The 62,407-nt window shown below is 41.9% G+C and overlaps 2 protein-coding genes and 1 non-coding gene across 3 annotated transcripts; 2 read left to right on the top strand and 1 right to left on the bottom strand.

Moving 5' to 3' along the window:
- Window positions 1-18,007: 18,007 nt before the first annotated feature.
- TMEM209 (transmembrane protein 209) lies at window positions 18,008-47,404 on the bottom strand. The gene is made up of 15 exons (XM_055307269.1): window positions 47,347-47,404; window positions 46,280-46,416; window positions 46,058-46,116; window positions 44,722-44,853; window positions 44,002-44,243; window positions 41,894-42,095; window positions 36,151-36,326; window positions 34,910-34,981; window positions 31,990-32,086; window positions 29,088-29,213; window positions 26,297-26,394; window positions 24,606-24,720; window positions 24,415-24,512; window positions 23,105-23,178; window positions 18,008-19,490 (listed from the first exon to the last, which is right to left on the bottom strand). Exons 1-15 carry the CDS (start codon window positions 47,347-47,349, stop codon window positions 19,436-19,438), a joined length of 1,686 nt encoding a protein of 561 aa, XP_055163244.1. The 5' UTR covers window positions 47,350-47,404; the 3' UTR covers window positions 18,008-19,435.
- A 2,691-nt stretch (window positions 47,405-50,095) lies between these two features.
- On the top strand, window positions 50,096-57,469 carry SSMEM1 (serine rich single-pass membrane protein 1). Its single transcript, XM_055307298.1, has 3 exons — window positions 50,096-50,278; window positions 54,772-54,826; window positions 56,973-57,469. Exons 1-3 carry the CDS (start codon window positions 50,096-50,098, stop codon window positions 57,467-57,469), a joined length of 735 nt encoding a protein of 244 aa, XP_055163273.1.
- Window positions 57,470-58,182: 713 nt separating this feature from the next.
- Window positions 58,183-58,285, top strand: LOC129498307 (U6 spliceosomal RNA). Its single transcript, XR_008662099.1, has one exon. It is a non-coding gene; the product is annotated as a U6 spliceosomal RNA (small nuclear RNA).
- The last annotated feature ends 4,122 nt before the right edge of the window (window positions 58,286-62,407 follow it).

The raw sequence follows: 62,407 nt of genomic DNA, 5'->3' as shown, positions 1-62,407 counted from the left end.
GGCGGGAGGGCCAGGGACACACCAAAAAGCCACCGCGCTGGCTGCCGCGACAGCTGTGAAGGGCAGCTCAGTCCTCACCGCCCGGGAGCAGAAAACAGAGACCGCAGAACCTCCCCAAGTGCGCACCTGTCTGTCCCCTTCCAGAGGATCCTTCCGTGGGGCCGCTCAGCCAAAGGGCAGCCACAGATGTTGGATCCAGAGCCTCCAGGCCAAAAACAGGTTTTGTCTGCACAGAGAAGCCCACTGTTCTCCAGCCGCTCAGGGAGCCGCCGGCTGCCCCTTCCGTGCTCCTTTCAGACACTCTCCTGAACCTTCTGGAAGGCGGGCACATCAGTATGGCACCGTGACTGTGCGAAAGCCATCCTTTTGGTGAAGCAGTGAGTGTGATAGAATAACAGAACAGTTTCTGCACAGGTTGCTGGCCCGGGGGTCCCAGGGGCCTCCCCTCACCCAGAGGACAGGGGCTGTCATCTTCGCCACGTCACTGTCCCGCTGCTGACCACAACTCTCCTACGCACTGAGGACTTCTCTCAGCAGCAACCTGTGGCCATCAGAAACCTCTTCTGGTTTCCAGGCATCATATTAAGATTCATCAGAAGCCTGCTCCATCTCATGGGAGAAAACCTAGGACAAAGGGAGGCGGGAGGTGGTCAGCTTCCTGCTCCTGCCAAGCAGAAAGAACCTGGATGGCTTCAGCCCAGAGAAGCAGCAGCAGCAGCAGCAGCAGCAATGCTTTGTGGGAGGTTGGAGGGAGCTGCCTCAGTTTCCCCTGACAGTCATATAGAGAATCCTGGCAATGGGGTACAGGCCCAGTGAGTGCCTCACCCACACGTTGTGCAGCCCACACCGTTCTCATAGCATGAGCCCTCAGATGCTGTGATGGGCCTGGAGATGCCTTCAGGACAGGACCCAGGGGTGGGAGGGGACGCCAGCGGAAGACAGGATCGATGAAACACCCCAAAGTTCCAGGTTTACTGAGTTCTTTCCATGGCCCACAGATTCCAAACTTCTGTGACCTTCATCCTGCTGCTGCCCCTTTGCTCCTCCTAGTCCAGCTCCCCTTCACGGTTCCTTCATCAGTCAGGCTCCCATGTCAGGTCCATGGCACTGGCTGTGGCCTGGAAGGCTCTTTCTCCAGTAGCCACATGGCCAGTCTGTCTCCTGCAGTTCTTTACTCAAATGTCATCTTCTCAACAAAGCAGAGCCAGGGCTGGGGTGAGGTGAGGGAGGCAACATGGCCTTCCCTGACTCCTTGGTTTAAAATTGCATTATTGCCACCACGACTAGTTCTCCCTTATCCTCTCCCCTCCGAATGCAACACCCTCTCATTTGTCATTTATCTTGTTTATTGTCCACTTCTTCTGTCAGAATGGAAGTGCCAGGAGGGCAGGCATTGTCTCTATCCTGTGCTGAGATACTGGGGAGGTGCCCTGGGAGGAGACGCAGGGATGGTGGTGGGGACAAGTGGGAAGGGACCCATCTCTTAGGACCACACTGACTCTTCTGTCAAGGAGCCTTGACACCTGCTACCAGGGGCCCCTGTCCTCGTGCCCCCTGAGACTACCACCGGTCCCCTGATTGATGCAGAGCCTCTGGTGGCCAACCAGCAACAGCAGGCTCTACCAATCCGTCAGACAAACCCCCACTTGCAGCCTGTCACCCTCAATTTCCTGCCTGCCTGCCTCTTTCCTGATGGACCTGATCAATTCAGGACAGCTTTTATTGCTTTTGGCAAAAAACTGCCATTAAGATTTACAGAGGCAAAAGCTGGGACAATGTAATCTTCAGAGTAATTTACACAGTGAGTTTCAAAAGATGAAAAGTTAGCATTTCAGAGGTAATTTCATAAAGAGGATTATCAGATTAATCACTGTGTCGAGTTAATAGTGGTGTCTCAAATAATTAATGAGCATTCTTGGAGTCAGCAATGCAAAAAGGGACTCTAAGAGGAATAAAAATGGCTGTGTCAGACAGTAAGTGGGTTTTGGGCAATAGATCTTGAGAGAATTCTCCTTGGAACTACCCCCGTGGAGTGTCTGGTGTGGGTTGTGTGGCTCAGAGACATAAAAAAAGGAGAAAAAAAAAAAAGAAGAGGAAAAAAGCCCCGGGAGCGCCCAAGTCTCCCCAAGACCATGTGGATGTGATGAGGGGAGGCTTGTCTACACCCGCTGGCTGAAGCTGCCCCGCCACATGTTGGATTGTCCTGTGACACCTGGAAAATGTGTCTCACCACACCGTGCGGTAACAGGCTGCTCGGATGGGAGAGCCAGGTGTGAGTTGCAGGCTGCCTGTGAAATTACCTGTGAGAATGGAGTTGGAAGCCGGTCAGCTCGGCCAGGCTGCTTGGAAACGCAGTCTGGACAGTTCCGCAGGGACGCGGCACTCAGCTGCCACGCGTCTTCTATGGGTGTTACAGGTTGCATTATGTGCCCCCACTCCCACCAAAAATACATTGTGGTCCTAACCCCTCATACCTTCCAGAATGTGATCTTATTCAGAGGCAAGGTCTTTACAGAGGTAAGTTAAAGTGAGCCCATTAGGATGGTCCCAATCCAGTATGACTGGTGACCTTATAAAAAGAGCGTGTCTGGGACACCTGGGTGGCTCAGTGGTTGAGCATCTGCCTTCGGCTCAGGGCGTGATCCCAGAGTCCTGGGATCGAGTCCCACATCAGGCTCCTTGCATGGAGCCTGCTTCTCCCTCTGCCTATGTCTCTGCCTCTGTGTCTCTCATGAATAAATAATAAAATCTTTTAAAAAAAAAAAAGCACGTCTGAAAACACACACACACACACACACACACACACGCAGAGAGAATGGCAGGTGAACACGAAGGCAGAGAATAGGAGGATGCATCTAGAACACCAGGTTGCCAGCCAGCCACCAGAGCTGGGGGAGAAGCAGGAAAGAGCCTCCCCCTCACAGCCGCAGAAGGAACCAATCCTGCTGACACCTTGATCTCAGACTTCTGGCCTCCAGAACTTTGTGATAATAAATTTCTATTGTTTAAGCCACTTAGTCTGTGGCACTTTGTTATGGATGAATTAGGCAATAATTCAGCCGGGCATCACAGAGACTTGGGTGTCATTGTTCTTAATAATGTTCCTGTATTTTTGTGTGTTTTAAAGGCTTTTTTATTTTAAATTTTATTTATTTTTAATGATTTTTTATTTATTTGAGAGAGAGAGAGAGAGAGAGAGCACGCATCAGCAAGGGGGAAGGGCAGAGAGAGAGAATGAGAAGCAGGCGAGCCTGATGTGGGACTCGATCCCAGGGCCTGGGATCATGACCAGACATTTAACCAACTGAGCCACCCAGATGCCCCAAGACTTTACTTTTTTAGAGCAGTTTTAGGTTCACAGCAAGATTGAGCAGGTGCAGAGATTTCCCATATGTACCCTGTCGATTCTGTTATCAACATCCAGCATCAGACTTGAACCTTTGTTTTTGTTTTTTTTTTAAGATTTTATTTATTTATTCATGAGAGACACACTGAGAGAGGCAGAGACACAGGCAGAGGGAGAAGCAGGCTCCATGCAGGGAGCCCGACGTGGGACTGGATCCCGGGACCCTGGGATCACACCCTGAGCCAAAGGCAGATGTTCAACCACTGAGCCACCAAAGCATCCCAGACTTGAACCTTTGTTACGCTCGATGAACCTACATGGCCTCGTGGTTACCGCCTGGAGCCCATGCTTACCTTGGGGTTCAGTCGCGGTAGTGTATATTCTATAGGTTTGGACGACGTACAAAGACCCATATCCACCAGGGTGGCCTGATCTAATACAGTCTTTTCACTGCCCTCAAAATGCTGTGCTCCACATAGTCCTCCTCCCTTCCTTCCAACCACGGATCTTTTTACTGTGTCCATAGTTTTGCTTTTTTCCAGAATGCCATATAGTTGGAATTATTACACCAGGCAGCCTTTTCAGACTGGCTTCTTTCACTCACATAATCTGTGTTCGGGCTTCTTGTCCCATGTCTTTTTTTTTTTTTTTTTTGTCCCATGTCTTTTCATGGTTTGACAGCTCATTTCTTTTTAGTGCTGAATAATGGTCCATTGTCTGGATGTACCACCATTTATCCATTTCCTCTACTTCTTTCTTTAAAAACACACACACACATTTTTTTTTTTTTTTTTAGACACCAACTCAGGACAGAATATAAAGATGTGACAAATCTGGGTAGTATGGACAAGAATATTCTCAATACTTTCTTTTAAAGAATTAAAAAGACTCGGGTCTTTTCTCCTGGGCTTGCTGACCAGATAGGCTCCGAGCCTGGGGCTGTGTGGGCCAGTGGCCTCTGCTTGAGGACAGCCTTCCCCGAAGAGAACAAGCAGGCCGCCTTGGGGGGGGTCTCTGATGCCGTGTGCGTGCCTGGACCCAGCCGGCCAGGGCACCTGAGTCACACGAGCTTTCAAAGCACATGGCTTTGGCTCTCAGTGAATCTACGCAGAATGTAATCTTTCGGGCCTTGCCTCCGTCCTCTCTGAAATGAGAAAATTCGGGCAGCCCGGATGGCTCAGCGGTTTAGCCCCACCTTCAGCCCAGGGCCTGATCCTGGGCACCTGGGATCGAGTCCCACGTCAGTCCTGCAGGGAGCCTGCTTCTCCCTCTGCCTGTGTCTCTGCGCGTGTCTCTCATGAATAAATAAATAAAATTTAAAAAGGAATGAGAAAATCCTAATTAATTAAAATGAGAAAAATCCACCAAAAGTGAAAATGAGACATAAGAAGAAACTTGGGATGACCTGGAAAGTGCCAGAACATTGATAGCTGTACGGTTAGAAACTTCCTGGGCAACTGATACCACTTTTCACAGTCTGGAAGAAGTTTTGGTGGCAGCCTCGGGAGCTGCGCCACCCACTCAGGTGCCACTCGCTCTGTTCACCCCGAGAGGGTGTCTGTCTGGGGTCCATTGAGAAACACTTCAGAAAGGATGCTTTTCCTTCCCACTGCTTCTCCCCTCCACAGTCTGGCCACCGTGACTTCTGTATGGCCAGGTCTTTCAGAAAGGACACTAATGGCCAAGATGCCAATGACTCCCGGGGTCTGCTTGAGGGGCCCAGCCGTTAGAAGGGCACAAAGCTTCCATGGCTATGCAAGAAGCTTCTACAGGCTTCCACAGGCTGTGCAAAAGGAGTCTGAGGAGGAGGAGAGGGAGGTGAGAAGGGGAGCCTGCCAAGAGGCTCGAGGCAGCAAACGTATCCTTCAATGTGGAGATTTACCTCAGACGGCCTCTTCCTCCACGTCCCTCTTGGGGAGGCAGAGCCTGAGCCCTTCCTCACAGCACTTCAGAGTGCAGAGCCCAAGCCCCGGGCCCCAGGCCCAGGTTCAGTTCTGCCCACCCTGGCGTCTCTCCTGCTCCCCTGACCTGCTTTCCAAGGACACAGCAGGTGGGGCAAGGCCAGTTGGCCATCGCCAGAGGAGGCTGTGTGGGAATGCAGGCACTGCCCCCCAGATCTACACACTTAAGCTCCCTCTCAGTGGCTCCTTGAAGGAAGGAAGCCCCGCCGGCAGCACCAGCACTCTTCTCTTCTCTCTCCTGACCCGTCGCCTGCTGGGCACCTTGCCTGCTCCTTCTTTCCTTCGCAGAGTTAGGTTTAGGTTCTCCCCATGAGGGCAAGGTACCCCCAGGAAGAGGACTGCTGATAAGTCCTAGACTTGGACTGGAGGAGGCATTCAATCTTTTTTTTTTTTTTCAACCAGTGTAATTTATTTCAGGCTTTTAGATTTTTCCACCTTTCTTCACTGGGACCCTTCTGTGGTGCCTTGAACTGTCAGTGTTTCCCAAAGATGCCATGTTGGAATTCTGGGTCTGAAATAGGGAAGAGAGAAGGGCTGGCTTGGTGTGGGGGCAGTGGGATGCAGGAAGCAGATGATATATTAGATACAAGCTGTTTGGGGGGCACAAATTTTCTTATTTGGGGAAGTAAATTTTTTGTGAACTTGGATCCTAAAATGGTGTAATATGCTCACTCTTCCCCAGGAGGGAAGTCAAGCCCAGATGGTGTGATCCGTTTCCCAGGCACTCTGGCAAGGTCACCGGAAGGGCCAGCTGGCGGCTTTCTTGTTATTGTAGAGTTATTTTATTCTTTAACATTTTACTGATTAAAGTCCTTAAATCTCAAGAGGCCAGATGGAAGCCAAATAATATAGCTCTTTTGGTTTCCTTTTAATGAGATCAGGGTTGGGCGAGGACTCGGATAGGACAGAGATGGAGAAGCCGTCTGCTGGGGGCCCTGGGACCGGTTGCTCAGAGGGCTTGCTGAGCTGTGATTTCTTTCATCCTCTTCCCTGTTGTCAGCTCCTATTTTCCAGAAGACTCTTGTAATGGTTTCTGTAGGACTTTGTGCTTCACAGTCTTCAATTAAAATTTGACTTAGGGGATCCCTGGGTGGCGCAGCGGTTTAGTGCCTGCCTTTGGCCCAGGGCGCGATCCTGGAGACCCTGGATCGAATCCCACGTCGGGCTCCCGGTGCATGGAGCCTGCTTCTCCCTCTGCCTGTGTCTCTGCCTCTCTCTCTCTCTCTCTGTGACCATCATAAATAAATAAATCAAAAAAATTTAAATGTTTAAAAAAAATAAAATAAAATTTGACTGAGCTTGAGGGGGGTTAGGTTGGGGGGACCAAGAAGCCTGCCAAGACATTTGACCCTTGAAGCCCACCCCCCCAGTGCTCCTGCTCCACCTGGAGGCTGCTTGACACAGAAGTGCGGAGGGGGCCCTCCCCTAGACCCTACTGCCTGGGGGTAACGAGGGGCAGCCTCAGGTCCTGCCCCCCTCAGAAGAGCAGGGCACTCCCCCTTCTGGGACGGAAGGGCCTGAGTCAGTCTCACCGGGCTCTCCACCGGCGGGAGAGGGTGGGAGGGGCCGGGAGGGGCAAGATGGCCTCCTGCCAGGAGCCGCCCTATGGGCCAGCCAGGTGTGGGTGCCGAGGAGGCAGGGCCTTGTGGAGCGGGGCACCAGTAACCCCCACGGGCCCGTTAGAGCCTCTCTGGTGCCCCTCGAAGCTCTTGCTGTGTTCTTCAGCAAGCAGTTAGCATCAGCTGCGTACACGGCCCCACATTACACCCTGGGGTGCAAAAAGGACACAAAAATGAATAGGAAATGTGCCTGTTCTCAAGGATATTTGAAAAAGGTCAGGAAACACAAATCTCCCCACAAAAATGGCCCAAGGACAAAATCCCAGCCATCAGCGCAGACTTCCGGAACATAAACCACGAGGTTTCAAAAGCTGGGGCCAAGGGGCCTCATCGGAGGTAGCATTAAAAGTTCAAAAACACTAGCATGCAGGGGGCGACTGTGCCCCGGGGAGATGTTCGCCACACGTAGAGGGGTCCCCCCTTCACACACTCCCCTCCTCAGCAAGTGTGAACGGTGCTCCCTGGGTGGGGGGTGGGTCCTGGGCGCTCACCTGGCCTCATCAGTGGCTCCCAGACCTGAGGGCGCAGAGTTTTCTGAAGACCTTGTTTAAAAGTCTTAAACAAGAGTATGAGACCCCAACAACCCCAGAGGTTCCGCTTCAGTAAACTGGGGCTGGACCAAATCTGTTTGTTTATAAATATTTCATTTATTCATGAAAGACCCAGAGAGAGAGGCAGAGACACAGGCAGAGGGAAAAGCAGGCTCCCTGTAGTGACCCCCATGCGGAACTTGATTCCAGGACCCCGGGATCATGCCCTGAGCCAAAGGCAGACCCTCAGCCACTGAGCCACCCGGGTGACCTCAAATTCGTGTTTTAAAAGAGGTCCACAGGTGGTTCTGTTGTGAGAGCGTCTGTGAATCACACTTTGGAAATCAGTCCTTTAGGACCTCAAACCTGTCAGAGGCTCAGGAAGGGAACATAGAGGGAGAGATTTTTCACTGTTTTAGGACTCCTATGGGACAGCACCCTTGCACCCTTTACTCCCAAAGTCTCCCCACACACATACCACATACCGAACACATAAGACACGTGCGCACACACACACACACACACACACACTACACGCCAACAAATATACATGGGCCTATTCACTCCTGTCCTGAGCCAGAGTCCCTGGCTGGGGCCCATCATCTGTGACTCAAGGGAGGGCAAGGTGGCCGCCCGCACAAGCGAGGCAGCGAGCGGGCGGGTTCGAAGGAGGGCTCGCGGGGCACCTTTTGCCGTCATCCGAGACAAGGCCCAGCGCCTCGGGCTGGTCCTGGCTGCGGAAGGGTGAAGGCCTCTGGCTATTGTCCCTTTATCAGCTGTGCTGCGAGAGAACCTCTCACCTCTCAGCTGCGGAGTTACTGCTCTCATTTTTGCAGACAGAAAATGGATCAGGGAAGGGAAGCGACCAGGCCATGAGCGTATGGAGTGTTCAGTCCCTGCTGCCCACGCCGAAGGCCGCGGACCGCACCGGAGGGTGTAGCCAGAGCCCCTCCGCGGCCTGGGGAGCGGGGGGGGGGGGGGGGGCAGGACCCGCCGGCCCTTGCCCCCCGAGGTCCCTCTCCTAGGTCTGGCCAAGCAGGGGAGAGGCCGCCAGCTCTCCGGACACACGCCAGGGCCCCCCGTGCCCTCCCCGCCCAGCGCAGAGAGGCTTCTCGGAAAGGGGCAAGCGCCAGAGACCCCGGGTGTGAGCACCTCCCTCCTCCCGGGAGCCACGGCACAGCCGCGGGAAGGCAGGGCCCCGCGCGGGACATCCCGGAGCCTCCCGGGGCACACGAGCTGGAAACGCCCGTGGAGCGGGCGGGGCAGCCACGGGCCGGCCGTGCGGGGCAGAGGCCACCGGCCACCGCCTGGGCCGCAGCAGCTCCGGGAGGGCGGCCGCGCCCCGCGCCTTCTCCCGCCCCTCCCCCCGGGCCGGCGCTCCGGGGCCCACGTCCCCGAGGGGACGCGTCCACTCTCGTTCAGAGTCTTCTAGAAACGGGGGCTACAGGTGCCTGCGGGATGCGGGGCCGGCGGCGGGGCGAACCCCGCGGTCTCCTTCGCCCACGACTCCCCAGGGCGCCCTTCCCTTCCCTGCCCGCGGGGGGCCGCCGCCGGGCTCTGCGCTCCCGCTGCGGGGGGGGGGGAGGGGGAGGGGGGAGGGGCGGGGGCGCGGCGGCGGGTGGCAAGCGGGGCCCCCGGCGCCGGCCCGCGGACCCCGGACCGGAGCAGGTGGCCGCGAGAGGCCGCGTCAGCAGGAGGCCTGGCACCAGAGGCCTGGCACCTCTCCCGCGCCAGCTGCGCCGCCCGGCTCCGAGTCGGCACGCGCCGCTGCCGGGGGCTGGGTGCGTGACTGCCGGCGGCCCGCTCATCTCTCCGCGCCCCCGCCCCGAGGAGCCCCGGGGAGCGCGCGCCCACCCGCCGCCCCCCCACCCCCCGCCCGGGCCGCCGCCGCCGCCGCCGCCGCCGCCGCCTCCGGCTCCCGCCCCCGCCCGCTCGCGGTCCTGCAAGCCCGGCTCCCGCCCCCGCCCCGTCCGTGCCCGCGTCGGCCCGCGGGGGGCTGTCCGGCTGTCTGTCCTGCCGGAACCCCCCTGCCCATCTCCACACGGAAGGCCGCAGTCCCCCAGCCTGCAGGCGTCCCGGGGAGGGAGTGCCCGAGCGCCCGCCAAGCTTTTCAGGCCCCCATTCAGCTACGACCTGTGGCACATCCCGGGAAAGGGGCCGAGACAGAGTGGCTCCGGGTTTTGTCTCTGCCTTGACCATACAGGCCGGCAGAGGAAGGTGGCCCTCGTGGCAGTGGGAGGGCCCGGGCGCCAACATGCCTGTGGCCCGCCCCGCAGAGCCAGCCTGACAGCACAAACGACCACCTGCTGCCACCAGCAGTGTGGAGGCCGGTCCTCTAGGGTGGGCTGGGCCACCAGCACCAAGCGGGACCCTGGGCAGTGAGTGGCAGGCCCTCCCTGGGCTTCCCCGGCTTCTGTAAAATGAGACAGCCGAGCCGAGCTGCTGGATCCCCAAGACCACTGCTTCCAAGTTCCCCAAGCCATGACAAGGAAAAACAAAATCTTACCTAAAAACTGCAGCAGCCCCCCAAGCCAGCGTTGCTTGCATGCGGGGTTCCACACTAGAGAGAGCTCCTAACCAAGGCTAAGCACAGAACTGGCCTCACAGGCCTACCACCCGCACAGCCAGACCCTACGCTGACGAGGGCCTCAAGACTGGGTCAGTGCTGTGGTTGTCGTGGCGCTCTTGAAATTCTTGGCAATTTTAACAAGGGACCCCCACATTTTCGTTTTTGCACTGGGTCCCACAAATTATGTAGCTGGTGCTCACTAAAAATACTTAGAACATTGGTCGCGGAGAAGCATTTGTGGATGTCCCTGCCATGTCCGGCTCCACAGATCTTGGCACCTGGAATACAGAGATGTTGCACATTTCCTTACTTCAGTGCCTGGGGACCAGGGAGAGGGTAAGCCAGTTTAGGAAGCATTTGGTGAGAGTTAAATTGTTCGAGGGGACTAGCTGTCCTATATCCAGTTACTGCACAAACTCTGGGTTTGTGCAGACGTCTCCTGCAGTGACAGACAGCTCTCGTCGTCCACCATCTAACCCCTCCCTCTTCTGTAGTGCTGAGATTATTAGCTGGCCCTGCTCCCTGCGAACTACCTTTCCCCTCTGCAGCCTCATGTATCCATGTGATTAAGTGCTGGCCAGCAGGACGGGTGTACCTGGAGGTGTCCGCCACCCTCTGAGAGCCTTTCTTAATAGTTGGAGTGTGTCCTTCTAAGTTTTATTTTTGATCTATAACATGGCAGAGAAGTTACAAATCTTTAGACTAAGATCTGGAGTCAGAAAAATATATGCTATTATTTCATAATAGAAATTTACATAGGTGAGTTGGCACATAGTTGCCCATAAAGTTCAGTTCTCCAGACAGGAAGAGGACATTCATGTCCCATCTTGAAGGGGATGTTGGTGGGGGTACATAAAATCTCATGCATGCGCAATGAAGAAGAGCCAAGCGGGGTAAGGGAGATGGTGAGCGACAGCAGTGCCACTCTAGGGCCGCAGGCAAGGGCCCCGGGAGGAGGGGGTATCTAAGCAGAGATCTTACGGGGGACAGGAAGCAGCTGTTACAGGTAGCTGGGGGAAGAGCATTCTAGGAAGAGGGGTGGGTTCAAACTGTTTTGCCAAAAATGGGGATCTCTTCCTTAAGGCTGAGACTTCTGAAAAATAAAATAAAATAAATTAAAAAAAAAAAAAAGGCTGAGACTTCTGTTTCCAGCTACCTGTGTCCTCTCCATCTGGATGTCCCCATAGTGGCTCAAAGTCAACTTGTTTCAATTTCTCTTCTCTTGCAAGCCTGTTCTTTTCCTTCTTATTTCTGTTATTCGTACCCACTCTTCATAATCACCTAGACTGAAATCCTGGGGTTGTGTGTACCTAGCTAACTAGTTGTGATCACTTTTCTTCCACAAATGCTCCCCACTCTTCTCCACCATGTCTGGAGTCCAGGCCCTGGATTCCGGCAGCAGCCTCCCCCACAGGCTTCCCTGCCTGCCACGGCTCCCGCTTCATCATCTCCGGGACGCATCTCCGGACGGCGGGGGATTTTCCTTAGGCACACCTGTGACTCCATTCTCTGCTCAAAGTTTGAGCCTCTCCTATAAAGTCTGCAGCCCTTGGCCCCATACCTCACCTCAGGAGCTGCCTCCCTTCCAGCCTCCTCTTCCCACGCTCCTCCAAACACATCTTGGTTGGATTCTTTGCACCTTCCCAGAGACAGCCCTTCCTCTCCCGTCTTCATGCCTAGATTCCTGCTATTTTCCTCCTCCTACTGAAATTCAATTGCCACCTCTCCCACTGCAGCTTCTCACTCAGCAGAGCCTTCTCTTCCTCTGACCTGTAAAGTTCTATTTGCACCACTCCCCACCCCCACTGACTTTTTCAATCGTACGAGCACCGTAACATTGAGAGGGAATTGAAAATGGAAAAAGTCATCCACATTCCCATTTCAACAAGTGAGTTCACATTTGGATATTCTGTTCTAGTTGGCAATCTGCAGGCATATTTTTACATAATTGTAATCACAGTAGACATGTAACTTTTTTTTGCTTCTACCCAACATTGCCCCCCTCTATATACATGGTCTTTTTTTAAAGTTGTAGGTTCACAATAAATCAACAGGTATCTCATTTAAGGATACATCTCACAGAGTTGAGGTACTACAACTTATTAAACCGTCCTGGCACTAAACATTTGGATGGGTTCTGTTTTTAAGCTGTTATGGACTAGAAACTATGTGAGGGGGGAAAGGGTGTGTTAAGTCTTCTCTGTATTCCTAGCACCTCGCAAATTACCTCAAACAATATTTACTGGGTGGATGGATAAATCAATAAACAAATGCACACAATGAACATCTTTAGGCATAACTTATTTTTTCCTGTTGAATGTTTTCCTAGGACATATTTTCCTGGGATCAGTGAGCCAAAGAGGATTAATATCATGGTGGGTGGGCATTGCACATTGTGGCAGATTATATTTTTCAAGAATGGCCACATCAATATATGAACCATCCTACGTGATACAATGTAGGACCTCTCTCCATTGACAGGGGTGGAGTGGGGGGTTTAGGTTCCCTTCCTTCAAAAATAGTCAGTCTTTGTAGCTGCCTTGATCAATACGATGCAGTGGAAGAAATGTGGAACTTTCAAGCCTAGGTTATAAAAGTAGGCTTCTGTCCCTGTCTCCCCCACTCTTTCTCATGATAGTTGCTCTTGGAATTCAGCCCCCATGTTATGATGTGGCCCAGGCCACATGTGAAGCCCCGTGTGGGCCTTCTGTTCATATTCCATTCGGCTCCCAGGCAACCATCAGCATCAACCACTAGCCAAGTGAATGAACAAGCCTTGAGATGATTCAGTCTTCCAGGCCCCCCAGGAGAGAGATACTAAGTGATTATTTTTGTTTGGGGATGCTTTGTTACACAGCAGGAGTGACTGAGCACAGCCCCATGTTGTGTTCTGAAAGGGCTGTACCAATTTGTAGTGCCACCCGCAGTGGAGGAGTTTGGCAGTGGAGGAGTGTGGCCAGGGGGCACAGGATCCCACTGCGGGACAGACTGAGGCTAGAGCTTGGTTTCCTCATCAGAGAAAGCACATTTCAAAGCAGCAGCTCAGAAAACACATCATGTGTCCAATTAGACACATACTTAAACCAATCACAGCGTTCCCAGTCCTCACACCTCACATCTACCCCAATACAGCTCCAGCCATGTCAGCTTGTTAAATGCCACCAATTTTGCACCCAACTAAGAAATTACTGGCAGGTGTGCATCTAGATGGCCCCCTCCCCAGCCCACCTCCTGGCCGTATACATACTCTTTACTGTTGAATCCATTTCCATAGAGCCCAACAAAGAGGAATGCATGGAAATGTACAATAGGCCCTCTAGCCTTCCTTTCTACAAGTTAGGTCCTTGCTTCTTTTCTTTTTGGCTACACTTACTGGCCAGAAAGCTCTCTATGGTCTCCAGCATGGAAAACACTTTGAAAATCCCAGTCCTAAACAAGAAAAGGACTGCTTTTCACGTAAATTCTGTCTACTTAATCTAATTGTTGATCCAGCAAATATTTCCTGAGCATCCCACATGCACCTGCCCTCCAGGACCTGAAGGAAGCCTCAGTCTAAGAGAAGCTCCATCATTTAGAAGAGTTCCTTGTGTCCTTGGCACTGCCCCACTGTCATACCTACCAGGGCAGGGTCAGGAGGGCGAGCTAGCGAGAGCTGCAGATCTCTCACCAACAGAAACTATTGGGGGCAAGTGAGTGGGGAGGAGCTATGTGTGGGGAAACCGAGTTCTGAGGTAGGAAATAGTAGCAACTTACTCAGAAATACAGTAGTTTTAATGAGAGATACCTTCTCTGGCTACATGGAAGAAATGTAGTGTCTCACTTAAGAGAATCCATAATTCTAGGATGTGGACTTTAGCCTCAAGTTATATCCAAGGCACTTGATCTAAGTGCAGTCTAACCACAACTTTAAGGTAGTTAGCTCCAGGAATTTTCAAGATGGCTTGAAAAAGACTTTATAAAGAACTCATACAGAACATTTAACTGGAAGCAGAGCATTGTGCTGAATTTACCTTAAAGAGTAGTTAACTAACTTGAGATGGAAGCCACGTAACACCTTTTCCAGCTCCCAGGTTTGGGGGCTGACGATCTAAAATCTGACTTGCTTCTGACAAGTCTCACGTTCCTGAGTTAGGTGGACAGCTGCTCGGCCCCTCAGGCTGTACAGGGGATGATACCCCTCCTCATTAGGAACACAAGGGGGCCTTTCTATGGAGCTGGAGCTCAGTAAGCTAATGCCTATAGTCTGGGCCAAAACTATCACAGAGCTGCCTGATTCCAGTCTACACACCATGTGTTTGAAGAATCATGCCTGGCCGCTGCTCCTGAAAAAACAAGTTTTGCCCCCAACAGAGCAGATCACCACCTTCTGACTTTCCTCCTATGGGATGCAGGTCATGAAAGCAGAGTCTGATTCAGGGCTGTTATTTTTTCCTTCTAGTTTAGAAATGGGAAAGGAAGGAGAGTGTTTTCTTGGTAGACCAGAAAGCCCAGCCTTCAAGGGCACAAGGGCAGCACTGTCTATGCTGGGGAATGGCCAAATCTGGGGTGGGGGGAAGGAGGGCGGGAGCAGGAAGCAGATCCAGGTAGGTGAGGGGCGGGTCAAGGCTGTGAGGATCTCGTGGTCCATGAATGAGAAAGTTGCTTGACAATGCCAGAAGGGCCATTTCCTACTTTTTTTTTTTTTTAATTTTTATTTATGATAGTCACAGAGAGAGAGAGAGAGGCAGAGACACAGGCAGAGGGAGAAGCAGGCTCCATGCACCGGGCGCCCGATGTGGGATTCGATCCCGGGTCTCCAGGATCGCGCCCTGGGCCAAAGGCAGGCGCCAAACCGCTGCGCCACCCAGGGATCCCCATTTCCTACTTTTATACTAATGTGCAATCGTGAGACTTAAAAAAAAAAAAGATTTAGAGAGGAGAGTACACACACATGTGCGTGCGACTGAGTACTACTGGGAGGGGCAGAGAGAATTTCAAGTGGACTCCACAAAGTGAGTGAGGAGCCCCACGCAGGGCTTAATCTCATCACCCAGAGATCACAACTCAAGCTGAAACCAAGAGTGGGACACCTGACTGCACCACCCAGGTGCCCCTATTTGGAGGCCTTTTAAAGCCATTTTTTTTTCCCTTATCCAAAACCACTGTCACTCATTTTTTTTCCTTTTAGCTTCTCAGTGATCTCTGAATCAGAATCAGTGGAAAAGGTAATTGCCCTGCACTAGTCAGCGACAGAATTCAGCCCATTCAGGCTAGTGGCTCCTTCAGCCAGACTGACTTTGGAATATTCATTTTGCTCTGGGGGCATTAAAGGATTTAACTAGTTTTAAATTTAAATTACAGCATCCACAGCAGTGCCTGGGATCGTCCACATGGGGCTCCACGGTGAAATGTCCCTGGGTGGACGGGTTCCTGTGTACACGCCAGCCTGCTCTCTGTACATATTCTGCCGTACTAGATTCTTCTTCCTAACCCTAAGAATCCACAACCTGTTCCCCTGGTCAGTGAAGCTCAGTCTGTGTGGAAATGGAATTCCTGATGACCTTCTAGGGATCCTAATCGATATGTGGTTTGGAACTAATACCTAACAACCCTCTAGACTCAGCAGAAAGCCACTGGCATACCCAGGGAGATGTGGCAATGTCACCAGGGCCCAAGAAGCACCGGTGCTGGTTGTGTAAACTCTCATTTTAAGTGGGAAGCCCCACCCCCAGATCCTTCTCCAAAGCTTTGTTGCTTGAGTCCAGTCTTTTTTTTTTTTTTTAAGATTTTATTTATTTATTTATTCATGAGAGATACGGAGAGAGATGCAGACATAGGTAGGGGGAGAAGCAGGCTCCCTGCTAGGAGCCTGATGTGGGACTGGATGCCGGGACTCCCGAATCATGCCCTGAGCCACCCAGGCGTCCCTCGAGCCACCCAGGCACCCCTCGAGCCCACCCTTCTGTCGCTGCCCAGAGTCAGGGGCAGCTGAGGTTGAAGCCACCTGGGGAATGGGTGGACCCGGAGCCCCTCGCAGTGGACCCTGTGACATTTGGGACACTGTGCCACTAAGCGCAGCAGCCTTGCCCGAGCTCACTGAGAAAGACCCCCCCCCCCAAGAGGGCAGGGAACCGGCTGCCATTTTCCTGACACCCTGCTCAGACTACCCTGCTGCTATCTAGTCCTGGGGCTTCCTCCTCCTTTCCCAAAAGGTAGTTTTAGCCACTGTCAAGTCCTCCTGATCAGCAGGACAGCTTAGACTAGTAAAAAAAGTAAGTTCTTCGGGAGAAGGAGAAAAGATAGGGGGCCACATTGTTAGACTAAAAGTCACTCCTGGGTCTACTGCCATGGCTGCTGAGTGCCAGAAAAGGGGCACGGATCCAATCACCCTGGGGGAGAAATGACTGCCAGCTGGAGTGGTCAGGACTGGCTCCAAAAAATAGCAGGTTTAATCAGAGTGAAGTCTCAGGGCAGGGGCAGACTGTAGAGGGGAGGGGTCTCCCCGGAGAGCGCTCAGGATAAGCAGGAGGAAGCATGCAGAGGCCAGCAAAAGCAGCCTGCTCGGGCTGGTGCCAAGGATCTGGGAGGATGAGGCTAGCCTGCGGCCAGATTGTGGGGGGCTTTAAATGTCAGGCTAAGGAATTGATCAGGGGAATGAAATGATCAAACAGGTGTTTTAGGAAGATGAATTTGAAGAGAATGTGCAGGATGAATGGGAAAGTCTGGAAGCACGGCAACGATTAGGAAGCTGTGAGATTAATTAGGCTGTTGTAGTAGTCCTGTGTGAGTTGATAAGGGTGTAAATGAGCACAGTGGCAGCACGAACGGAAAGGGACAGCTGCAAGGGACATTGTTAAGGAAGAATGGATGAGGTTTGCAGCCTGATTGGATTGGGGACCCAGGGAGCTCAAGGAATCAAAGATGATACCAGAGTTTGAAGCGTGGGCAACTGGCAGTACAATGAACTGAAAGAGAGGTTAGAGGAGCAAGCTGGTTTCAGCAGATGTGAATTCAGTTCCAGCCACAGAGAGTCTGCAGGACATCCAAGTGGAAATGTCTGACAGGTCAAAGGAGATAACGCTACCAGAGTTCAGGCGAGGCGTTATGGTGGCTGATGGATTTGGGCATCAAATGCATGCACAGAGGTGTTAAATGAAGTTGTAGAGTGAATGAGATCTCTAAGGAAAAGCAGAGACAGTGAAACAGAGGACCAAGACTGACCTTTGAGGAATGTCCACAATTAAAGGATTTATATTCCAAAGTTGAGTTTAGAAGTGCCACTCATATGCTGCACATCTTCACCATTGAAATATCAGTGTAAAGTGTTCCCATATATCGGCAGTTTGAGGAAGCCAAGCAACATAGTATTTTTATGTCTCAGCGGAAACTAAATTATAAACACCTTGATATGCTCCTAAAACAAATTTGGCTGAAGAAAAGGCTGATATTCATAGAGGAAAGAAAAGATAAATGATACAGTGAACATAATCTAAAAGATTGGTGGATTTGATCCCACAAGAATGAGTCAAGCGATGAAAAAAAAAACTTGTGAAAAATATCCTATAAATAACATTTAATTAGAGAAAAGTAGATATTTACTCATTTTAACACAAAGACCAAAAAAAAAATTCCCATATATGCAGTGCACTGTCTTACTGAAGTGGGAATTCTAACTAATTCATTAAAGTATTTTGAATAGGGACACTTGGGTGGCTAGTGGTTGAGCATCTGCCTTTGGCCGGGTCATGATCCTGGAGTCCTGGGATTGAGTCCTGCATGGACTCAATAATTTTCCCTGCATGGAGCCTGCTTCTCCCTCTGCCTGTGTCTCTGCCTCTCTCTCTCTCTCTCTGTTGCTCATGAAAAAATAAGTAAAATCTTTTTTTTTTAAAGTATTTTGAATAAAGACTAACACTAAAGTATAAGTTGGCTCAAACATTTGTGAAGACTAGTCAATAGAGGAAAGTTACCCAGATCATAGTAACCACACTAGACTCACAGTATGCAAACAAAACAGCTTTTTTTTTTTAGTGTGGATCTCTAGGCTTTTCACATGTAGCTTTCCTGTATATGGTATTTTCTTGACAGTCACTTACAAAATAAAAATATTACAGTTTTGAATTTTTGGACTAAAAACTGTCTTGTCCTATAAAGAAAAAACCTTTTTGTCTTTTGTGTTATTTAAAATTTTCTTCTCATTCCTTTTAATAAAGAATATGCAACCGAATAGTTTAACAGCATAACAATTGTTACTACATGACACCTTCAATAACTTTTGAAATAGATTTTAACATATTCTTATATTTAACATGTTTAATTGATATTTTCTTCTAAGATATCATAGCAAACATATTTAACACACACCAAAACCAGTTAAAAGAAACTTCCTTTCCTTTGGATGTAAGACTTAAAAGACAGGAATTGTTTGAAGAACAGAATCTACAAATGATTAAAAATAGGCTGCATATACAGGACCAACAGGCAGTTACTCAGAAGATGCTGGTTTTAGCTGTTTTCAGGTTTACATAATGTGATAGAAACAGTCTCTAATATGTCAAACCAGAAAACAAATGCAATTGCTAACTAGTTTTAGAGATACTATATAGAGATATATAAGAAAATAGTCAAGCAAAACTTACAAACTTAGTCACTTTTTACTCTCCAGATATTCTGAACACATCTAAAAAATTTAAACAGATATTGTACGATCTTAGAGAACTCTTAAAATAATACAATATTATGGAACAGTCAAACTGAGTTAAAACCAAAGCAGCCATTTCTCGATGTCTTCAGCCTTTTAACCTAAGGCCCCAATAGTTTAACTCTATCAGTTACATTCAATCCAAGAGTAGACTTTTTTAAATGCTGTCAAACCTCTTTCAATAATACTTAAAAATACATAAGGACTAATGCGTTACTTAGAAGTTTACCTCCTTTCTTTAAATATGGGCCTTGGGCTGACTAGTACAACAGTGGTTAAGTACAGAGATAAAACAGGTGATTAGCAATTTCCTCTTTTCTTTTTAAGTGTTTACACCAAAGAGTGCAACCAAAAAAACAATTTCTGCAGGGAAAAATCAGTTGGATGGTTCTCATTTGTAGGTTACAATGAAAAAGGACTCAAATTTCTCAATGCAGGGAAATTGCACTCATTTGGACCAACAAATATCTGAAGGGTTGCAGTTTTTATAGGCAACTGAAAAATCTACAAGGTAATAAAAAAAAGTAAAAGTAGTGTCTCGTGGTATAGAAGATACAGGACATACTTTTACAAGGAAGTTTCTTAATAGCTAATTTTTCGTTAAATCTAAAGAGTCTGTAACACACATATGTATCTTATTTCAAAAGAGCCAGTGACTCAGAGATGCTTAGATTCAACTTCTTCTGGTTCAGTCAAATAAAAGTCCAAATGTTTGGAATTACATGACCCACTACTCGCCAAAAATCCACAAAATATTCACACCAGACAGACCAAGATTAACTCTCCTATAAAAAGAGAGAGAGGGGGGAAAAAAAAGGTTTTAATGGAACTGACTGCCAAGCATTTAAGGTCTTTTTTCAAATAATGAAAACAAGAGTCTTGACAAGGAACACATTATTTAATCTATAACATTTAATGCTAGTCTGTAATGAGTTATGCTACCTATGGTATATCAGGTGAACCCTAGTAAATAGTAAATGCTTTCTTAACTGCTTAAAACCCAAATTTAGAACAAATGGACTAACTGGGTATGAAAAATTAATTTTTCAGAGGATCTCAATTACTAATACACCAGATAGAGTTAACTCAGTAATTTCAGCAAGATTAAAGTAAAAGTATCGATTAAAATTTTAAAATAGAGGATATAAGGATGCTAGGCCTCTAATTAGAGAATGTTACCTATTCAACTTGAATTAGGAATTTACTACTCTGGATGCTTTGGTGAATTTGTATGTGGGGATTACTGATACAGTACAAACTAAACCCTACTGTATGTAACAAAAAGAAAAATTTACTTTTACTCCAGACTACTATATCATGTTCAAAGTACAAAGGGAAGAGAGCACTATAAGCTAAATTACTCATCTAACAAAGTAAGAAATGAACCTCCAATGTCTCTACCTGAAGAATCAAAAGAGCTACATGCCTCTTACGTGGAACTATGAGAGCAGTACTAGAAGACAAGTCTAAGTGAGTTGCAAGTGGTTGCCTTCAGTGGGCTTGCAGAACATATGGATTTGCTTACTTCTGTCATGAATGTACAGCACTACAGAACTTTTAAAATTATAAGTAGTTGTCAATTTTGATAAAAAACTTAAAAAACATTATATATCTATCTATCACAAAAAGGCCATTCAAAAAAAGGTAATATCTATATTAACTATTTTTTCCCATTTCTTCAAGGAACTTCTTCACCCAAACTGCATATGATCGGGGTACCTGGCTGGCTCAATCGGTGGAATGTGTGACTCTTGATCTCAGGGTTGAGTTTGAGCCCCACATTGGGTGTAGAGAGTACTTAAAAAATAGAATAAAGTCTTAAAAAAAAAAAAAAACCTGCAAATGTTAAATCTCAATTTGATAGAAATCTTGTTTAAATTTTGGCTTGAGTATGAGGCTAAGCATTTTTTTGTGTTTATCAACCATTTACACAATACTCTTCTGTGAAAGTCTTTCAGTCTATGACCATTTTTTAATATTTTCTTTTCTAATGAATTTATATATGCTCTTTATATATGATGGATATTAGCTTGAATTTGCTGTATGTGTTGCAACTATAATACTTTATCTCAGTCTGTCATTTACCTTTAAGTTTTATTTATGGTTTATTTGCTGAACAGAACACTTCAATTATTGTGCAGTCAATTCTGTCTAGATTTTTCCCCCCTTTTGGAAGTAAAACATTCATCTCATTCCAGTAACTGCACAAATATCTGGCATTGAATTGATAATGTATTTGGAACAATCTGCTACTTTATGGGCACGATTCCAAATGGACTATATTTGAGCCATTTGCTTATTTCCTTTAAGTTACAGGATAGTTTTTAACCATTTGATTGTTTTAGAATGTATTACAAAGATTAATCGATCATATTTAAAAAGTTAATTTCAAAGTTTTTTTCCCCTTGGTTCAGGAAAAAAATCTCAAATAAATAAAACATATTAGTTTTAGTTTATGTTTCTTTTTAAAATTTTTTTTTAAATTTATGTATTTATGATAGTCACAGAGAGAGAGAGAGAGAGAGAGAGAGAGAGAGAGAGGGGCAGAGACACAGGAAGAGGGAGAAGCAGGCTCCATGCACCGGGAGCCCAACGTGGGACTCGATCCAGGGTCTCCAGGATCGCGCCCTGGGCCAAAGGCAGGCGCCAAACCGCTGCGCCACCCAGGGATCCCTTAAAAAATTAAGTTAAATTAATCGAACTCTAATGAAAAAAAAAAAAATATATATATATATATATAAAAGAAATTAAGTTAAATTAAAACAAACAAAAAGCAGGGCACAGAGTATTATGTTTGGGCATAATACATTTTTTTTTTTTTAACGATAGTCATACAGAGAGAGAGAGAGAGAGAGAGAGAGAGAGGCAGAGACACAGGCAGAGGGAGAAGCAGGCTCCATGCACCGGGAGCCCGACGTGGGATTCGATCCCGGGTCTCCAGGATCGCGCCCTGGACCAAAGGCAGGCGTCAAACTGCTGCGCCACCCAGGGATCCCCGGGCATAATACATTTTTAAAAAATATTTTATTTATAAAAGAAATAAAAAATAAAAATATTTTATTTATTTATTTGTCAGAGAGCCAGCGAGAGAGTGAGAGCACAAGCAGGGGAAGAGGCAGGCAGAGGGAGAAACAGGCTCCCCACTGCACAGGGAGCCAGATGTGGGACTCAATTCCATGGCCCTAAGATCATGACTTGAGCTGAAGGCAGATGCTTAACTGACTGAGCCACCCAGGCATCCTCACAATACACTTTTTAAACAAAATGAAAAATAAAAACCAAAATCGACTTATTCCCAGAAAGTAGCATATAAACATACAACTGCTAACATTGGGTACTTATAGGGAGTGGTATTGAGAGGCTGACCAGAGGAGAATTCTCAATTTCTAATTTATATACTGCTATATCATTTAAGTATTTGTATACTGAGCATGCATTAATTTTGTAATTAAAAAAATAAGGAAAAAACCATGTTAGTTTAGATGTTTCACAGAAGTAAGTCTCTTAATCTTTTTTTTTTCTTAATCTTTCTTACATTAAAAAATATATGATAAAAGAAGCTAAAAGATGTTACATTTGTTTATAAATGACTGCTTATGTCTTTTAAAAATCTTTGCATCTAATATGTTTAAGGACAGGAACTTGGCTTTCTCTAGAGCAATGCTGTCCAATAAACTTATATGATGTCAGCCACAAATGCAAGCCACATACATAACCTAAGAACTGGAGTGGAACCCAGATGTTTTCCACTCCATGCCTTTCCCCTCACTTTTCTTAACCTCAGGTTTTTAGACTCCCAGACTTTGCATTACCAGGTTTCCCCAGCTTGAACTGCAGTCCACTTTCTTCAAAATATTATTTGATACACTAAAATTTCGAATCACCAAAATGACCATCCAATAATTTTGAATTTATAATAGCATGTGAGCTGCATTATGACAAATTTAGAATAACAAAGTAATGAACAATTTCAACTGACCATTTTTCCATCCCATTTATATGGAAAGAGTGCTGACTCAATCTCTTTGGAAATATAAAACATTTTACAGAAGACTTTGTGTCTAATATGGCATGGCATTTGTTTTGCTTTTACATTTTAAAGTGGCAGGAGCCTGATATAGATCTCAGAGCTGTTTCTCTGAGGGACTCAACTGTAAAGCCAATGATGTGGTCCAATGGCCTTCTCAACAACAGGGAAATGGAGGTCAGTGAGGAACAAACAGACTTGCCCAAGTGAACAGACTGTTTAGTGACAAAGCTGAGTTTGCACCAGAAGCCAGATCTCTTGTTCAGTCAACAGTCCTTACAGTATATGATGCTGCCTTCTGCAGAATCTTAACATAGGAAGAAAAACAGTAAATAAATTGAGTACTTGTGTTTTTAAAGCATCAATACCTACCCAAGCATTCCTGACTCTTTGGTCTTTATGATGTAAAGGAACATTAACAATGTATGAAACATATTATTTCGGCCCTGGAACAAAGACAAGAGACGCAAAATTTAAACCAAGCCAAATAAAACATTATGCAAACCAAACAAAAAGAAACAGATCCTATCAATTCACATTCTACTAACTCAGAATTCCGTGTAATTCAGACTTTCATTTGCATGGACTTGGACAGAAACTTCAATAGCCCAAAATATTAACATTTACAAAATTGAAATATTAAACTTGAAAAAAAAGGAAATTAATATTCTCTTCAAGGAATTTGAGGGACAAAATTTAGACAGTGTAAAATTTCTTAGTAAAAAAGCTGATAACAACAGTAAGTGCAAAGGTCATCAGCAGAACTGATGTTTGTAGTCAAGAGTAAAATACTTGAATACAAATGTACACTAGTATGATAATCTTTTGTATAAAGTATTTTGATAATATATTTTTTAAAACCTTGAAAATACTCTGTAACCTAGAATTCTACTTTTGGATTTAAGCTAAGAAATTACACAAAATGCAGATAGCTATTTCCATAAAGATGAATACTCAGCAGTGTTTATGATAATGAAGAATTAAAACATTCAAAATGTCGAACAATAGAGAAATGATTGAATAAATTATGTTACAATCTTATGATAAAGTTTTTTTACAGCTATTAAAAAAGTGTTTCTATGGAAGGTTTTTTTTTTTTTTTAATTTATTTATGATAGAGAGAGAGAGAGAGAGAGAGAGAGAGAGAGAGAGAGAGAGGCAGAGACACAGGCAGAGGGAGAAGCAGGCTCCATGCACCGGGAGCCCGATGTGGGATTCGATCCCGGGTCTCCATGATCACGCCCTGGGCCAAACCGCTGCGCCACCCAGGGTTCCCAATGGAAGGTTTTTAATGAAATGGAAAATTATGGTTTTTTAAGGTAATTAATTTAAGGTAATTAAGTTAATTTTAAAAGGAAATAAAATTACATAAATAATGTTTTCAACCCACAAAGTAGCACAAAGAAAGACCAAAAAGAAATTTACCAAAGGCAATACACCAAAAATGTTAACAATAGCTGCCTTTAAGTAATGGAATAATAAGTGATCTTTCTTTTTCTTCATACTTTTCTAAATTAAGCATATATTACCTTTATAGTTAAAAAAATGAGATATTCAAGAAACATTTCCCCTAATTTAAAAAGTTTACTTGTTCCATAAACAAGGGATTCTAATTTTAAAAATATTATCAAAGCAAGTCATCCGTGCCATTCTGTAATAGCAATTTCTACATTTAGAAATACCTTTGGAAGATTGTAGACATGACGCTGGTAGATTAGCTCATAATGGGGAGGGTTGATAGCACTTTGATAAATGCAAAAAACATTCTCATTTGTCACATCTGTAAAAAAAAGTATGCTACATTAAAAAAACAAGCCAACCTCTAGACATATCTCATGTGAAAATCTCAATTCATTCTTTAGGAAGTTTATACCTGGTTTATTTGGTGTCTGAACAAAGTGCTGAGAAGTAAATGTTTTTCCATCAGGGTACTTAGGATGTGGAGGTAATCTGGAATCGAGGTAGGTGCAAAATACATGCATGATGATCTGAAGATGAGAAAACAATTTTTCAAAATCAGCATGAAAATCTATCATGGCTTTAAGTCTCTGTCTATAATGACTCCAATTTTTAAATTTTTCCCTAAAAAGAGAACTAGCAAAAAATGCTTTCAAGTGGCTACATTTCTAAGATGAAACCAAAAAATGAAAAGAGAAAAAAGCAAGACATTCCCAGTTTTCTGTTAAGTGAATCACTCATACTCATACAGATAACAAAAAAAAAAGAGAAAAATACACATATATTCTCAATTTGAGTATCAGCATTTGAAACTTCATTTTTACACATTTAAAATAAAGAACACGATCTTGAAAAACTCTTAAATGCTCAAAAACATTATACTCTTTGATCTCATCAATCTTAATTCTAGGAATCCTTTTTTTTTTTTTAAATTTAGAGTGGGGGGGGGCATATGGGGAGGGAGAGAGAGAATTTTAAGGAGGCTCCACTCCCAAAATCTTATATGGGGCTTGATTTCATGACCCTGAAGAGATTATTACCTGAACCAAAATCAAGAGTCAGAGACTTAATTAACCAGACTGAGCCACTTAAGCTCCCCTAGGAATCTTTCTTAAAGCCATAATCCCAATTAAGAAAAAAATATGCATCATGATATTCCTTTCAATACTATTTAAAACAGGGCAGCCCCTGTGGCACAGCGGTTTAGCACCGCCTGCAGCCCAGGGAATGATCCTGGAGACCCTGGATCGAGTCCCACGTCAGGCTCTTTGCCTGGAGCCTGCTTCTCCCTCTGCCTGTGTCTCTGCCTCTCTCTCTCCATCTCTATGAATAAATAAATAAAATTTAAAAAAAAAATACTATTTAAAACAGAAACTATATAATTCTTGAACTTTTAATTCGAACGTAGAACAGTTAATTGTGTAATAATGAAAAAAATATTTAAACATTTCCAAAGTGAAAAAAAAAAAGAACACAAAATTTTATGTGTGGGATGATTCCAACTATGATAAAAATATCAAAAAATAGTACAATCTGGGATCCCTGGGTGGCGCAGCGGTTTGGCGCCTGCCTTTGGCCCAGGGCGCGATCCTGGAGATCCAGGATCGAATCCCGCGTCGGGCTCCCGGTGCATGGAGCCTGCTTCTCCCTCGGCCTGTGTCTCTGCCTCTCTCTCTCTCTGTGTGTGTGACTATCATAAATAAATAAATAAAAATTAAAAAAAAAAATAGTACAATCTAAGTAAAGGGGGAAAAAAGAAAATATACCAAAATATTAACAGTGGTAAAGATGCTGGTAACATTTAAAATTTTTATTTCTACCTTAATTTCTAAATTCTTTAATACTTTTTTTTTTTTTTTTAAAGATTTTGTTTATTTACTTCAGGGGTGGGGAGAACACAGAGGGAGAATAAGAAGCAGACTCTGCTGAGCAGGGAGTCCAATGCAGGGCTGGAGCCCAGAACCCTGAGATCATGACCCAAGCCGAAGGCAGACAACTGACTGAGTCACCCAGGCACCCAATACTTATTTTTATAATGGAAAAATAAAAGCATGTACATCCAACAACGTGGAAAAATGTTAAACTGAAAAAAAACTAGGGACTTACAGCAGAATCAGTGGGCAGGTCTGTATCCCACTTGCGTCCTTTGAAGTCTCCACCTCTATTCCATCGAAATGAACTCATGCAGCCTCCCTGAGAAAGTTCTAGAGCAACAAAGATGAAATTTAAAAGGAAGAAGAAGAAAGAAGGAGGGAGAAGAAGGAGAGGAAGGAAGAAGGAAAAATAAGAAGGAAGAAGGAAGAAGAAAAGTTGTCAAAGTCCAAGGGGTTACCATAAGGGAAGCATATCATTTTAAATACCTGATGAAAACACTCAAACATAAAGCAATACAAGATATAAAAGATTGACTTACACATTACCATGAAGAAAGAATGAATCAGACAAATTCACAATGTGGGCTAAAATGTGATCTTAAAAAAGTCAATGTTGTCTGGGGAAAAAAAAAGTGGGGCAGAGTAGTTCTAGAGAAAGAGACCAAAGAAAGATAAAACAACATAAGGTAATGTGTGAAGCTAGATTCTATTCTGGTTAGGAAAAACAAAGGGTATGTAACATTCTTTGGACAATTGGGAAATTTGAATATGAACTCTATATTAGATGAAATTATAGAAATATTGCTAATTTTAAAGGTCTGTTGTGTATTGGGGTTATGTAGGAGAATGTTCTTATTGTTAGGAACTCACATGCTGAAAACCAATCATGTCTGTATTGAATTTCAAATGGCAGAGCAAAGAAATAAAAAGTTCCTGTGTATGTATGTAGAGAATCAAGGACAGCGAAATGTTGGTAACTATTCAATCTAGAAGGCCTATATAGTGTTCACTGCACTTTTTAAGCTTTTTTGTATATTTGATATAGAATATAATAACACTTTCTATGTACCTTGCATATATGTGCACACACACACATTTTTTTTTGGAAATACAGACACCCTGCTATCAGGCAATCTTGTCAAAAACTGTAACCTGGATTTATAGGAAATACAGAGAATCTTGTAAAATTACACTCCATGGGGATATAATTCAGTAAAATCCACAACTCTACAGGACAAACCATCCATTTTTTTCAGCAAATAAGTTGCAAAGGAAAAAAAAAAGGACAGAGACAGGACACCTTTAGCTTGAAAGGAACTTAAACGCTGCATCAACCAGTCACAGCATGTGATGATATCTGAATCCCAATTCAAATACCAAAAAAGTAATTACACATTTTATGAGATGGTTGGACATTCATACATAGGCTATACATTTCATGATACAAAGAAATCGTTAAAAAAAATTAGGTGTGACAATTGTACTGAGGTTGTTTTTAAAAGGCCTAATCATTGAGACACATACAGAGCTACTTACAGATGAGGTGACAACATATACAACGAGATAACAAGATATATAATACAGGAAGGGAAGAGGCAGATGGGGGTAGAGATGGGGCCAGGGATGCCCAGGCACTAAAGGCTGCAGGGACCAGGGGCTATGTACAAGAGGCTTGAGTATACTGTCTAGTTTTATAATATCTGAATTTTCCTTATAATAAAAAGGTGTTTTTTTTTAAGATTTTATTTATTTATTCATGAGAGAGAGAGAGAGAGAGAGAGAGAGGGGCAGGGACACAGGCAGAGGGAGAAGCAGGCTCCATGCAGGGAGCCTGATGTCGGACTCGATCCCGGGTTTCCAGGATCACACCCTGGACCAAAGGCGGCAGTAAATCACTGAGCCACTCGGGCTGCCCAATAAAAAGTTTCTTAAGTCATGATAGATGCTTATTCTTGAACCCTAGTCCAAAACTAAGGGAGAGGGCAGCCCCGGTGGCGCAGCGGTTTAGCGCCGCCTACAGCCCAGGGCGTGATCCTGGAGACCCTGGATCGAGTCCCACATCAGGCTCCCTCTGTATGATGCCTGCTTCTCCCTCTGCCTGTGTCTCTGCCTCTCTCTCTCTCTCTCTCTCTGTCTCTATGAATAAATAAATACAATCTTAAAAAAAAAAAAATCCAAAAAAAAAAAAAACTAAGGGAGAGAGGGGGGCACTAATGTTTTCAAATTAAAATTTATGATAAGTCTGAAGAGTGAAATACTATTTCTAAAACTTGTTTTAGTGATGAGAACACTTTACAGTTTTTCAAATAAAACCAGGGAATCATAAAGACAGAGAGGGAATATCAAGGAGGCTAAATTTCCTGATTCTCATATTAGTCTCCTCAGAAGATCATATTTTCCTCCAAATAATCCAAATATAACAGAAATACAAAGAAGTAACATATTAAACATGAATGATAAGAATTGAGAGAAAGAAGGATCAACATGCTCAAACTATAAAGAATGTCATAGTGGCATCCATTCTTGGTAAAGAGTAAAAATGAGTGAAATATTTACTTGAGCCCATGTAGCTCATAGTTGTTTCCCCATACAGAATAAAATTAATTAACAGATTCAGAGCTAATTATATCATTTTGACATTTTAAGCACATGAAATATAAATCACAAGTTGTTCAAATATAAGCCTTAATTAAACCATAATTAAATATATATCTATTAAATATAAGATACTTAGTGATACTTAAAATGTTTTTCCTTGTTACTTTTTTGAGAGAAAGAGAAAGAGATGGGGGGGGCGGGGAGTTGGAGGGAAGGGGCAGAGGGAGACAGAGAATCTTAAACAGGCTCCACACTCAGTGCAGAGTCTGACATGGGACTTATCTCAATAATCTCGAGATCTTGACCTGAGCTAAAACCAAGAGTTGGACGCTTAACCACTGAACCACCCAGACACCCCTGCTTGCTACTTTTATTTATAAAATCTCAAAGTGGTAAAATTTTTTCCTCTTCAAATTACTAGTTACCTTTGATCCTTTCAAACAAGTATTCCTGATTTGGTGTAAGGTCTAGATACTGCACAATTGTATTCAACGTTGGAATGAGAGGTGCTTTGACCAGAGCAGCTTGTTTCAAGCTAGTAATACTAGCCTCTGTTAAAAATAAAACACACAGGACACAGATTATTCTTCATGCGGGTCTCTTAAACAACTTAAAATGCTCTTCCCCCAATAGATGCTAAAGGAATAAATGAAAGCAATAATAGTTTTAACAACTTGCATTATCTACTTACAATTTCTTTTTATCATTTCTGGCATGGTGGTCAGATTTATAAACACAGACACCATATGTACACACAACTCCAAAAGCAGCAGCCAAATCCATTCTGACAAAACTAATACACAAAATATTTTTGTGGGGTATGTATCAAAAGATACATGACAGCTTTCAAAATCAGGTTGAGTTAAAAGTTGCCTGTTATGCCACTGACAAGCAGAAACTTTTTATGACAGTGATTTCTCTTATCAGGAATGACAACCCACACACAGAAATTAAACTGACAGAAATTTCGGAATGTCTAACTTTACTAGTAATATTCAATGTTGGGGAAAAGGCATTCTTCTATGTGACATGGTTGCTAGAGTATAAACTGGTATAAGCTTTTCAAAAGGTTTATGTATGTCAAAAGTCTTGCTGTATTTATTCCTACTGAACTAACAACTCCACTTCAAATAAATTATCCCTATAAAATAATTACAAATGTACACAAAGATTTAGATAAGATGATATTTACTCACAGCATTATTAATAACAGAAAGGGAAAAAGCTCTACATTTCAGATAATAAAGATGGGTTAAATACATTACACATGCGACAAAACAGTATGACCCCAATTTATTTAAAAACATATGCATATATGTACCATCTCCCCTCAATTCCTAAATATATACTTTTAAAACTTTAATGTTCTTAAATCATGGTATAACTTACAATTGAGATAGTATCATAACCAAAAATAATATTTGGTTGTGACTTAAAATTGATACCTCTGGAAACAGAATTATGGGTAATACCCTTCTTTCTGTACTTCTGTCTCTACTTTCCAGCCTTTCTACAATGATCATAATATATGTTGCATGTGTAGTCACAAAGCAATGCCACTTTTTTTAAAAAGCACATCACACTAGTAAAATGTGGAAAATACACATTTTATTAGCTCCCCCCTCCCTGACACCTATTTTTATAGCTTTTAAAGAACGCTCAAAGAGGACAGGCACAGGTTCAAATAACATTACCAAGATCTAGAAAGTAACCATTCTGGATTTCGGAGTCAGAGAGCTCTGGTCTCAAATCTCTGTTCTGTGACACTAGGCAAATTACCTAGGCTCTCTGTGTCTTAGCCTCGTCCATTAAATGGGACATTAACAGCTAGCTTTCAAGGTTAATGAGAGGGTCTGTAAATTACATATGAAACTCTTGGATACTCAATAGATAGATGCCTTTGGGATATAAAATTCTATTCTTAGTCTAGAGGATAAAGATTGATTAAAAGACACCCCATATAAGTAGAAAGTAGTAATGTGCAACCCAAAGCACTTAAATATTTCAAGGAGAAATTTATTCTCTAAAAAGAGGTGGTTGACTATTATTCCTTATTTATTTTGAAATCTAATTACTTAACATTATATAAGTTATGGTATATATATTTTAGACAAATTGTAGGGAATCTTAACAGCTTTATTTTTTGTAGGTAAGAATTGAAAATAGGTGATTTTTTTTTTTTAAGATTTTATTTATTTACTCATGAGAGACACACAGAGAGAGAGACAGAGACACAGACAGAGGAGAAGCAGGCTCCATGCAGGAAGCCCAATGTGGGACTTGATCCTGGGACTCCAGGATCCCGCCCTGGGCCGAAGGCAGGCGCCAAACTGCTGAGCCACCCAGGGGTCCCCAAAAATAGGTGACTTAAATTAGCATTGTTACACACATTCTTTATGCTTTGTACAACTTTGGAATTAGTATCTGATAAGGGACTTGTATCTAGAATATATAAAGGAAACCTCAATGATAAAAAAGATAAATAATCCAATTTAAAAATGGCAAAGGATCTGAAAAGACATTTCTCCTAAGAAGATTATGAATAGCCAATAAACACATGAAAAGATGCTCAACATCAGTAGTCATCAGGAAAATGCAAATCAAAACCACAATGAGAAACTGTTTCATACCCATTAGGATAACTATAATAAAAAAAGACAGAGAAATATGGGTGATGATGTGAGAAAGTGAAACCCTCAGACACTGTTGGTAGCAATGTAATATGGTACAGCTACTTTAGAAAACAGTCTGGCTGTTCCTCAAAAGGTTAAACATGGAGTTACCATATGGCTCAGCCACTCTACTTCTAGAGAAATTAAAACATACATCCACACAAACACCTGTATACAACTGTTTATAGCAGCATTATTCATAATAGCCAAAAAGTGAAAACAACCCAAATGTCAATCAATTGATATGTGGGTAAACAAAATACAAAAGATCAATAAAAAGAAAGTACTGATTAAGGTTACAACATGGATGAACCTTGAAAACGTATTAAGTGAAAGAAGTCAGTCACAAATGACAACAGGTTGTATGATTCCATTTATATGAAGTATCCAGAATGGGTCTATCTATACTGGTAGTTGCCTTGGGCTAAGGGATGAGGGATGGAGCAAACAGAGTATGTGGAGTTTCTTTTTTGGGTGGTGAGATACTCCAAAATTGCAGGCTTTAAAAGGGCGAACTATATGGTAAGTAAATTCTATTTCAATAAAACTCTTATTATAACAAGGGAAGTTGTTAAATAGCCCAGTATAACAAGAAAATTTCTACTTGGCGGATTCACTGAAGGTAAATCAAATGTTGGGCTCTATTTTCACATACCTCCTATCTGAAGCTCAGGACATCCCATTCGTCTCATCTGTGTGCTGACAGACTCGATCTCCTGTACCAATGGCACTAATATTGTCTCATTGATCCACTAGAAACGAGGCAAAAATTTTACACACATAATTCTAAAGCATTTCTCGAACAATTATTTTCATGAAATGCTAAGAATATTTTTACTGTCTTCTACTTGAATATGAACAGAGTATAGTGAACGAGAATGAAGTAGCAGCTACTGAAGTCTAGAGAGTTCAGTAAGCAAGCTAGTAGAGTGTAAGTCAACTAACTATATTCTTAAAGCATGTATGCCTCCATACTGCTGAAGAACATATAAAAATTTCAGTTATATGTTAAGTTTTTCTTTTTTTAAGATCTATTCATTTGAGAGAGCGACAGCACAAGTGGGAGGAGCAGAGGGAGAAGGAGAGAGAATTGCAAGTAGACTCCGTGCTGAGCATGGAGCCCAATGCCACGCTTAATCTCATGACCCTGAGATCACAATCTGAGCTGAATCTGAGTTGGATGCGGGGATCCCTGGGTGGCTCAGCGGTTTGGCACCTGCCTTTGGCCCAGGGAGCGATCCTGGAGTCCTGGGATCAAGTCCCATGTCGGGCTCCCTGCATGGAGCCTGCTTCTCCCTCCTCCTGTGTCTCTGCCTCTCTCTCTCTCTCTCTCTCTCTCTCTGTTTATCATAAATAAATAAATAACTCTTAAAAAAAAAAAAATCTGAGTTGGATGCTCAACAGACTGCGCCACCCAGGTATCCCATGTAAGTTTTTCTTAAAATTTTTGTGATTATTATACTTAGCTAAAAGGATAATTTCCAATTTACATTTCTATAGTAATTGTCATTTTTAAAAATATATATTTTTTAATATTTTATTTATTTATTCATAAGAGACACACAGAGAGAAAAAGGCAGAGACAGGCAGAGAGAGAAGTAGGCTCCATGCAGGGATCATGACGTGGGACTCAATCCGGGACTCCAGGACCAAGCCCTGGGCCAAAGGCAGGCGCTAAACTGCTGAGCTATCCAGGGATCCCCTAAAAATATATTTTTTAAAGATTTTATTTGAGAGAGAGAGACAGAGAAAAAGCATGAGATGGGGGAGGGTCAGAGGGAAAATCAGACTCCCTGCCGAGTGAGGAGCCTGATGCGGGGCTCAATCCTGGGACTCTGGGATCATGACCTAAGCCAAAGACAGAAGCCCAACTGACTGAGCCACCCAGGTGCCCATGTTTTCATGTCATGTTAATATTTTGTAATTAATAAGACAGTTTTTCAAACTAACATAATTGATTAACTCAGAAGGCTTACCCAATTCCCTAAATATGAGGAAATAGATCTATTATACATATCAGATCTACTAGTTTATAGATATTACAGTATCACTTTAGGACCAATGCTACTTTGGATGGCTAACGTCAAACTAATTCTGAGATATGAAAAGATTGCCCAAGTAAATAGCACATTTGAACTGTGTGTTATGAGTTTAATGTATGTGCTCATGGCAACTTCAACTACTACTTCTGTTTAACCATAAAATGGAAGGATGAAAAAGGTTCAGATGAAATACAAGTATGCAATTCCTTATATAGTTTGTGAATTAAGAAACTTTTTATAAAACAAAGTTTTTTGGTAATCCATTTAGCAAGCAAATTGAATATATTTGCAAGATCTGAACTGAATTCCCACGAGGCTATTTACAGACTTTATCCCACTTAGTGTAACCATTTATATGCTATGCTGCAAATATTAAGGTGGTTGATTACTGAATGTTAACCAGACTCTGCTAGTAGTTTTACAAAATATATGGCATATGCATATTTTTTCTTTTTTTTATCCCCCACACCCCCACACCCTGCCCATCTCTCTGCATATTTTTTTTTTATCCAAAAAACTTGATATTTCAAACCTGTAAGTAGAAATAAAAGGGAGTATAGTTCTAGGGCATCATTTCACTTATTCATTCTTCCAACATGTATTCAACACATTCCACTTGCCAGCCACTCTTAGGCTGTAACAAAATTACCTAAAGGTTCAGAATTATATACCCTATGCTATACCTTTCACCTCTATGAGAGATTTTTACGTTTAAAAAGCCATCCAGTCTTCTGGTTCAAGAAAATAGGCTATTTTCAACACTCCCTCTTGATACTCTATTAAAATTATAGCAAAAGAATAAAAAGGAGTACAAGTGATTTCAATAGATTTCTAGAAGATGTAGAGTGGACGCATGAGTGCTGAAAGATGGAAGAGTTGAAAAAGCTGCAGCCTCCACAGGAATCTATGTGGAGCCCTGAGTGGAGGAGGGCTCGTGGACCCCTCAGCACTTGGGACCTACTGGTACTTCCAAGAGTGGGAAGGAGGCAGGGTTGAAATGAGTTGATTCACTTGCTCTTGATGAGTTGGCCTTCCAGGCCAAAGAGAGAGTTCCTCTCCAAAACAACTGAAGAAAGTGAAATACCCTGAACTGGCTTCTAGTATATATTACTTTCTCTATCTATCTTAAAAGTTCTCTGGGGGCAAGGGCATCATTTGTTTCCCTCACATTTCTAGAATGTTATAGGTTCTGACAGGAAAGCTCTTTGAAAACAAAACAAAACAATACAATACAAAGAAGCAAATAAAATCGAGCTACTGGGCAAGGGAAGATCTTAATTAAATATATTATTCCTTTATCCACCTCAAAATAAACTGATTTACTAAATATGGAGAGAGGAAAAAATTCAATGAAAACAGACACCATAAGATAAATGTGTTTATCCTTACATATGTGCCATCCATATTGCAATTTTAATAATAATTAATTCTGATATTCTAAGTAGTAATTAACACCTCTAAATGATATTCTAATAACATACTCTGCATATAAAGAGGCACTAGTATTGTCCAAACAGTAATGTCAGAACTTACATTTCTGAATTTAGCTGTCCATGAATCCATATGATCAAGAAGTTGTCTATTCATAGTCACTCTTGCCCAAACCTATTAAAAATATGTTTAAAATGAACAATCAGTGAGGAAAAATTTTGCCAGAAATTAGTCACTTTCCTCCACTTTCCAAAATACATGGAAAAAAAAAAATCTGAAAAACTTCATAAACATTGGCATTGATCTAATTAATATGCAATTAAATTTCTTACTTTCTACTTGGTTGCTATTTGTGCACAGATACCTCTTTAAAATTCCTTACATTGGTATGTTTAAAGAATATTCCTGCTTTTATGAACAAAATAAAAATCTTATATTTGGTATTAAACTGATAAAGTTGGGATCCCTGGGTGGCGCAGCGGTTTGGCACCTGCCTTTGGCCCAGGGCCCGATCCTGGAGACCTGGGATCGAATCCCATATCAGGCTCCTGGTGCATGGAGCCTGCTTCTCCCTCTGCCTGTGTCTCTGCCTCTCTCTCTCTCTCTCTCTCTGTGTGACTATCATAAATAAATAAAAATTAAAAGCAGACACCCTACTGAGTGTAGAGCTTGATGTGGGGCTCAATCTCAGGACCCTGAGATCATGACCTGAGCTGAAATCCAGAGCCGGACACTTAACCGACTGAGCCATCCAGGTGCCCCAAATCCAAATGCTTTATTTATTTATTTTTGCATTTTATTTATTTATTTATTTATTTATTTATTTATTTATTTATTTATTTATTTATTTATTTATTTTTAAAGATTAGTCATTTATTCATGAGAGACACACAGAGAGACAGAGGCAGAGACACAGGCAGAGGGACAAGCAGGCTCCATGCAGGGAGCCTGACATGGAACTCAATCCTGGGTCTCCAGGACCACACCCGGAGCTGAAGGTGGCACTAAACCGCTGAGCCACCCAAATGCATTTTAAAAGCAAGAATCTTATATATTAAGTACAAATAGATACTTGAGATGTCTTTTTATAAATGATTGAAAAAAATGTTTTTCATTCAGGACATTAATGTCAACTATATATTACAAAGAATAAAACATACAATATAATTCAGCTTTAGGTACAAGAAGTTAGATAGGAACTTTTCCACTATTTAATGTGTGCCAGATTTATGTTTCTAGTCAGTAAAAGTGAAGGTTACAAGGGAAAAAAAAAGTTCCAGAAGTAGAAGAGACTTTCTAACAATCTACAATCATAAATATTGTCATTTTTATTTTCCACTTACTTCCTCTGCAGCTTGTTTAGAACTGAGATCAGCTTCATCTTTGTTAGCACATGGGGCCTGAGACCTACAGGCAAGTTGATACTGAAACTTCTTTAAAGTTTGTGCATAATCTCCCATAGAACGATTGTAGTTCCAGAAAGTAGGACTGGTGGAAGGCGAGGTAGAGTCTGGACTCCCTACAATGAATTTAAAGAGCATCAGTGTGTGCTATAATAATTTTGACATCCAGAGTTAGCTCACAAACACTGGGTATCTAGGCACCCAGGCAATGGCAATCAAAGAAGACAAAGCCCCATGGGGCTCTTCTCCTTCCTTCTCTCTAACATTATCTTTTCTTCTGAGAACACATGTTAGCCTGTGCTAAAGTTAAAAAAGAATATTTCCTGAGCTATATAATGTTAACACCAAGTGGTTGAAAGCATTTGTTTTTTTGGTAAAATGAAGCTTGTTACATCTCTAAGACTTTCAAATGTTTTAGCAACAAACAAACAAAAACCGCATTTTTTTCAGGAAATAAATAGGCTAAAGAAGTTCCTTGCTTCAATTTTTAGTAGCTCTTTCTGAATGGGACAACTATAGCTTTCTATTAATAAACTACTCTTTGGGTCAGCAGCTATACTCACTCTTCCCCATGTGTTCTCTTTGGAGCCTGTAATAACTCCTATGTTGTATTAAAAGAGACGGCTGACTACACTCTAAATTTCTAAATGTTAATAGTTACATAAGCCTCTAGAGGCTTCTACTAGAGTATTTGTCACACTTTTAGGTTTGTCTTTTTACCCAAACAGAATTTGAGCTCCTTGAGGGCAGGAAATATTTTTCCCTAGCATCCTTGTGAGCTGCTGTGGCTGCTCTGGAGAATTTTGTAGGCTTTGGGAAACCTATCAGCTTGGATTTCACACCCAAGTGGGAGGCCTGTAATGAGGATGCAGGCCTAGGAGAGGTAGAGTTGGTTTGAGACCCTTCTCCTATCTCTATCCCCTGTACCTGGCAGAGGGCCAGGAACCTTAAAGGGCCACATTTTTGGTAGATTAAGAAAAAAAGTTCGTCCACTGGCACCAAGGAGTAACAAGGAAAATTGTCTATCTTGGGTTGTAAAGGGATTTATAAATTATCCATTTTCACATGGGTTTAGAATACCTATTCATACTACCTGTGAAGTCCAGGAACCTCCTAGCCCAGAAATTACCTAAGTTAGTTCAAAGTCAGTGATATTCCTTAAGCACTTGGCAGAGGCAAACACATAACTGCTAGAAGGAGATAAGGCTTCTATCCAGCTTGCCCAGGATAGAAAAGCACAGATAAAACCCTGCCACAGATGAGCTTACCAAAAATAAACAAAAATACATAAATCACAAGAGGAAACAGTTCCCAATAAAGGTATCAACAAGACAAAAGTATTAGTATTTAATCTCTAAGAACTTTATGTAACTGAACTACTACTAGACAGAGACTTTAAAAAAAATGTTTAATGTGACTGAGATGGGAAAAATAATTGAAAACATAAGAATAAAATGAGATTCTAAAGCAAATAATGCAAAAAAAAAAAATAAAGCAAATAATGCCTATTTGAAAGAGTACCAAGCAAAACCTTGAAAACTGAAAACAACAACAACAAACCCACGACATATAAAAAACTCAATGAGTTAAACAGCTGGTTAGACACTGCTTATGGAAGAACCAACCATCAATGCAAACTGATTAAAACAAACAAACTGGGGTGAGGGGTAAAACAGAAGAAGGCCAAACTACCAAATGTGGAAGAAATGAAAGTATTACCAAGTCTCCACTTTGCAACCACCACTGCATTAACTCATTTGGTAGAGGACCATTAACGGATGCTAAAACCATGAGGTAGGGATCCCTGGGTGGCGCAGCGGTTTGGCGCCTGCCTTTGGCCCGGGGTGCGATCCTGGAGACCCGGGGTCGAATCCCACGTCAGGCTCCCTGCATGGAGCCTGCTTCTCTCTCTGCCTGTGTCTCTGCCTCTCTGTCTCTCTCTGTGTGACTATCATGAATAAATAAATAAAATCTTTAAAAAAAATAAAATAAAAAATAAATAAATAAATAAATAAATAAATAAATAAATAAAAACCATGAGGTGAAAGGCTCTACTGGGGAAATGGGATTCACAAGTCTCAAAGTATCACACTATAGATTATTTATTAATTACCAAAGGGAAAAAGCTAAGGTTGCCATCATCTTGACCATGTGATCTAATTTAATGTTACCAATAAAGGGACAAAATGCTATGTGTCTCCTGACAGTTAATGTTGAAACAAGCATAATGGCATCTAAGTTGTATTCTTGCAGCAGCCCCCCCCCCCAAAGTTTTTGTCCAAGAAATTACATTTAAACTGATTCAAGAACCACCTGGGTGGCTCAATGGTTGAAAATCTGCCTTTGGCTCTGGTTGTAATCCCAAGGTCCTGGGATCAAGTCCTGCATCAGGCTCCATGCAGGGAGCCTGCTTCTATCTCTGCCAATGTCTCTGCCTCTCTCTCGTGTCTCTCATGAATAAATAAAATCTTAAAAAAATTAAAATTAAAAAATAAATGGATTCTAATCTAATCTAATAATGAAAAATGACCATGCAAATCCAAAGTTGCAAAACAACTATTTGCTGATCTCTTCAAATGTAAATGTCATAAAAAACAAAGTAAACAAAAAAGCACAAATGTTTCATATTAAGACAAAAGAAGCATGACAACTAAACAATACATGATCCCTGACTAGATCCTACACCACTAAGAGAAAAAAATGCTACAAAGGCCGTTATTTGGGTCAACTGGAAGAAATGTGAATATGAATGATACTAGCATCTTAAGTATCATAATTATGTTACAGTTAGAAAATGTTCATGTTTTTAGATGTGTGTGAACTAGTAAAGGATGAAGTGGCCAGTCAGCAAAAAAATGTGTGAGAGAAAGTAAATGTGAGTGCCTGGTTTCTTACTATTGGAGAAAGGAGTTACAAATATGAAAAGGGAAGATGCTGGAATAAACACTGCATAGTTGGACTGCAATTAGAGGTATTAGTATGAACTCAGGGTTTTTAATATATATCAACAGACAGATACAGAAATTCATATGGGGGTGTGTGTGTATCTACATATATTCCTAGCTTTCTTTTGAGAAGACCTGGAGTAATGATGTCCCATCAACAGTGACATATGCAGAGCCTGGACAGTAATTTCTAAATATCATTCTCCACTAAACAATCATGGCCCCCTGGAGAAACAGTCTACACTGACTCCAGAGCTAGTTAACCAGGGAAAGTGCAAGAGGAGACTGAAATATCTTGTGGTGCTACAAAGTTCAACAACAAATAAAACAGAAGTCAGAGGATCCCACTAGCCAAATCTGAGAGAATCTAACCACCAAAATAAATGACATCATTGGGGAGAAGAAAAAGTTCTATTTTCAACAGAATGCCAACAAATAAGTATAAAAGGTGGTTACACAACAATGTGAATGCACCTAACACCACTGAATTATACACTTAAAAATGGTTAAAATGGTAAATATTATGCATATTTCATCACAAGAGATGTTTAAAAAAATGTAAAAGGCAATAATAAAGAAGAAATGATGGAATCAGCCACTAAGAGAACCAACATAGTAACAATTTTGAAAAGAAACTTAAAAGGATGTTAAAGCTAAGTCAAATATGATGAGGAAGAGGATATTCATACAGCCTCAAAGTAGCTCCTCACAAAATACTTATTATTTACAAATTAATTTATACAAAATACTAAATTATTTAAAACCTATAGAGGATTAGAAGTATAGGGATGGACATAAATATACTAGGCAAACACTAACCAAAAAAAAATTAGTATAGCTGTGTTAGTATCAGAGAAAATAGACTGGAAGGCAAAAAGCCTAAGTAGATAAAAATGAAAGGAATAATTGACCATAATGATGTTAACAATCCTAAATTTATATGCACTCAACATAATTTCTTATATATTTAGCAAATTTGACAGAATTATAAGGAGACATTTAATAGAAGACAATCAGTGGAAGCTTTTAACGTACTTTTTTACTAATAGGTCGAATGGATGAAGGTTAATAAGATAAAGAATTTAAGAACATCTTCAAGAAGTCTGGTTCAGGGGAGCCTGGGTGGCTCAGGTGGTTAAGCATCTGCCTTCAGCTCAGGTCATGATCCCAGGGTCCTGGGATCAAGCCCGCATCAGCTCCCTGCTCAGAGGGGAGTCTGCTTCTCCCTCTCCCTCTGCCATCCACCCCCACCTTGTTCATGCTTGCTCTGTCACTCTCGCAAATAAATAAAATCTTAAAAAAAAAAAAAAAAAGTCTGGTTCAATGAACAAATACGGAGCCCAGTATTTAGAGACTATGCATTATTTTCAATATACCAAGAACCATTTCTAAAAAGTGATCACAAAGAAGGCTTAAATGCAAGTCTTTAGAAATACCAAAGAATTGAACAGGGTACAGTTCACAATCTCTAGCTGTAGCACAATTAACTTAGAGGAAAAATAAAAGATAACCAAGTCTTCATTTCATATGTTTGGAAATGAAAAGCAAAACTAATCACTAACAAAACTTATAAGCAATAATAACAACACTTCTAAATAATTTCTATGGACCAAAGAAGAAATGAAAATGGAAACCAGAAAAAATATCAATAAGACAAAGATATGTAGAGAAAACAACATAGGTTGTTCTTTGCATTACACTCTATAATTTTCAGTAAACTTGAAATATTTCAAAATTTAACAAGAAGAAAAAAAGCATGCATCAACAAATAACAAGATCATATTGATTTGTTTCTTTGACATTTCTGGCACTTTCAGGCAAAATTAAATTAAAAATCAATGGAGAGATTTCAAGTGACACAAAGAGCCATGGTCCAATAACTGACTTCCTCATTGCGGCCATGCTTTAGCACCTAATGTGCTTTCTGTGAAAGTTCCTGAGGGTAAAAAATCATTACTTGGCTCAATAACCTAATTTGGTTTCAAATAATTGACTTTGTTATAATCAAATCCACCCCAAATAGATTAAGATTTGCTAACATTGTTTCCCAAAGTAAACTAAAGACAAGTTCAAAAATGTTCTGAAAAACAGCAGCACTTCTAGAGTAAATTCGTTCTCTCCTTTATCCCTCTCTACCACACCAATCTTCCCAAGGACCAAAAGGAGACCATTTATCACTTCAATAAGCTTTACTATGTACTGCTTTATAGCCTAAATTCTATTTTTTATTTTTAAAAAAGATTTTATTTATTCATTTGAGAGAGAGAGAGGGAGTGGGCGGGGGGGGGGGGGGGGGAGAAGCAGGCTCCCCATTGAGCAGGTAGCCCAACGCAGGGCTTGATCCCAGGACCCCAGGATCATGACCTGAGCGGAAGGCAGACGTTTAACCATCTGAGCTACCCAGACTCCCCTTGCCTCAACTTTTAAATAGAAAACATAACTTACATTATATGAAAAAGCTTTCAATCTTAATGTAGATGAAAGGTCAAGATTTCTCAGTTCTGCTATATTTTCCTTCTTAAGTTTGGTGAGCTTAATTCTAACATATAAAATATAAAAACAAAATATATTTCTCTTCTAAGCTATACAAGGTAAAAAAAAATAAGCTATACAAGGTATATTAGTAAAAAAGAAACCTTTATGTACAGGTATCAATATAATGAAAAATAAGTTAAGGATAATATAAAGTAACACCAAAAAATGTAATTAGATCTAAATAAAAACATACATATACATACCCAGCTTAACTCTGTGCTGTTTCTCTTCTTCACTTCTAAGAAAAGTATCCAAAGTTCGTAGGTCTGTCATGTAGTCTTCTTTGTCAGTAGGGGAGTTATAGACAGTGGGTGAAGAACGGTAGCGAGATCTCAATCCACTGCTCTCCACTGGTCCAACAGTAGTAGGGTATGGAGAAGAAGGAGAGGGACTATAGCTTGCCAACTACACAAAATAGAAGAACTTCTTCTTTATTGAAATTTATTTTTTTTAAAGATTTTATTTATTTATTATTCATGAAAGACACAGAGAGAGAGGCTGAAACATAGGCAGAGGGAGAAGCAGGCTCCATTGTATGGAGCTTGAGGCAGGACTTGATCCCAGGACCCCAGGCAGATGCTCAACCACTGAGCCATTCAGGTGCCCTGTTTTGGTTTTTGACTTTCAAAAAGCAATACAGCAATTAGAATGGCCAAAATCCAAAACAATGCCAACAACTAACGTTAGTGAGGTTGTGGAGCAACATGACCCTCATTCACTGTTGGCAGGAATGCAAAATGATACAGCCACTTTGGAAGACAGTTTGGCAGTTTCTTACAAAACTAAACTAGACTTACCTTATGACCGTGGAACTGTGCTCCTTTGTATTTACCCAAAGGAGTAGAAAATATACAAAAATCTGTATACGTATGTTTACAGCAGCTTTATTTATAATTGCCAAAACTTAGAAGCAACGAAGACATCCTTTAGTAGGTGAATAGGTAAATAAATTGTGGTACAGCTGGACAATGGAGTATTACTCAGCGTTTAAAAGAAAGGAGCTATGGGGCACCTTGGTGGTTTAGTCGGTTAAGCATCTGACTCTTGACTTCGGCTCAGACTGATTTCAGGGTCGTGAGATGGAGCCCCACAGAGCCAAGTTGGCTCCAGGCTGGGTGTGGAGTCTGCTTAATATTCTCTCCTTCTGCCTTTCCCCTCCACCACCTACCCCACCCCCCAATTGCACACATGCATTCTCTCTCTTAAAAAAAAAAAAAAAGAGGGATACCTGGGTGGCTTAGCTGTTAAATGTCTGCCTTCAGCTCAGGGCATGATCCTGAGGTCGTGGATCAAGTCCCACCATCAGGCTCCCTGCATGGGGCCTGCTTCACCCTCTGCCTGTGTCTCTGCCTCTTTCTGTGTCTCTCATGAATAATAAATTATATCTTTAATAAATAAATAAATAAAAAGAAAGGAAAAAACAAGAAAGAAAGAAAATAAATGACCTATCAAGCCATGAAAAAGACATGGAAGAAACTTAAATGCACATAACTAACTGAAAGAAGCTAAATGAAAATGCTACACGCTGCATAAATTCCAATGACAAGATATTTTGTTAAAGGTAATTCAGATTTATCAATTTTGCTTCTATCAAGTCCAAAAATGAGAACTACATCCCACTTTACTGTGGGAGTTGGAATGAAGGTTTCTAATCATCCCTTTTGAAAGGGGCATCCATCTTCAAAAGTTCAATTACACAACTCTTTGTAGCTTAGGACATAATCCAACACGATAAAAGCATTAACATTTTATAAAGACATACAAAAGTTTCACGTAAACAAGCAAAGAAAGAGGGCAAATATAAACTAAAAAACTAAAGTAAAAAATTATCATAGTCTCAACTGGTTTGAAAAACCCTGCAGAAAGACCCTAGAGGGTGACCCTCAGTTCATTATCTTTGCAAAAATGAATTTTTTTCTTTCATTTTTGGACGTGGTATAAAGAACTTCTGACTAGGTATCAGGATCTGGGTTCTGTTCTTGGCTCTTTTTTTTTTTTTTAAAGATTTTATTTATTTATTCATGAGAGACACAGAAAGGCAGAGAAATAGGCAGAGGCTCCCAACAGAAAGCCTGCTGCAGGGCTTGATCCCAGGACTCCAGGATCACGCCCTGAGCCAAAGGCAGACACTCAAGCACTGAGCCACCCAGGGGCCCCTGTTCTTGGATCATAAATGGGCAATTTGGGCAAGTCAATTACCCACTATTCCTCAGTTCCCTCAGTGAGAAAATGAGGAGTTTTGACTCATTTGCGGATTTTCAAGGCAGCTCCCAATTCCAAAATAATGTGGCCAAGAGAAAAGATTCATTACCTTATTATAACCACTAATGGGAGAGTAAGTCACTCCTGGGCTATAGGAACCGCTGCCACCTGATGACAGACCTTGCAGCTGCGGGCTATATCCAGTTATACAGCTGGTGGTGAACTTGGGGCTGGTACTGGGTGAACGAGATGGGCTATAACTCAATACACTCTGACCCTGAATTGAAGGAGAAGGTGGAGAAGGAGGGATCTGGGTTGCTGCCAGATCATGTGGAGGAGTAGTCTGTACAACTAGAAAGAAGGAAAGAATAAATAAATAAACAAACAAATAAATAAAGTGCATGCATGTATAAATTAAAATTCTATAAAAACAGATTTAATGAACTGAATCTTTTTCAAGAAAAAGAAAGCAATAGTGAGTTGGTTGCTAAATTACATAACATGTTACTACCTAAGGACACAAAGTAGTTATTTACCATTTCAAAGAGATCGGCTTCAATGCAGTAAGAGTTAGTCATTTAATTTTAATTGTAATTAAATAATGGAACAAACTTTCATGAGGCTGTCGAATATTATTTCCATTCAGTTAATACAAATAGGAATGATAATCATTGGTCTTAAGACAATCTATTATAGACTTGTTTAATACAATTGAACCAGATGGCCTTAGAAGTCCCTTCCAGTTTAGTCTACAGAAAGGGCAAATTAAATTGAGAAAGATTTATTGCCAACCTTTCCCGCACCTTTGCAAAATGTATACAACACTTACCAGCTGTTTTCAACCCTAAAAGTGTTTGCTGTCCAGGGCTAACAACCAGACTTGTTGGTGCCACAGTGTATTTGAAATATCTCCAAAAATCAAATAAGGCATTTAGGCTGAAGAGGGATGCAAGGGCAAGCTCTGGAAGAGAACAATGTATTTTATTTTTTTTAGAGGGGATAGAACATTTATGGGGGGAGGGCACAAAACTCTTCATACTTCAGTAAGTTAACAACAAAATTGAAAACTATCTTTTTATTCCTCATAACAGTTACCATTTAATTAATGTCTATTATACATAATGTTTATTACATAAAAGTCTATTATAGGGCATTTACTAGTGATTTTCAAAATGTTCTTGGGGCACCTGGGTGGCCCGGTTGGGAGTCTGAGCCCCATGGTGGGTTTAGAGATTACTTAAAAATAAAAAAATAAATCTTTTTTTTTTTTTTTAAGATTTTATTTATTTACTCATGAGAAACACAGAGAGAGAGAGAGGCAGAGACATAGGCAGAGAAAGAACCAGGCTCCATGCAGGGAGCCCAATGTGGGACTTGGTCCCGGGACTCCAGGATCACACCCTGAACTAAAGGCAGATGCTCAACCACTGAGCCACCCAGGTGTCCCCCCAATTTTTTTTAATCTTAAAAAAATATATTATCATTAGTCCTTACAACCTTGTACAATAAACATTTTCAACTTCACTGGACTAGAGAAGTGACTTTTGCGATAGCACACAGTCAGTTACGGAAGCCATGATTATAGACTTAAAAACTCATGCTTGATTACTTGCCACACCACCTCCCTAACACAGATTCCAGAGTAATGTGCATATTAAACTATGGAACGTATATTAACTACGTAATATAATAACGTAATATAATATACGTATATATTAACTTTATGGTTAATGGCCATAAAGACTCTTCAGGCCCCAGGAGTACTGAAGAGGAGAGAGAAATAGACAGAGAAGAGGAAGGAACAAGGAAACTGAGGAAGGCATCAATGGAAGAAATCTGGTTATTCTTGAAAGGAGAAATGGTAGGGAAGTAGGGAAGGCATTTCGGAGAGAATAACAAATACAAATCATCACCACCAAACAATGTTTTTCATCACAGAACACCAATGATTACCTGGAATTGCACTTTTAATTTGTCTTCTTTACTAGAGTGTTCTTTCCATGAGGGCAGGGACCTTGTTCCCTTCCCGCTATACTCTCAGTTTTTGGGACACAGTACACACTTGATTATTTATGGAATGAAGGAATGAATACTAAGTTGAGTTAAACGTGGACGGAGTTTTTCATTGGCAGCAAATCTAAATCATAGTAATATTAATTACTTACCAATGTACCAGAGAGGCCAGTATGTCACATTATAATATGAACTAATCAATTTTCCAGTCCTGAAACAAATTACAAAAAAGGCTTTTCAAAATCTTTAAAAACAAAAAACAAACAACAATAACAAACACCCCAAAGCAAAACAAACACCCAAATCTGTAGAATCGACCAACCATGGCTCTGTAAGTTTCACTTTTTTTTTTTTCTTTTGGCTAATTAACTTACATTTCAGTATATATCATTCCAGCCATAGATACATTTAGGAGTCCCCAGGCTAAAACCACTTTCTTAGCTTCTGTTTCTTTTCTCATCTTGATGGTTCTGTCAATAAGGGAAGCACTAGGATTCGTCTCCCCTTGCATCTATTCAAAAACAAAAAGCACAGGAATTAACGAAAAGAAACCACTTCTCCATTTAGTAAATCAAACTTGTGTCCTTTATCACAGTAACTAAAAACTGCACATTTTCCCATATTTTTAAAATCTTCCCAAAACTGTTTGCATTTTATTATTATCTGAAGAGAGAATGCTAAATTATAACCGTATTGGCACCGTATTGGAATCAACAGAGAACTGGCTCTTCAGAGAACAATACTTCAGTGAATAAAAATGTCTTATCCTGTATGTAAAGGATGGTGACTGTATCTGACCGTATTGTGCTTTTGGCATATGTCACAAGGACTAGCCCAAGGGCTCATTTAAGAAACTCAAAATACGAAGCTTTGGGAGAAATACTCCCTATTAGCTAGAAGCCATTAAAGACTCTCCTCTTACATCTTCACGCAGAGAACATGAACTGTCTACGATCGTCAGCAACTCTGCACTCGGGTCGTCGCAGGCCAGAGACCCCTGTCTGTGTTGCTGACAAAGTGTAAGGATTCAGGTTTTATAAGGGTGAACACGCAAGGTGAAGAGGGTTGACGCGACTGGGGAGTGTGCCGTTTGCGTCCACGTGGGATTTCGATTTCCCTCGTTTCGCGAGGCCTCATCTCAGACAAACAGAAGCCTCCTCCGTATCTGGAGGGGAGTCTTGCAGAGCGCAGAGCAGCACTCTTCCCGCCTCCCGGTCCGCGGGTCCAGCTTCCCAGTCCCGAGAGCTTCCCTCCCTGCGTCTCCCAGCACAAATTTTAGCAGCCCCTATTGCTTTTGTCCTTTCCGCTACAGCTGGTGGGAGGCCTGGCCACACACACCACCCCCTCTGGCTGAACCCCCGACAGATCCACGGTCGCGGAAATCCCACGGCCCGCATGGGCTCCACGTCCAGGAAGCACAAACATGACCCCGAAAACGCACCATGTTCCTCGGCCGGAAGCCGCGGGCTCGCGCCACTCTCTACTGCACATGCGCGAAGCTAAACGGGGAGGTGAAGGCACCCGGCAGGCGGGACTACAGTCACCGGAAGAACGAACCTTCTCGCGAGAAGAGGAGGATGGGGGAGGGACGAGAACTTAGGAGCGTTACCAGGGAGACAGCTTTAGTGTGTGTGGCTCCCGCTCTTCTGCAGCGAGAAGGCTGGGCAGCAGAAATTCAGACCAAGTTCTGAACCCGCAGTAAAAAGTAATAACTGTAACAAGCTGAATTTTTATCTATTAATATAATTTTAGCTTACTTAGCGCACTTATGGACTCACTTTTTTTTTTTAAGATTTTATTTATTCATGATCGATCTAGAGAGAGGCAGAGAGGCAGAGGGAGAGGCAGGCTCCATGCACCGGGAGCCCGACGTGGGACTCGATCCCGGGACTCCAGGGTCGCGCCCTGGGCCAAAGGCGGGCGCCAAACCGCTGAGCCACCCAGGGATCCCATGGACTCACTTTTTAAATTTTTTTTATCATTATTTTTGGACTCACATTTTTAAGCAGATTTTATTATGCAGGGTAGCTAATCGTAAGAGGATGTAAGTAACGTGTCCAGACACCCATCAGCGACGACAAAGCATTTCTTAAAAAAAACAAGTGTTCTGACCTGATGTAAATTCTTAAATATCCTCGTAAAAAGAATGCAGCAGTAAGAAGAAAAATCCCGATATGTTAGAGTTGCTAGTGGTTTCAAGGTTTAAAAAAAATCCAATCGTTACTTTTCTTGCACATTCTTCGGAAGAACTTCTAATCCCGAGGGAAAAGTTCATTGGGGAGCTCGGTTTGGTTTTATTTAACAAATACAAATGCCTACAATGTGCACTCAGGGATGTAAAAGTGCAGCTCCCCGGTTAGGGTGTGGAAGAGCTCAGCAGGCTGATGCACTAGACTGGCAGGAGAGGTGGGGCGCGGGGGTGGGGCCCCGGAGAGGGTGCGATGGGCAGGCTACAGGAGGCCTTCCTGGAGGAGGAGGCGACCTTCCTGGAGGAGGTGACGCAGGCCTAACGCGCAGGGCCAACAGCCACTATGAGCAGGGCGCGGGAACCTGCCATTGGGCACGTGGAGAAACGTTACCCCCATGAAAACATCACGCCTTTTCTCAATGAGCTAGTGGATTGTTACATCATGTACATGTCAGTGACCAAAATTTTTCCTAAAATGCACCTGAGGTCATATAGAAGCAAATTAAATTTCCTCGTGGTATTGCATATTAATGGAATCTGCAGGTATGCTATGCTCTTAAAGACCTAACAGATTTTTTTCTTTTTAAACTGTGATTTTAGGGCACAGCCCTGTTGGCTCAGTGGTTTAGCACTGCCTTCCGCCCAGCGCAGATCCTGAAGACCGGGATAGAGTCCCGCGTTGGGCTCCCTGCATGGAGCCTGCTTCTCCCTCTATGTCTCTGTGCCTCTCTCTCTCTCTCTCCCTCTCTCTCTCTCTGTCTCTCATGAATAAAAAAAAAAAAAACTGTGATTTTAATCATTTTTAGACTGCCTTAGCAGCAGTGGTGTTTTGCTTTAGTTTTAGATTCAGAGATGAACTCGAAAATTGTTCAGAGTTAAAGAATTCAACCTAAAGTCAAAATTAGAATACCACAGGTTCCTCCCCACCTCATGTATCTTTCCAAAGAAACTGTATACATTTGATATCATTTACAACAGACACATCTTTTTTGTTGTTGTTGTTTCTTTAAGTAGGTTCCACACCTAGCGTGGAGCCCAAGCTGGGCCTGAACTCACAACCCTGAGACCAAGACCTGAGCTGAGATAAAGAATCATCTTTATGGCTAACAGACTGAGCCACCCTTGCACCACTACAGCAGACACATCTTTATTTCCTCTCAATATTGTTAAGTTATTGTGCACTTATTGAAGATTTAAAAAGGAACACCATATAGTGTTTTGATATATAACTGGCATTATGTATTAGTTTGCTAGAGTTACCATAAAAAATTCCACAGACTGGGTGGCTTAAACAACAAAAATTTATTTTTTCACAATTTTACAGGTTAGAAGTCGAAGATCAAGGCACCAGTAGAATTGGTTCCTCCTGAAGCCTCTTTCCTTGGCTTGAAGATGGCCTTCTTCTATGTCTTCACCTGGCCTTCTATTTTGTGTCCACACACCCCTGCAGTGTTTCTTCCTCTTCTTATAAGGACATCAGTCATATTGGATTACGGCTCTATCTTTATGACCTCTTTAACCTTAAGTATCTTTTTAAAGGCTTTATCTCCGGTGACAGTTAAGTTGGGGGTTATTCAATATTCATATGAATTTGGGGGAACACAATTCAGTCTATAACACGTTAGACATGTGCAGGTTAATTTACAGTGATATAATAAATACAAAAGAGACTGAAAAAAGATGAATGGAGACCTCAGAGACTTAGATTTTACAGACATTAAATTTTAAAGGAAATACAGTATATACAAGTTTAATAAAAAAAATCAAGATAGAATTCACCCTATTGATGTAAATGGGGGAAATACCATAAACTGTCATAGAAATAATTTATATAAATCTTCCCAAAACTTAGAAATCCAATAAGTGTTTGTCAGCTCCTGTCACAGTTACTGAAGCGTGTCACAATAGGTTGCCAAGGAAATTGTCATACACACAGAGTGAAGTACTCCCCAGTCATCTTCATTCCTTTGAGCATGCTTTATTTTCAAAGCAAGAAGCCATCATGGGAGACCTTTTTTCCTTATTTTGGGAGGTAGATCCTCCCCCCATGCCTTTAAGTTTCACCATTCCAAATCAGGATTATGAATGCCGGAAGGATGACTCTTGCGGGGCCATAGGGAGTTTCCTGCTTTGGTATTTTATCATTATATTGGTCCTGCTGTTCTTTTCTCGGGCTTCTGTCTGGGTAGGATATCCTATTTCATTTAAAATGATATGTATATTGTATCATAAGGGGTTTTCCATGAAATAAATTGTCTTTACTTTGATCAAAATACTTTTTAAAAGTTTGTTTTCTAGTTTTAAAAATAATGCAGTCTTGTTCTAGGGCGTCCAAAAATACAGAAAGGGATGAAGAAGGAAATTTAAACTACTATAATCCTATTTCCTAGAGATAATCATTGTTATATTCTAATTTTTTTGGAGTATATTCTAATTTTTTTTCTTATTCTTAGAATATTTTCCCTCCATCTCTCTTTGATATTATCGTTAGAATTGTACATATTTTCATAAACTTAATATTATACTGTAACACTTCCTCAAATCATATTCACACAGCAGCACTCTTAATGACTGCATAAATTTGTCTTGTGGTTGCACCATAAAAAATCTGCAATTCTGAGACATTCAGGTTGTTTGCAGTTTGTCCATAGGCTATGTAATGTTAGGATAAACTTCCCTACTGGTTAATGACCTCCAAATTCCTTTGTAGCCATGTAATTCTAATCAAAGATACAAAAGTTGTCATATTTATAAAATACATGCTGTAGGATTCAGGAGCTTTTAGGATGAGGCAATGTACTCTCCTGAAAGATAAGATGCAGAACTAAACTAAACTAAGCAAAAGTCACCACACTAGACCACCTACTAGCAGAAGAAAATACCATCCTCTTAGGAATGAGATAGCCCAGTTTTTCAGGACTATGACTCTCCAACATATTATGAGCAACCGAGGTCTTCTAAATTGCTGACATGGAGTTCTTGCTGGCCATTAATACCAGGCTGATGATTAATCAAACCACCATTATTTGGCATTACAGCCAGAGCGCTGGGCTGGCAATGGCCAGCTAGACTGCTGCATCAGCTCTAGATGAAGAGGAGGAGGTTTGTTAAGTCTATGCCGGCTGGATTCCATTATAATAATCAAAGACTCTTCCCCTCACCACCTCTTCCCACTAAAGAAGTTCCCTCTAAAGTCTAAATGCTTCTTAAATTAGATACTTTGCCAAAAGGATATTTAGAATAGTGATCGCGTATGTGTGTCCTAGACTCCCTAGCTAAGTATATTGAATTTGTCTGGGTTGGCCAGAAAAGCTACTTTAGAAAATTAACAAAAAATTGAAATTGATTCCTGGCAATTTCATCATGAAGACTACTTAAGAGGTCTAAACTATTCTTCTACCCCTTTGCTTGCATCAGCTTTTTGGAATCTCAGAGCCTGAGCTTCAAGGACCTAAGGAGAGCATGCGGTCCAGCTTCCTTTTTGTAGGGAGTAAGATACCAGTATCCTTCCTTTTTTTTTTTTTTTAAATTGATAAGGCCCAAGAAAATTAAGTGACTTGTCCAATGTCACACACAAGTGGTTAGTGTTGGAGGAGAAATAGACCCAGGTTTCCTGCCATGTAATTCGTTTCCTTCAAAGCATAGTTGAAATGTTGAATTAAATCTATTCAGGGCTGATTAAAACCCTAATTATCTTAGAGGTTTTGTCTTTCACTCTGTACCTCTATGGCAGTTAGAATTGGCTGAGCTGCTTCTTGTGAAAGGTCCCAGATTTGAAATCTGAGAACCATAAGAGAGCTAGTCAAGGATAGAATTTTTCTTTCACTTTGATCTTCATTTTCTCTGCAAAACTATGAGCCTTTATTTACAAACCTTGAAGTAATGGTAAAAGCGTGATGGAAATGTGGTGGTAATTATACTCAAATGCGAAGCACACTGATTTCCTTAGGATTTGCCACTCTTTAAGTTGCATTTACCCTTTTGCTTTCAGACACTATAAATACTATATTTAGTTTATGTATTTGTTTAGTATTTATTCAGACTGCTAGTGCTGGGTTTTTTTTTCCAAACAATACCAGTCCTAGCATCTCATTTTGTATATGTGGAAACTGAACTTAGGTGTTAAGTGAATTGGTAAAATTGCAGAGTTGTCCAAGACCAGAAACGCAGAGCCATAGCCCAATTCTCTGCATGGTTCTACCCTACTCTTCAGGCGGGCACTGCTGATGTTTTCACTCACTGAGTCACACACAGTTAATAAAATGCTTTTGGTACCACAGTTCATGTGATTCCACTTAGCTTGATGCAAAATCTTTCTTCTTTTTTTTTCAAAATCTTTCTTTTGATTTTGTGATTGTATTTTGATTTGACATCAGGTAAAAATGGAAGATTTCTATAAAAATGATGTAAACGTAATCCATGTTTTTAAACATTTCTCCCTGTCCATTACAAAAGTATATATTATGGAAAACATTGAAATTATAGAAAAGTACAAAAAACCCACTCCAGACTACATGGAAATAACCAACTGCTATGAACTTCTAGGTTTATAAACTTCTAATCATTTAATAATTATCTCTATACATATTAAATTTAAAATAAACCCTCCCCATCATTCTTAAAAGAGATATCTCAAAAGAGGATTCCACTCTTAAGGTTTCCAGAGAATGGTTACAGTGACGCAAAAAGTAGAGATACCTTCTTAAAGATACTTGCCTGCTGTTATAGAGATCATATATTAAGAAAGTAATGGGTCAAGAATCCTGGATTGTAGTTATGAATACCCAAGTATGACACTTTCAACCTGAAGGAAGTTTGACTTTCTACAAAAATTCATTTTCTCCCCTATTGTAGACAACTTGAAAAGTTAAAAAAATATCACTGTTTCACTCAAAGTAAGAACGAACACTTGTGTTCATTGCTTAAATTCTTTTCATATTTTTAGCTAACTTGTGATTATACTGCATATACAAATTTGCATCTTGATTTTTAACTTAATATTATAACATGTATTTCCTCGTGTTGAGACATGCTTTTATTATAATAATTTTTACAACTATAAATTATGATTATACTATAATTTATTTAACCATTGGCTGCTATTGAATTTTGAATTTTATATTATCCTAATTATACTGTGATAATTTTTGTGCACAAAGTTTTCTCTCTTTGGAGGGGTTATTTCCTGGTGATAGATTCCAAGTAAAAATTGTTATGCATCAAAAATGTAACAAGTATTTCTAAAGTTTTGGTACATTCTGAAAGAGTTGCTTTATATTTATATTTTAGCCAAATCATGTTCAGCATCAAAAAATGGGAGACTGGGGCAGCCTGGGTGGCTCAGTGGTTTAGAGCCTGCCTTTATTTCGCCCAGGGTGTGATCCTGGAGACCTGGGATCGAGTCCCACATCCGGCTGCCTGCATGGAGCCTGCTTCTCCCTCTGCCTGTGTCCCTGTCCCCCTCTCTCTCTGTGTCTCTCATGAATAAATTAAAAAAAAAAATTTTTTTTTTAAATGGGACACTGGAGGCTCCTGAGTGGCTTAGTTGGAAGCATCTGCCTCCAGCTCAGGTCATGATCCCGGGGTCCTGGGACTGAGCCCCACATCAGGCTCTCTGCTCAGTGGGGAGCCCGCTTCTCCCTCTCCCTCTGCCTGCTGCTCTCCCTGCTTGTGTGCTCTCCCCGTCTCCTGTCAAAAAAAAAAAATCTTAAAAAATAAATAGGACACTGATCTGAACAATGGGATAAATTTATTTATGGAGTATTGGGCTAGGATATTTGAAATTAGAACTATTCAAATAGATCCACTTCTTTTTTGTTGCCAAATTAAACAGGTAAAATGTTATGTTTGCATTTTGGAGGAAAGTTTCTGAAGGACTCAGGAGATATTAAGTTTGTAAATTCTGGTAAAGATCTTCAAGGATTATTTTATTTTATTTTTATTTTACTTATTTTTTTAAAACAGATTTTATTTATTTATTAATGAGAGATACAGAGAGAGAGAGGCAGAGACACAAGCAGAAGGAGAAGCAGGCTCCAGGCAGGGAGCCCGATGTGGGACTCAATCCCAGGTCTCCAGGATCACGCCCTGGGCTGAAGGCGGCGCTAAACCGCTGAGCCACCGGGCTGCCCTTCAAGGATTATTTTTAAAGTGACCTGATAAAATATCCTTTACAAAGTAATTTAAAATGAATCCCAGTACTATCAAATCTGTTCTTAAATGATATTTAAATGATATTTCTTTACAATGTGAGTACAGGAAAACTTTACAAGCTATAGATCCTTATCACTATTATTTTCTCTCAAGTCTTTGTTCCATTTGGTTTGGTTCAAAACATTTTGGCAGACTGTGCTATTAAAGCCTGGTCCTTTGGCCTCCCTGCGTGGAGCCTGCTTCTCCCTCTGCCTGTGTCTCTGCCTCTCTCTTTCTCTCTCTGTCTCTGTGTCTCTCATGAATAAATAAATAAATTAATTAATTAAAAAAAAAAAGCCTGGTCTTCCAGTGAGCAGCAGAAGAGAGGATCACTATAACAGGAACTCAATAAAAATTTATTGAATTGCCCTGAACGTTTAAAATTAGACATTGTCTAAGAGTCTAGGGCAACAGTGTTTTATAAGTAAATGTAAGTGAAAAACAACCAACAGAGATTGCTGTTACTAATCTGTATTTCTGAAACAGATGTCAGAGAAGAAAAAAGATGAAGACAGTGGGACCAGCACATCAGTCAGTAAAGGTGAGAGCTGGTGCATATTTGATATTGGACTATGATGAGAGAAATATATGCTGAATGTAGAAAGCAAACAACAGAGGTGAACAGCCCAGAGTGGTTATAGGGACTCCCCAGATCAGTGATGGCTCTTGGATGGGCTCCCTGCTTTAGCATAGGATAGCTTAGCTGCTTTTGCAGAGCTGTTAGAGGCCACAAGTTAGTAGTAGGGTAGAGCTCAAGCTCTTTTCATTCCTCAGCATGCTTCCTTCATATAGCTTGCCTTTTACTTTTTTAAAAGATTTTATCTATTTATTAATGAAGAAGAGAGAGAGGTAGACACACAGGCAGAGGGAGAAGCAGGCTCCATGCAGGGAGCCCGATGTGGGACTCGATCCTGGGTCTCCAGGATCAGGCCCTGGGCTGGAGGCGGCTCTAAACCACTGAACCACCCGGTCTGCCCATAGCTTGCCTTTTAAATACCTTTATTGTTAGTGTTGCTACAGGATTGTGAGCTTTATATGACATCTTTTTAATACCTATAAGCAGTGCTGCTAAATGTTTAAAACTGGCTCTCCAAAAATGTACATGTGTACATACATGTTTTTTAAAAAATGTTGTTGAGGGCGTCCCGGGTGGTGCAGTGGTTTAGCACAGCCTGCAGCTCAGGGTGTGATCCTGCAGTCCCAGGATAGAGTCCCACATGGGGCTCCCTGCGTGGAGTCGGCTTCTCCCTCTGCCTGTGTCTCTGCCTCTCTCTCTCTGTCTCTCATGAATAAATAAATAAAATCTTTAAAAAAAATGTTGATATAAAGGATGTATATCACACAATTTACAGGTAATAAAATACATAATACACTTTATGGCACATTCTATGTAGACTGCCAGTTTTGGCAAAATACTTCCCTTAATTTTTGCCAGACCCTTGCATTCTTAGCCAACCTATGGCGGCAATGGATGAATGAGTGTTATCCAATATGAATGTCAAGGAGTAAGGGGAAAGATGCAGGAAAATGTTTGCTACAACTTAACTTGGTTGTCAATGATGTGACTTCTTTGCTGAATTGGATAATAGTTTTAGAATACTCTGGAAGAACATTTCCTTGTTTTTGGGTGCTATTCACAATGTAGTGGCTACAGGAGGACACTTTTACATATAATCTGTTAGTAACATGTTCTTTATCATTTTAAGCCTAGACAATCAACAAGACCATACACAAGACCTGATTTTTAGTGCTCGTTGATTTTTTTTTATTCCACTCACACTGATTTCAAATTACCAACATGATGTTACTGAAGTGGAGTTGGGAAGAGACGCACAGTAGCACACCATTACATAGCATTTCCAATATCCAGATACAACAGATGTAAATAGCTTCAAGAGCTATTTCTTAATAAAATATAATAAAATAATTAGGAAGTGATTAGTTTTGAACATTTATGTGTAATAAATGGATTCAATGGTAAGTTTGTATACTATAATTTTGACTAATGGCTATGTTTTAACAACCATGTCACAGAATTCCTGTAAGTTTAACCATCTGTTCTTGTGAGCTAGTTGGTAGAAGACAACTCCAGCACACTACTGTATAAAGAAAGGATCCTTTTTAGTTTCCTGCTACCCAAATGACATTCACATACATACTTGAGTCTGTAAGACTTCAAGGCAAGGGAAAAAAGGGTCTATCTGAAAAAGCTTGGCGACCTTTCCCTTGATCTTATACCAGGGGGTCCACAAAGCTTCAAAAGCAACGTGTCAAGCATCTATTTGACCCTTCTGGTCTTTTTTTTTTTTTTTTTAAAGATTTTATTTATTTATTCATGAGAGAAACAGAGAGAGAGAGAGGCAGAAACGCAGGCAGAGGGAGAAAGAGGCTCCATGCAGGGAGCCCAACGTGGGACTCGATCCCAGGTCACCAGGATCACACCCTAGGCCAAATGCGGCACTAAACTGCTGAGTCACCGGGCCGCCCAACCCTTCTGGTCTTTAGGAGATTTGGTGTCATACTGGAAAATGCGCAGCCGCCAACACTTGCAAATGAGTAGAGAAAATTGGGCTTGCCGAATGGCAACGGACAGTGAGTCCATACATGCCATAGGCCTCCTTAGGTAATACGAAGTTACAGTAACCAATGATATGCCTAACATCTTGATTTGTTTCATTGGTTGTTAGCAAGCAAAGATACTTCCTATAAGCGGCAAAGCAAAGATGGTGACTGGGACCCTTTACAAATGATGAAAAAAACAAAGCAGAACCAACTTACTCCTGTAACTGATTCAGAAGTGGCTTTGGTCAATGCCTATCTTGAACAAAGACGAGCCAGGCGCCATTCTCAGTTCAGCCAGGTGAATCAGATCCAACATGATAGTGATACTACTGAGTGTGACAGTGAAGAATCTAACTCAGGAGCCTCCTCATGGAAGGAGAGTGAAAGTGAACACCATCCGTCACCAGCGAGTATTAGGAAGAGAAAACTAGCTCAGAGGCAAAGGAATGTGGGAAGTTACCAAATCAGGGAAAGGCCCTGCCTCCACTGCAAAGCCATGAGAACCAATGAATGGCTGACCCGCCATTTCCTTCAAAATGCTTCAGTAACAACCCACATGAAGGCAGATATTCAAGAGGAAAATTGTGTACCTGAAATTAACACAAAATTCAGTAAATTTTGAGTTTTATCAAGTCCTTACTTGCAGCCAGATGAAAGAGATGAATAAAACACTCAAAAAAATCACCATAGCTCTAGGTGCAGAGGCTTTTACAATAAAGTTTATCTACTAACAACAAAAACATACTTGGAACCCAAGAGGTAAAATTTCAGATAATCCTTTGTCCAAAAACAGGCCAGTGAATTTGTTTATGGCACCATTGGAACATCAAAGATCTGCTTCTACTATGATTTTTTAATTCAAAAGAGCACAAGACATATTTTATTCCTTGAGTGTACGTATTTTGTTTATGTCTGTAATACAAATAAGGAAGCTCTTTGAAAATATATTTATATCCAGAAACCATTAAATTTATTTGTATGTTTTGATTGATTGACTGACTGGATGAATTAGGTGACGTTGGTTGGCATGGAATGGACCATATTCTCCAGGTCCATATTTTCAGGTGACTCTGTCTGAGCTGTATTGCTACATGCGTGTCAGCTACAGTTGGTGAGGAGAAAGAACTCAAGAGCCTGAAAACAAAACCCTGATTTCCAGAGTAGAGCAAGGAGGGAAGGCAGTGTGGCCCAGGGTGTTATTGGGCTGTGGACTGTCCACATGGTTATTGTCCAAAGGGCATGACAAATGTTAAAGAAAAAATTATTGTGATACTTGTTAAATATGGTAGGGGAGACTTTATTTAAGACAACTGTAAAAAAAAAAAGACAACTGTAGTGCTCGCTTTGGCAGCATATATACTAAAATTGGAACAATGGAAGATTAGCATGGCCCCAGTGCAAAGCTGACACACAAATTCATGAAGTGCTCCATATTTTTCAAATAGTCAGAGAAAGACAAATACTGTATAATCTCACTTATATGTAATCTCAAAGAGCCAAACACATAAACAGAATACAATGGTGGTTGCCAGGGGTTGGGCTATGGCAAATGAGATGTTGGTCAAAGTGTCCAAACTTTCAGCTGTAAGACGAATAAGTTTTGGGTAATCTAATGTATAGCGTGGTGACTCTAGTTAATACTGTTACAATTACATAGTTGAAAGTTGCTAAGAGTAAATCTAAAATGTTCTCACCACACACCACAAAGTGGTAGTCATGTGAGGTGGTGGACGTGCTAACTAATCTTATTGTGGTAATCTTTCACAATATATATGCGTATCAAATTATCACATCGTACACCTTTGCCTTATACAATAAAGTTGGGATTAAAAAAATTAAAAAAATTAAGTTGGGATTATATCTCAATAAGGTTGAGATTGAAGAAAAAAAATAACTATGCCACAAGGTGCTATGAAAGAAAATAAATCTACCAACCCTTGCTTGAAAAGAAAAAGACTATTGTAATAGGGGTCAAATCTATTGCAATAGGGGAGAAAAATCAAGCTCAACCCCAAATACAGCAAGGACAAGTTGTGATTTATAGCCAAGGAGCAGGTAAGGGAGTCAGTGAATGGAAAATCACTAAGATGAGACATCAAGGTAGGGGGATTCCTGCTAAACTGATCTAACAGGATTCTTGCTAAAGGCAACCAAGGACTCAGACATCAAGGATAGAAGATGAAGACCTTGATCAGATATCAACGGTGGGGGCTCTTACTAGACTTACTTAGCAGAATTCTTTTTTTTTTTAATTTTAATTTATTTATGATAGTCACAGAGAGAGAGAGAGAGAGGCAGAGACACAGGCAGAGGGAGAAGCAGAATCCATGCACCGGGAGCCCGATGTGGGATTCGATCCTGGGTCTCCAGGATCGCGCCCTGGGCCAAGGCAGGTGCCAAACCGCTGCACCACCCAGGGATCCCACTTAGCAGAATTCTTAATAAATCTGGTCTGGACACCAAAGTTGAGATCTGGTCTTGAAGAGGACTCAGAGGAACCTAACTAATGCTAGGTCAGAGAGTTATCAAAAGTTAGCCTCATTCTAGACACACATGGGGTTGGGCTTTTCAGGTTAAGTAGGAACCTGAGCAGTGGGGTACTCAAGCAGGCCTTAGTAGATTAGGTGGGTGGCCATTCTGGAGACCATTCTCTGGATGGATAGCAGGACCCCAGCTGGGATAGAAAAGAAGGCTCTGATTCCAGAGAAGAGGGCTGGCTTGCAAGGAGAACATAAATACAGGGACTGTAGTGACAGGGCTAGAGTTCAAAGAAGGGCTCAAGTCTTGGGGAAAGACTTGGGTATTATAAATAGGATAAAGACTGCAGCCTGATAATAAGGACTAAGCCTATCATGACTCACTGACAGAGACCACAGGTTATGACTTTGGGCTCAGGAGTTAACTCCTGCTAATAGTAGCTTTCTTAACTGATTACAACAAAGGGAACTGGCGGGTAGTGTGGGAACCCTGGCCACTGGAACTAGGCCACTAGAATCTAGGACACAGGGTTACATTTCTGAGCTTATTTGTGGAGACTGTCTTGTTCAGAATGCCTGAGTATTGGAACCTGTCTGAAGCCATGAGCAAAAAGGAAGAATTCAAGAGTTACCTCAAGCATCAGCGTTTTCCATGAAAACTTCCCCTACTCCTTGACAACTCCTTGACACCCTCCTCAACTTTCCTCCCTCAGGCAGAACTCACTATGACCTCCCTTATGTCCCAGTATACCTTGAGACATCCTCAGTGTGCCTAGGTGGCTCAGTCAGTTAAGCATCTAACTTGACTTTGGTTCAGGTCATGATCTCAGGGTCATGAGATCGAGCTCCGAGTTGGGCTCCATGCTGGGCATAGAGCCTGCTTAGGATTCTGTCTCCCTTTCTCTAAAACAACAACAACAACAACAATTCTCTGTCTCAGCATCCTTAACATTTTTTTCCCCAAAGATTTATATATTTTAGAAAGAAAGAGAGAATGGGGGAGAGGCAGAGGGGGAGAGGCACAGAGGGAGAGGAAGAGAGAATCATAAGCAGACTCAGTACTGCGTGTGAAGCCCAGTGTGTGGCTCAATCAGGAGCACCTTAACATTTTTTTTTAATTTTTATTTATTTATGATAGTCACACAGAATGAGAGAGAGAGGCAGAGACACAGGCAGAGGGAGAAGCAGGCTCCATGCACCGGGAGCCCGACGTGGGATTCGATCCCGGGTCTCCAGGATCGTGCCCCGGGCCAAAGGCAGGCGCTAAACCGCTGCGCCACCCAGGGATCCCAGCACCTTAACATTTTAACAAATTGATTTGTTTGCATGTCTCTCTGTCCCCTATATATATTTATCCACCTTTATTTTTTATTTTTTTTTAAAGATTTATTTTTTATTCATGTGAGACACAGAGACAGAGAGAGAGAGGCAGAGACATAGGCAGATGGAGAAACAATCTCTATGCAGGCAGCCCGATGCGGGACTCAATCCCAGGACTCCAGGATAACGTCCTGGGCCAAAGGCAGATGCTAAACCACTGAGCCACCTAGGGATCCCCATTTATCCACCTTTAAAGGCAGAGTCCATCTGGTGCCTAGGTGGCTTAGTAGGTTAAACATCTGACTCTTGATTTCAGCTTAGGTCATGAGCTCAGTGTTGTGAGATGGAGGCCCAAGACGGTGTGGCACTGAATGTGGAGTCTGCTTAAGATACTCTTTCTTCCTCACCCTCTGCCCCTCCTCACCTCCCACCCCTACTTGCCTGCTCTCTCTCAGTCATCGATAAGTGAATCAATACAGAGTCCATGATTTGTCATCTTTGTATCTCTGTGATCCAGCACAGTGCCAGAGAACATGACAGATAAATAATGCAGTTAAATAAGTGCAGAAGGGGATTCCTGAACACAACAGGGAGAAGCTGAGGAAAGTAGAGAGCAGGACAGGGGCCAGGGTCTAACACATAGTGAATGATTCTGATATTTCTAAGTTGATATGATCAAGCTGCTTGTTGTTTATCCAAATAGCACCAAAACAAAAACTCAAACTCAAAAAACAAAACAAAAGAAAACAAAACAAAAACAAGCTCAATTATAGTAGCAAGTTGCAGGGACAGGATTTAGGCCTACACTGTCTGGCTTCAGAGTTTGGGCTCTTAATTGCAATGAGTTTAGCCATTATTCTCTGAAGATGAAAGATCCTGATTTCCAGGTAAGTCAATCACCACCTCTCCCACAGGCCTAGGCCATGTCCAAGCAGATATATTCTCTCCAGGAAAAGGAGGGTGAGGACTATTTTCCAGATAACAGAGTAAGGACACAAGTGTTTTGTTGGTGGGTCTAGAATGTAAACTAATGACAACATTATCTGAAGAGTTATATCAAAGACTGCTACTTTTCTTGTCTGTGGGGCTGGACCAGATTGAGGAGGTAGGAGATAGTGGGGGTGGGGGGTGGGGGGTGGGGTAATGGTGGTAGAAGAAAGAATCAAGATTGAGTTAAGCCAGGGGCTAACAATGTGAGGAGATCAGGGTGATCCATGAATACAGTAAAGCAAAACAGAGGCCAAACATAGCTGGGAGGACATCCAAAGCCAAGGAGAGAGATGCAGGGAACCAATGGAATGAGGCAAGGACATGGTAGGGGAGGAACAAGAGCATAGCCAGGCACTTTGGAACTGGATTAATGAGCCAGGAACAGTATCTGTGAGGCAGCAGATGGTTCAGGAAACCAGGGTTGCAAACACTAGTCGTTACTGGGGGTTGCCTTGTATGCTAAGCCTGGTATGAGCCGTCAGGATGGGGTCCCTGGGCTGCTCTACATTCCCTTCTTCAGTGCCCCCACCCCCTTGCTGCATGGGATAAAGTAGATTGCCTCTGGTTTTCATGGTAGAAGGTGGTCACTTGTTGGGGTTGCTCGCTTGGAGGCATGGAATTCTTGGGATTGCCTCCTATCCCTTCATACAGGTAGATGATCAGAACTGACCCCTGTCCACTTACATCAGGCATCATAATTCTGGTCAAGAACTTCTACGCAGAGAACTTTGGGATGGAAGCAAGGGTCTAAGCGAGATGCATGTAGGGAGGTA

The sequence above is a fragment of the Nyctereutes procyonoides genome, unplaced genomic scaffold (genome assembly GCF_905146905.1).
Source record: "Nyctereutes procyonoides isolate TBG_1078 unplaced genomic scaffold, NYPRO_anot_genome, whole genome shotgun sequence".
Taxonomy (NCBI): Eukaryota; Metazoa; Chordata; class Mammalia; order Carnivora; family Canidae; genus Nyctereutes; species Nyctereutes procyonoides.
Note: the sequence above shows the minus strand (reverse complement) of the source record. Positions and strands in the feature narration are given on the sequence as shown.

Coding starts and splice junctions, on each gene's coding strand:
- TMEM209 (XM_055307269.1), bottom strand. Junction 42,096..44,001: donor CCATTAGTGGTTATAATAAG/GTAATGAATCTT, acceptor TATTTTGTGTAG/TTGGCAAGCTATAGTCCCTC. Junction 26,395..29,087: donor CTTGTTTGAAAGGATCAAAG/GTAACTAGTAAT, acceptor TTGTTGCTCTAG/AACTTTCTCAGGGAGGCTGC.
- SSMEM1 (XM_055307298.1), top strand. CDS start 50,096: ATGGGAGACCTTTTTTCCTTATTTTGGGAGGTAGATCCTCCCCCCATG. Junction 50,279..54,771: donor TTTCTCGGGCTTCTGTCTGG/GTAGGATATCCT, acceptor TTTCTGAAACAG/ATGTCAGAGAAGAAAAAAGA. Junction 54,827..56,972: donor CAGCACATCAGTCAGTAAAG/GTGAGAGCTGGT, acceptor ATTGGTTGTTAG/CAAGCAAAGATACTTCCTAT.